Source organism: Mirounga leonina, unplaced genomic scaffold (genome assembly GCF_011800145.1).
Source record: "Mirounga leonina isolate KUSES-001 unplaced genomic scaffold, KU_Mleo_1.0 Mir_115, whole genome shotgun sequence".
NCBI lineage: Eukaryota > Metazoa > Chordata > Mammalia > Carnivora > Phocidae > Mirounga > Mirounga leonina.
Genome location: NW_023270268.1, coordinates 21,860,501 through 21,932,589, shown reverse-complemented (window position 1 = coordinate 21,932,589; position 72,089 = coordinate 21,860,501). Strand labels below are relative to the sequence as shown.

Here is a 72,089-nt window from a genome sequence, read left to right as displayed (position 1 = left end):
ATGATACCCCGGCAGGTGAGGCTTCTGCAACCGCAGTCCTTGTTAAGAACAGCAGGCTCTAGCATACCTAAAAATGGCTCTTTACCCCTCCCCCTGACAGAAGCGGAGGAAGTTCTCCGATTTAATGCTGGGGAGTCTGGTAGAGTTCCTGGAGGTAAATCTCTCAATCTTGAGAGGGTCTCTCTGTGACTGCGGCCCGCCCCCCACCCCGGAGGTTTTAACCCGGAGCATTGTCCACATCGCATGTCCAGCAACTGAACTCGTCAGTTACAGCTCAGGGTCCCCCCAGTCACTGGCTCCTGACTTGGTTCCTGCTCTGGAGTCTCTGCTTCTGTAGGTAAGTCCTGACTCTATTTGCTTGTTATCTCTCCAACTTGGAGGCAGCGGTTTGCCTTGTGTACTCTCCTCTCTTATGGACCTAAGGAGAGTTGTTGATTTTTTTTTTTTTTTCCAGTTTGCTCAGCATTTTACTTGCTGTTAGAACTGGGTGGCAACTTTTAAGCTTCTCATGTGTGGAACCAGAAGCCTTATTTCTTCTTTTAAATCTTTTCCTTTTCTATTTTAAATAACTTCAGGGTTGAGGTAAAAGTTGCTTAAACAGAACAAGGAAAACCTGTATACTTTCACTCACATTCCTAACATACTGATATTTAATCTCTTCTGTATTCTTATCACTTTTAGGAATGTTTAAAAAAAAGGAATAATGATACAGGATTTTGCTGGAATAGGATTGGTTTCCAGAGGACAGGTCAAATTTATCTCCTTCATTTGGCCTGTATTCGTATTTCCTTTTTCTCTTCAGCATAGTGACTTTTCCAGTCGGCTGGTACCCTATCCATAGCTTATTCGCAACCTTCTGACCTCCCCAAATCTCGTGCATGTTCGGTTTTACGTCCTCTATTTTGATGCAATATTTTTCCTTCCCTAACTCTAGCAGGAGTTTACTGTGACACCCATTACATAAATCTGGGATGTGGTGATGGGGAGAAGAGATGGTGAAACTAACTTTTGCATGGAAATACCCGGTGGTTGTATTTGAAACCTGAAAACTTTCTTAGGGATCTGTTTTCTTCCCGCTATTACATTGGAAAATGCCTGAGTTAGATAGTGACGTTTCTCATATGTGCTATAAAAATTTAAGTAACTTTGATATGGGGAGGACATACATGGTTTTGAGTAAATATCACTAATGCCAGAAATCTGGAGGCTCAGACCCAGGTGGTAGTCTTCCTAATCTTGATTGCCTGGAACATTCCAAGTCTATAAGGCCACCCACGGTGGGAACCATCCGAGGAAATACTTCTGACTCGGGAGAAAAATCACGTTTTCAGACTTGTTTACTCTGTCTTCTTACAGTGGCAGTTAGTGTTTATTAAAGGACAAGTGTTGCTATGGTGATGGGAGAGGCATAACAGGAGGGAATTGGGGGGAAATGTTGCAATTTGAGAAGGATTTACTTCTTATAAAATGGAAGTTGATTCTTTTGAGCTATATTTGAGGTATCTTGTTGCCTTGCCCCTTGTCTATACATCACAAAACAATTAAAAGATATTTTGATGTTCATCCCTGTTTCCATTATTTATTGCAATGACTCCTAGGAGGTCTCGGCTACCAGAAGGAGTGTGTGTGGCAGGGAGGGGTGCTGCCGCGAGGCACCCGCTGTCGCTTTCCTATTTTGTGGATTTCTGTTTTCCTCAATCACACCCGCAGGATTTTTGTCTTTTACATTAACATTTTAAAGGAATCAGCATTTTGAATTCATCAATTCTGTTACCTGCTTTCAGATGATTTTCTATTTTCCTTATGCTTTTATTAATTACACCTGTAATTCGGGTAGTTCCCATCTTTAGACTTCCTGTGATATGAGGGAAAATAAACCCTGTTCGTTTAAGCCTGCTTTGTCAAATATTTTGTTGCTCACGCCCAGATGCTATCACTAACTGATAGGCCGGGCGTTTTTTTGTTTTGATAAATCTGGAGTTTAATGAAAGTATCCTCTTTTGTTTCATTAACTTTTTTTTTTAAGATTTATTTATTTACTTGAGAGAGAGGGGGAGAGGGCATGCACGCACACATGCGGGAGCAAGCCGGGGGAGGGCCCGCAGAGAGAATCCCCAAGCTGACTACCCGCCAAGCATGGAGCCTGAGGTGGACCTCCATCCCAGGACCCTGACATCATAATCTGAGCTGAAACCAAGAGTCTGGCACTCAACTGACTGAGCTACCCAGGTGCCCCTATTTCATTAACTCTCTATCTAGTTATCACTAATTGCAGCCTCCAATGCACAGGTGTCAGCCTTTTAGTAATAAAAATAACTCCGTTTTTGGATATTGCTTGACAGTAAATCTTTTAATTTTTGCAAGACTTGTTTATTGTCCCTTAATTGCTATTTTACCATGAATTTATAAAATTCATATTAGGAAGTATTATCTGGATACCACTTAAAATCCCAGAATGTCCTAATTGATTTTTTTTGGTCTTCTACATTTATTTCTAAACTTTTGTAGATAATTGGATGTCAGCCTATTAGGCTTCCAAACTCTTATCTTTAAGATGATTTGAACTGTTTTTCAGTATTAACAACTTGAGCATGGTAAATTTCAACTAAGCAAAAAGCTTTGGGGCAAACATGATACCTCATGATACCTTGGACCTCTGTAGAATTAACATTAAACTCCTTGAATTATATACTGTAAAAATAGGTGAATTAGCAAGTAGCAAATCACTTATTTTGTGTGCCCTTGCTTGTTGAGAAATTGCTGGCCACCTTAGCATACCAGGACCCAGTCCTCTCTGCTTTTCCCTGTCTCTTGATGATCCCTTGCATTTGGAGCTTGGCAAGACCGACTCTAGTTGGTGCATATCTTCACTTACACTTGCCATTTGTAGTCCATGAGGACTTCAGACTTTCCAACCAGAAGACTAAAAATGTTTGACTCTACTCTTCTTTTCTGACGTGGCTCCTAATAGAAAATTTGGCACAGAAATTCCCTATGTGATCGACCAGTCCGGTGGTTCTCAAAGTGTAGTTCTTGGATCAGCCGCACGAGCATTATCTGTGAGTTTATTAGAAAAACATCCTCGGGCCACACCTCAGACTTGCTGGATAAGAATCTGGGTGGTGGGGTCTGCCCTGGGTTCTTTTTTTAACAAGCCCTCCAGGTGATTCTGATACACGCTCAAGGTTGGGGAAAAACTGACTTTCATCATTAGGATCAGAAGAGGAATAAGCTCTAATTAGCCCAGAAGTGTTAAGTTCAGTGGGTAATCTGAAGGGAAAGAGATAAAAAAGAGAAGGGTGTTTTTCTTCAGTCAGCAAGGACAGCTGCTGCCGGCAAAGAAAATCTGTCGATAAAATAGCATTGGCTGCACAACGTGAGGAAAGATGTCTGATGCCATCTCTTCTTAATTTTTATTTTTTACAAATCTATTAATAAGCATTGAGCTATACTTTGAGAAGGGTGCAAGGGTGTTTAAGACCCTCAAAGAATTAATATTCTTGGGTGGTGGCCGTGGGGGAGAAGGGACAAGTGAAGTGGGAAGCAGTAACAAAGCCAAACACTGAAAGCACTTTCAAGAGGCACAGATGATGGGTTTTAGAAACATACAGAAGAGAGCAATTACAAATGAATAGACAGAACCTCACTTAGTTGCAGTGAAGGGACAGAGTTTGGCACTGTAATACCTTAGGTGACACTTTCCATCTGTATGCTGTTTTGTGAGACCTGTGAAAAGAACAGAGGTCTGGAGGCACATGAATGGTGATACTGTGGATTGTTTCAGTAATAATTTATGCTCCAGGGAAGCTGAGGTGAAAAAAAAATGAACACAAAAATAATCAAAATACTCAGCGACCGTCTTTTCATCTTCTGAGGCGTGTACACTTCAGCAGGGAAAACAATCCACTTACACGAGAAATAGAGCGACGTGACCAAGAAAGTCCTGTGACCCTACAAGCCAAATTGAAGGGCACAGCAAGAACCCCATCTTGGGAAACCCGTTGAGATCCAGCCCATATGGATTTTGACCCACCATTTCAACCTGATCAAATGCAGCTCACTGCATCCTGATTGTTAAAAGGAAGAATTGACTGAGGAGAAAAATCAACTCCCACTATTGTCCCAGAGACATTTTCCAGCCAGGAAAGAATTCAATCTCTGAAGATCTGGCGGAGGCTGCTGTGAGGGAACTGCTTACAAAGCTCTCTCTCTGTGATTTAAAAGCATGAAATAACCTCATTTCAAAGTTGAGAGTCTTAAAACAACAACAACAACAACAACAACAACAAAAACCCCACGCACACTCTTATGTGCCCTCACAGCCTGAATTTCGAATCAGGCTTGGGATAAAGTAGGAGTCTGCGTGTGCTCTCCAGTATCTGTTATCAAAAGCCTGATCATTCTTTTCAAAATTCATGGCAAATACTATTTTTTCCCAGTGCTATGTTACCATCCAAAATAAATCTTGAAGGGCATTCAAGTTTTAGAGCAATTTTGGCAGGGAAACAAAACAAACTCACAGGAAATCCATTTGTACCCTATGTATGGAGTCCTGGTATAGTCAGGGCACCTGTGGAAGGAGGAGTTGTTCTTCAAGAGTAGCTATCGGGGGGCGCCTGGGTGGCTCAGTCGGTTAAGCCACTGCCTTCGGCTCAGGTCATGATCCCGGAGTCCCGGGATCGAGTCCCATATCGGGCTCCTTGCTCAGCAGGGGGTCTGCTTCTCCCTCTGACCCTCCCCCCTCTCATGTGCTCTCTCTCTCATTCTCTCTTTCAAATAAATAAATAAAATCTTTAAAAAAAAAAAAGCAGCTACCATTAATTTAGGAAAAAAAAAAAAGAGTAGCTATCGGTATTGCAAGATCGTAGGGTGGGGTCCTAGAAGATCATTTCATCTCTGTTTTGTTGTTGTTCCTCCTACTATGCAACATACTGTATGTCCATTTTATTTGAGGCAACAGGGCATTTTTGGGTCTTTGGGTGTCAGTGACTTTTGTCTGTCTGGATAACTTGTATGCCTGCTTTCTAGAAGGCATTTCATAAAACTCCAAATAAAACCTCTTTACACATCATGTAACTGTGCTGTGCTTGAGAGTTGCCTCCTGTAAAGTAAATAAAGCCATATTGATTTCTCCTGGGCCACACAGTCTATTGTGTGGAATTTTCTCTCATCCAGCTCAAATCCCTGCATGGATTTTCAGGTGAGCTGTTTTTCAGCATGGCTGAGAACTGGACTGGCTGGCTGGAAATGCAGGTAGCTACCATGCAGATAAACCCCAGCTTTGAGCTTATTTTTTATGTTTAGGTATACAGTCAAAGAAAAACTCTGTTATCCATAGCCTTGCCATTATTGCTATTAAGGCAAAAGCTTCCAGGTTCCAAGGTTAAGGAAATGTAGAAGGAGGTAGAAATAGAAGTGTCTGAATTATCCACACACATTCTAGGTGACGAATTTTCTTAGGAGGGCCTCAGGCTAGCGATAGCACTTAAAATGTTCTCCCAACCCTTTGCTTCTACCCAGGGTCACACACTATATACCCTTTAATCCCAAGAACTGTGTTAGCAAGGGAATGATTATATTACAAATAGAAGGAGTGAGATTTTTGTGCTACTTAATGTCCATGTGTGTCTTCACCTATTCCTTTATTGACAGTTTATAATGTCTCTGGCATTTCATGGAATTAAAGACTTGAGTAAGACACAGCCTCACTATCAAGAATCTCAAAATACAGTAGGAGAGCTATGGCCAGACACCAGTATTATTGCACAGGTCGCACCGTAATAGATGGATAAAGATTGGATGATAGACAATATATAGGATAGAGAGGTAGATGGATGATGGATAGATGCCTAGGTGGGATAATTAGGTAAGTAGACATCAGTGAATTAGATGTTTTAAATCTTAGAGTTAAAGCAGACCTCAAGGCCTACATGGTCTAGCTTCCTGCTACCCTCTGACACCATATTATCCTGTTATTTCCCTTTGTTTCCTTTTTTTTTTTTTGACCTAAAGAAAACTGTACATAATCTATACAATTGATGAGCTTGAAGATAAGTATTACATCTGTGAAATTATCACAATCTATGTCATATGTTTATATCTTTACCTTTGGAAAGTTTCTTCCTACCTTATCTATGTTTTTCTAGCAGTAAGAACACTTAAGATCTACCCTCTTCGGGGCGCCTGGGTGGCTCAATTGGTTAAGCATTCAACTCTTGATTTCTGCTCAGGTCAGGATCTCAGGGTTGTGAGATCAAGCCTCGCCTCAGGCCCTGTGCTGGGTGTGGAGCTTGCTTAAGATTCTCTCAAGGAGACAAACCATAAGATACTCTTTTTTTTTTTTTTTTTAAGATTTTATTTATTTATTTGACAGAGAGAGACACAGCGAGAGAGGGAACACAAGCAGGGGGAATGGGAGAGGGAGAAGCAGGCTTCCCACCGAGCAGGGAGCCTGATGCGGGGCTCGATCCCAGGACCCTGGGATCATGACCTGAGCTGAAGGCAGACGCTTAACGACTGAGCCACCCAGGCGCCCCAACCATAAGATACTCTTAATCATAGGAAACAAACTGAGGGTTGCTGGAGGGGTAACTGGTGATGGGCATTAAGGAGGGCACATGATGGAATGAGCACGGGTATCATATGCAACTGATGAATCACTGAATGCTACCTCTGAAACTAATAATACACTATATGTTAATTGAATTTAAATAAAAAAAAATTATCTTCTTCCTTTGCCCCTCCCCTATCCTCTTTTCTCTCTCCCCTCTAAAACAAAACAAACCCCCCCAAAACACAAAAAACTACCCTCTTAGCAAATTAAATCTATGATACAGTATTGACTATAGTCATCAAGCTGTACATAGATCTTTGAGACTTACACATCTTTTATAACTGAAACTTTCTACTCTTTGACTAATACCTCTGTTTCCCTTTCCCCCAAGCCCTGGCAACCACCATCCCAGTCTCTGCTTCTATGAGTTTGACTATTTTAGATTCCTCATGAGTAGTATCCTATAGTATCCTTTCTGTTTTTGGCTTATTTCACTTGGTGTAATGTCCCACATATTCATCCATGTTGTCACGAATGTTAAGATTTCCTTTTTAAGGATGGAACAATATTTCATTGTGTATATTTACCACACTTTCCTTATTCACCCATCAGGAGACCTTTAGATTGCTTCCTTGTCTTGGCTATTGTGAATAATGCTATGACAAACAGGGGAGTACAGTTATCTACTTGAGATTTTGATTGCAATTCCTTTGGGTAAATATACCCAGAAGTGAGACTGCTGGATGATATGGTATCTAGTGTTTTGAAACTCCATCCTGTTTTTACAAAATGGCTGCATCAATTTACATTCCTACCAAAAATGGACAACAGTTCTTTTCTCCATATCCTTGCCAAAATTTATTACCTTTGCTTTTTGTTTTTTTATACTAGTCATCCTTAGAAGTATGAGGGTATATAGCTCATTGTGGTTTTGATTTGCATTTCTCTGATTAGTGATACTGAGCATCTTTTCACGTATCTATTGGCCATTTGTGTAACTTCTTTTGGAGAAATGTTTCCCCAATCCCTTTACCCATTAATTATTTTTTTTTTTGCTATTGTATGAATTCTTTACATGTTTTGGATATTAACCCTTTATTAGATATATGATTTGCAGGTATTTTCTCCCATTCTGCAGATTACCTTTATATTTTGTTGATTGTGGTCATGATTTGTTTTGAGTGTGGAGGTGCTTTTTAGTTTGACATAATCCCACTTGTCTATTTTTTATTTTGGTGTCCTAGCCAGGAAATTATTGCCAAAGCCAATGTCCAAGAAGCCTTTTCCCTATATTTTCTTTGAGGGTATTTAGTTTTATGTTTAAGACTATGTTTATATTACAGTCTTATGCCTTTAGCCCATTTGGAGTTGTTGGGGTTTCTTTTTGTGTGTGTGGAGAGAGAGAAGGTTTGAATGTCACTATTTTGTATGTGGCTGTGCAGTTTTCCTAATACTGCTTATTGCAGAGACTGTCTTTCCCCCACTGTGGATCCTTATACTCTTGTCAAGTATTACTTTATTATATATGTAGGGGTTTATTTCTGGGCTCTCTGTTCCATTAATCTGTAGGTCTGTTTTTATGCTAATACCATACTGTTTTGATTACTGTGGCTCTGTAATGTATTTTAAAATCAGGAAGTGTGATGCCTTCAGCTTTGTTCAAGGTTGCTTTGGCAATTCAGGGTCAGTTGTGGTTCCATATGAATTTTAGGATTGTTTTTTTGATTTCTGTAAAACATGCCATTGGGATTTTTACAGAGATCACGTTGGGTGGTAGGGACATTTTAACAGTATTTTGCCATTCTGTATTCATGGATGTTTTTCCACTTATTTGTGTCTGCTTTAACTTCTTTCATCAATGTGTTACAGTTTTCAGTATACATGTCTTTCATGTCATTGGTTAAGTTTATCCCTAAGCAATTCTTTTTGATGCCATCGTGAATGGGATTGCTTTCTTTATTTCTTTTTTGGGTAATTCACTATTAGTGTATAGAAAAGCAGCTGATTTATGTACATTGATTTTTTTTTTTTTTTTTTTGTGCATCGCAGCTTTGCTGAATTTGTTTTATTCTAACAGTTCGTGTGTGTGTGTGTGTGTGTGTGAGAGAGAGAGAGAGAGAGAGAGAGAGAGATGCCTTTAGGGGTCTAAGATTCTGTCCTCTGTAAACAGATAAAATGCAAATCAGAAAAATTATTTCTTGCTTAAATGTAGGACTTCTAGTACTAGATTATATAGAAGGATATCCTTAACTTGTTTCAGATCTTAGAGGAAAAGCTTTCAAGTTTTTCACCATTGAGTTTGATATTGTAGAATTTCATGTCATCTTTATTGTATTGAGGTAAATTCCTCCTCTACCTAATTTGTTGAGACTTTTTTGTCATATATGGATGTTGAATTTTGTCAAACGTTTTTTCTGCATCCATTGAGATGATGTAGATTTTTATTCATTCTGTTAATGTGATATATTTATTGATTTTTGTGTATGTTGAAGCATCCCTGCATCCCAGGAATAAATGCCATTTTCATGGTGTATGATTCTTTTATGTGCTTCTGAATTTGGTTTGCTAATACTTGTTGAAGAGTACTGCATCCATATTCATTAAAGAGATTAGTCTGTGAGTCTCTTTTCTCATGTTTTCATTGGGTTTTGGTATCAAGATGATGCTGGCCTCAGTTTGAGGGTCTTTTTTTTTAATTTAAATATATTTTGGAAGAACTTAAGGAGGATTAGTATTTTTCTTTGAATTTTTGGTAAAATCCACTTGTGAATCAATATGGTTCTGGGTTTTTTTTGTTGGAAGGATTTGATTACCGATTCAATTTCATTTGTTTAGTCTTATCAGGTTTTCTATTTCTTCTTGATTCAGGTTCCTAGGTTTTTAGGAATTATCCATTTCTTGTAGGTTTTCCATTTTGTTGGTGTATAATTAGTCCTAATAGTCTCTTATGATCTTTATCCTGTGGCATCATTTTGTAATGTTTCTTCTTCCATTTCTGATTTAGTGTCTTCTTTTCTTAATCTAGCTAAAGTGTCATCAATCTTGTCTTTCAAAAAAACAGCTCACTTTTGTCAGTTTTTCTATTTTCTGATTTATTTCTGCCTTAATTGTATTTCCTTTCTGCTAACTTTGGGCTTAGCTTGTTCTTTTTCTAGTTCCTTGAGGTCTGATACTAGGTTGTTTGTGATTAGTTGTTAACTAATGCAGGTGTTTATCACTATTGACTTCCATTTTAAAGATTTATTTATTTATCTTAGAGCATACACACATGTGTGTTTGGGGGGGTGGAGGGTGGTGCAGAGGGAGAGGGAGAGAGAAACTTAAGCAGACTCCATGCAGAGTGTGGAGCCTGTGGTAGAGCTCGATTTCATGACCCTAAGATCATGATCTGAGCAGAAAGCAAGGATTGGATGCTTAACCGACTGTGTCAGCCAGGCACCCCTTAATTTCCTTTTAGTACTGCTTTTGCTTTATGCCATATATTTTGATAAGTTATGTTTTCATTTGTCTTCAGATATATTCTGATTTTTCTCAATTTTCTTTGACTCAAAGGTTAAGAGTATGTTCAATTTCTATGTTTGTGAATTTCTTTTATCTTTTTTCATTTCAGGTTTTACTCCATTGTGGTTGGAAAAGATACTTGAAATGACATCAATCTTTTAAATATGTTGAGACTTGTTTTGTGACCTAGCATGTGATCTAACCTGGAAAATGTACCATGTGTATGTGAAGAATGTGAATTCTGCTGTTGAGTGGGATGTTCATTATGTGTCTATTAGGTCTGTTTATCTATAGTATAGTTTAAGTCTGCTTTTACCTTATTGATCTTCTGTCCAGACACTCTGTCCATAATTATAATTGGGGTATTGAAGCCTACAACAATACTATTGTATTGCTCTTTCTCCCTTCAAATCTAAAGGTGCTCTGATGTTGGGTGCATCTGTATTTTTCATATCTATCTGTTGAAATGACTGTTTTGTCATGATGTAATGACCTTCTTTGCTTCTTGTAATAGTTTTAACTTAGTCTGTTTTTTTTTTTCTGATAAAAGTATAGCCATTCCTACTCTTTGCTGCTATTTACATGGAATATCTTTTCCTATCCCTTCATTTTCAGCCAATGTAGGTCATTAAATCAAAACTAGATCTCTTGTGGACATCCTATAGTTGGAATTTGGGGTTTTTTAATCCATTCAGCCATTCTGTCTCTTGATTGGCAAGATTAATCTAGTTACATTTAAAGTAACTATTGATAGTTATTGATTAGTAATTGATATCTTGTTAATTTCTGTTTTGTAGTCTTGTTTCTCCTTACTGTCTTCCTTTTGTGTTTTTTTTTTTTTTTTTGTAGTTGTAGTAGATAGACTTTGATTCTTACTGGGTTTGAAAATACCAGCCTCCGTGCTCTTGCTGAAATACATTTAGTATGTTCTCCCCAGGGTTTTTGTATATTCTGTTCCCTTTGACTGTTGGAATTCTTTTCCCTCAGATAAACACATGTCTTGCTCCTTCTTTTAATTCTGATGGCTCCTCAAATGTCCTCTTATTAAAGTAGTCATCCCTGGTCACCCTATTACCACCACCATTCTCTCTACTTTTATCTTTATTCTTTATCACTGCCTATCATGTTATGTTTATTGCTTTCTGTCTTCTAGAATGTAAGCTCCATAATACTGTGAACTTCTGTTAATCACTATATTTCCAGTGCCAGAATAGTAACTGATATGTAGTAGGTACATGAATGAATGAATGAATGAATGAATTGATGTAAAGGCAACCTGTGGGAGACCATGGAGGACTTTGGATTCTGTGTTAAGGAATTTAGGCTTTTTTTTTTTTATTAAAGATTTTATTTATTTATTTGACACAGAGAGAGACCGCGAGAGAGGGAACACAAGCAGGGGGAGTGGGAAGAGAAGCAGGCTTCCCGCCGAGCAAGGAGCCCGATGCGGGGCTCGATCCCAGGACCCTGGGATCATGACCTGAGCTGAAGGCAGTTGCTTAACCAACTGAGCCGCCCAGGCGCCCCAGGAATTTAGGCTTTATTTGGGAGCTGTATTAGGTAGCTACTGCCACAAAAATACAATGTCATAATAGAACTATAAGCTTCTATTTTGCATCTGCAGATCAATGGCTGATGTTTAACTGATGTAGGCTGTGCTCAGGGGATGATTATGCTCACTTTCACACACCGGTAGTCTGGTGGGTCTATAGCTGATCTTGGGCTGCACTCAGCATGGGTTAGCACTGCTTCACTCTTCATTTTCCTCCTGGGACCAGCAGACCAGTCTGGGAATTTTTTTTTTTTTTTTTAAAGATTTTATTTATTTATTTGTGAGAGAGAGAATGAGAGACAGAGAGCACGAGAGGGAGGAGGGTCAGAGGGAGAAGCAGACTCCCCGCCGAGCAGGGAGCCCGATGCGGGACTCGATCCCGGGACTCCAGGATCATGACCTGAGCCGAAGGCAGTCACTTAACTGACTGAGCCACCCAGGCGCCCCTAGTCTGGGAATTTTCAACTCAGGTTGATGACAGACCCAAAAGAGCAAGATCACCTGTCACAACAGTTCTCAATCTTCTGTGTGCTTCATAGCTGCTAACATTCCATTGGCCAAAGCAAATTACATGGCTAAGCTCACAAGAGAAAGGCTAAGATTTAAATCAAATCTACCATAGCAGGTAACGTTACTTTATGATTTTCAGCAGTTTAATGCTCCTTTACAGATTAACTACACAACATTTAAAATTTTCTAGTATTGAGATATTATCTGGAGCCAACATTGAATTGATGACAGGTAACCATTGTGCAGTCTACCAATAAAATAGTTTCTGACATGCTTATGATGTTATATGTATGTCCTAATCATATGCCCAGTGAATAGGTCAATAACTTGGACTGGGCAGAGATAGTTTGTCTTATACACTGTCTATTTTTCAGCTTTTATCCTAGAAACAACAAAGTGCTCCCTCTGCTCCCATTCAATTTCCCTTTTGTAGGAATTTAATTTATAAGACTGCTGGCTTTAATTACAGATGGAAGCATGAAACTGTTCTATCAAAAAGTAATTGACTGTCATAATAGTATAGCTTTGAGATTTTCTTATTTTCCTCTCCCATCTAAAAAGAATAGGCTCTAGAGATTTGAGTTAACGATGCTGATGGTGTACTGATTGCTGGCTTATTTGTTTTCTTTCTTCTTGCATTTGGGACTAACCTGTTTATTTTAAGGACACCTGCGATTCTTTAGCCAATGTTTCATTCCAACCAGGGAAATTTGCCATCACATGTGGCTACAGTAATATTACAGTGTGTTTCAAAGATGACAAGATGACAGTTTTGTGTGTTTAATAGAAGGATCAGCATGGAATAATTTCAATACTGGGCAAATATCTGGGAGTTGGAACATTTGTCACCAGCAGGATTGACTTAAACAGAATTCCTAGGTTGTATTTCCTAGAAAAACTGAAGTCACATCTTCTACATCCAAGAGGTGAAAAGGATAGGGCAAGTTATATGTTTGGAGGTCATTTGCTTATAAATATGGCCAACCAATAAATCTCTAATGAGTGCATACTATTCCATATAGTCAACCGTTGGCTAAAATCCTTAGCACCTTCTTTGAATTGGAGCCTGAGTGGAGTCAATTACTGACAGGTGAATTTTTTCATATTTCAAACAATGATGTCTATTGGCCTTGTCCCAGTTAGAATCTACCACTTTAACAGTGTCCAGGAAGGGCTCTGTGTTTCCTATGCTAAAATGGAACAGATTACTTGTCATTTTTTTAAAAACTGTTTTAGAAGTCATTCTCTCCTCCACTTCTGCCCCCAGTTCTTCACTCTGCCAACTTTCTGCAAATGATCTGGTAATTTTCTATTTGGCTTTATTCTAAACACAGGATGAAAGTAATTAAATGGCGAACAAGTCAGTACAAGCATGCACAATCCCACAAGGATACCCAAAGATGGATACAATGAAGCAAGTATATTTTCTTAACTCAGTGTTTCATTAAAACAACTTTAAAAATAGTCTTTATTGAAGAAGTTTAATAAAATAGCTAGCAAATAGATCTGAGTTATTTGCTGGAAGAAACATGGGTTTTACCTCTAGATAATCTCAGCCAGACTGTGATGGAACAATGACAGATTTCCAGAACATTCTTCACTAGGCAGTTTTGTATAAATTTTGAGATGAAACCAGGTATATTTTGGAGATTCTATCACCCCATATCTGTGACATTTCACATAATGACTCTGTAAAGATATATTTTGACACATTCTCATTAGCAAGTTATATAGGTTGCTTATTAAAGTAGTCGAAATTACTTTGAATGAACTCTGGAAAGCTGGGTAAATGACTATGTGAGAATGAGTTAATCAGCTGTCTTTGTTAAATGTTTTTCTAAGTGTGGGAGGCCTTGGCAGGTAATTTGGCTTTCTCTGATTTGCAGTTGCTGTCACCATTGCTATATGTGATTGATATGTCTGCCTGGACATATTTGCAACCTGACACTAATGCTGATGAATGATTTAAAGATACTGAATTATTGATAATTTCAGAAGTGCCCCTGGAATTGGATCTAAGGGGCTGGTTTCCAAGTTACAACTCCATATCATGGTGATATTGTCAAAGCAACATTTCTTTGTGGGGAGTTTTTTTTTTTTTTAAAGATTTTATTTATTTATTTGAGGGAGAGAGAGAGCGCGCACATGAGACGGGGGAGGGTCAGAGGGAGAAGCAGGCTCCCTGCCGAGCAGGGAGCCCGATGCGGGACTCGATCCAGGGACTCCAGGATCATGACCTGAGCTGAAGGCAGTCACTTAACCGACTGAGCCACCCAGGCGCCCTGTGGGGAGTTTTGAGTTAAGCTTCGTATCCTATCATGTGTAGTAAAAATGCAACTAATTATGCTGTGAATTTTCTCTAGTAGAACAAATTCCACTCTGCTTTGACATCATGTAGACATTCTTTTTTTTTTTTTTTTTAAAGATTTTATTTATTTGACAGAGAAAGACACAGCGAGAGAGGGAACACAAACGCGGAGTGGGAGAGGGAGAAGCAGACTCCCTGCCGAGCAGGGAGCCCAATACGGGGCTCGATCCCAGGACCCCAGGGTCATGACCTGAGCCGAAGGCAGTCGCTTCACCAACTGAGCCACCCAGGCGCCCCATCATGTAGACATTCTTACATAAAATGGATTTCTTTACAGTTATCGTGTCACAATTTTACCTGCAACTACTTTATAAAGGGAGGTACCACTTTTTCTTAATAGCTGTGGCATGTTTTGTAGAGATGCAAAATGTTAGACTTAAATGGAACATTTGATAACACCCAGCCTACTGTTTCTCAAAACTTCTCCATTGTCAGAGGAAGGTGAATGCCATGCATCCTGGAGTCTGGGGGGTAGAGCATAAAACAAATTATTTGAGGTCTTAAGATTTTGAATCTTCATCTATAATATACCCATGTCCGTTGAACCAAGATTTCAGCTCAGCTGAGTTACCTTATTTGCATGAATTAGCTAGGGAGCCTCTTCCCCTATCCTGTGGGAATTCTAATGCTTTTTCTCAAGATGTCTGGAAATTCCTAAAGGCTTATGTTCTCGGGAACAACTGTCTCTGTGATTTCCTGTTTCCCTTCAGTCTTGCTGAAGTCTTCATCTTCTGCTACTCTCACTGATCCTTGCTAGTAGAACCCCTTCCTTCCTTCCTTTCCCCACAATGCAACTCGTCCTGGAGGAATACCAGACCTCTGTAAAAGTCTTTGAGTGGCAAAGGCCTTACATCGTAGCTAAGTGCATGTTAAAAGTAAACACTGGTCATCGTTTTTCTTACAGCCACTTCTGTGGCCGGGCTGCCAGCATCTTTTCACTAGCTCACGTAAGTGGGCTCGTCTCCTGCCATCATGGGGCTCATTCTGTTACCTCATCACTCTCCCCCCGCCCCCCCCGTGCTCCATTCTTTTCTGAGTTTACCTATAAATTTTTGCTAACTTCCTATCCAGAGTGGTTTGACTATCTCTTTGTCTAGCCCTGGCAAATTAAGGCTATTCCACTGGCACCTCTTTATAATTAAACATTTCCATCAAGGTGGTTCCTTGAACAAGTTTATTTTATTCAATAGAGAAATGCTATAAAGGATCTCCTTTTTTTCTCCCAGACTATATTGATATTAAAACAGTTTGTTCCCCTTAAATCTTCAGTATATTTTCTGCTTCAACAACATATCCCCATTCTTTGATAATTTTGTGTTTACCACTAAATATCCTAACAATCTGGCTTGAGAAGAATGGGTCTGTTTCAGCCTCTCCCCTGTTACAAATGAGTAGTGAAATCCAGGGACATGAATGACCACCTCCATGTCCCCAAAATAAGAACATTTAACAGGGAATACAAAATTTCTCAGTCTCCTCATTCAGGATAGACTAAGTTCCTCATTTTTAGTGAAATTATGTTACACAAGTATATCTTTACTTTCCAATAGGGGTTTCTTAACAGTGTGTTCATTTTTTGAAGGAAAATGTATTCTAACAAAAATCCATGTAAAAGCTTCGATGACATAGTTCTCTTTCCATTTGTACCTGCATTGACTGGTTGGTGATCGCTTTTGGAATATTACCTCCAGAAAATTTCAGAGTTGTTATAAATACATACGTACCATTATGTGGGAAGGTTAATCTATTTGCTGGATTCTGTGCTGGTATATTTGTTTTCCCTCGCCCTGATGGCGAGTCACTTGATTATCAAAGAGCAGCAAGACCTTGAAGAACTGCTGTCTCAGAACTGAGGACAAAGTTTCTATTTTGGTTCTTTCCCCCGTGGATTTTTTTTTTTTTTCTCTCACATGCTTTGGGTTTTATTAATTTGCAGGACTGACTACACATATTCTTGTCAAACACGTATTTTCTGAATTCCTTATGCTCTGAATTATGCAAATTTTATTCAGGGATTAAAAAAAATATATATATATACACACATATATACACACATACATACACACATACATACACACATACATACACACATACATACACACATACATACACACATACATACACACATACATACACACATACATACTGTGGCCCTTATTCTCAAATTTTTGTAGCTTATTTGGGGAGAAGAAACCTAGGTGAGTGAAAATAAGTAATGCAAGATTTAATGGTTTGAGGAAGTAGAAGAAATATAAAGCTGAATATGATACGTTGGGGAATGGAAGGTACATAGTCAAACATGTTTGTGCTCCTTTTAGTCTGTCAAAAGCTATGAACTCTGTAAGGGAGGGAACCTAGGCATTCACTAAAATTTCCTACCATTTTCCAGGATTCAGGGACTTAGGGAAGCCTACCCATGAGGGATATGGACCTCAGGTGAAGAAATGCTCAAACTGGAAGTACCAGTGGAGAGGCATGGATGATTCCAGGTAGATTGAATGGAGACTCCTAGGAGGAATTGGAGATGGGTCTGGAAAGATGAGCAGAAGAGAGGGACAAGGCTGAGGTGGGGGGTGGCTTTCCAGGCTGGGAAAACCTGGGGCAAAATGCCAAAGTCAGGGCATTAGAGAACATGATTTGGCAACTGTTAAATCAGATTAGAGTGAAAGTAATAGGACAATAGGGGTAAAGCTGGAAAGGTTGTTTCATGTGGGACTCTGAATAAAGGTACAAAGCATTTTCATCTATTTACTGCAAAAGTAATATATTTATTGTAAGAAATTCAAATCCTATGAAAGAATAAAAATAGAAAATGAAAATTTCAATTGTATAAAATTGAGTTTGCATTAAATAGGCTTATAACGTCCTTTTCCATATAACCTGTGCATTATTGCTACCTCTCCATGTCCACACTCCACACACAAATATCCATCTTGCCATTTTAATTCTCTGTGTGATCTTTTATAGATGTACCATAATTTGTTTAGCCAAATTCCCTATTAAATATATTTTCTTGATTTTACTGGTATACAAATTATCACAGTATATATCTTATTCATATTTTTGGGTACTGCTCTGATTATAACTTAATGGATGAAGTCCTAAAATTGCTAGATCAAGGGGCATACTGTTATGGACTGAACATGTCCACGCACCCCCTTTCCCCCATTCATATGTTGAAATCCTAACCCCCAATGTGATTTTAGGAGGTAGGGCCTTTTGGGAGATGATCAGGTTATAAGGGTAGAGTCCTTGTGAATGGGACTAGTGCCTTCATAAAGAGACGCCAGAGAGCTCTCTTGCCCCTTTAGCCAGGTGAGGACATAGTTGAGTCTGTGAACCAGGAAGAGGGCTCTCACCAGACATGAATCTGCTGTTGCTTTGATCTTGGACTTCCCAGCATCCAGAACTGTGAGAAACAAGTATGTTGTGTAAACTATCCAGTCTATGGGATTTTTTTCCTCTAGCAGCCAGAGACTAAAACATACACTTATTTTAAATTTTGATCCCTGTTGCTAGATTGCCCATGAGAAATTCCATCACCATCAAGGGTTGGGGCGGGGGGAGGGGCAGGGAGAAGGAGGAGGAGCAGGAGAGAGGGAAGGCGTTTGTGCTTATATCCCTTTCTGTTCCCAGAGATGTGTATTGCCTGAAGAGGGACTACTGTAGGTTCTGTAACAGTGGCGAAGCTGATAGTAATGATGATGATTCTGTGGGGAAGAAACCTGTAAGACAGGGAAGAGCCTGCTGTGAGGGTATTACACTGGTTTAGTGGCAAGTGGGTGAGAACCACGATGAGAGCGGTTTCTGAAAAAGTAGAAGGATGAATTAGAGAAGTAGAAAAAGGATTGAGGGACTGGATGTATAGATCTGTGAGAGAATCCTGTCATTGGCCACTTTGCATGCCAGTGCTGTGCAGACTTGATTGGAGGCAGTGATCCCAGGATCATCCAGTTAGGCTGGCCGTGGTCCAGCTACAGTGTGAGGAGTGCTTGCCTCATTGCAGAGCTTATGTGTGGCCACCCAAACAGCAGCACTGAAAGACACTGCTTTCTTGGGGTGCCTGGGTGGCTCAGTTGATTAAGCATCTGACTTGATTTCGGCTCAGGTCATGATCTCGGAGTCCTGAGATTGAGCCCCACGTTGGACTCTGCATGGAGCCTGCTTGAGATTCTCTTTCTCTCTCTCCCTCTACTTCTCCCCCCTGCTTGCACTTTCTCTCTCTCCCTCTCTCTCTCCCTCTCTCAAAAAAAAAAAAAAAAATCAAAGACACTGCTTTCTTGATACAGGGCAGAGGTGACTTATAGCACTTGGCTTTAGAAGATCTACCAGTTGCCCCTCTCCCAATCCTAGATTCTGTATGGGCAGCAAAACTTTTCCTCTCTACACTTAAATTTAAAAATATAAACTGAGAAGCAAATTTAATATAGTTTTTCTTAGAGTTGTTTGGCTTTTATGCTCACTGATTTCCTTCTTGGGTCTACAAATGAGGACATGCCATGGTTGGCTTTTTGAGAGGTGTGACCTGAGGCGTTACTTGCATAATGGGGTATCTTACTTTCATTAGTTTCCTTTTCTGCTGCTTTCCTAGCCAGTTGCGATGTTTGCCAGCTAACTCCGCTTTCCATTGTTGATATCCCCTATGTGAAATCAGTGCCTTTCTGTTACTTCCCTCTTCCATCATTATAATTCAGGAAAGACCCCATCATGTGAGTACCTCATTGCAACATGCAGTCCATTTCCTATTTCCCAGGGTTGTCTGCAGCGTAAACCTCATCAAACGTTGTGGTCTCAGACTGGGGTTAGCAAACTTCTTCTGTAAAAGGCCAGATGGCAAATACTTTAGGCTTTGAGGGCCACATATAGTCTCTGTGGCATGCCTCTTGTGTTTTGTTAGAAAAAAAGTTTTTTTTTTCAATGATCCTATAGAAATGTAAAAACCATTCTTTGCTCACAGGTCATACTAAAAAGGGCTGTAGATTTGGTCCATAGCCATATATTTCTGACTCCTGGTCTAAGAGGCGACATTGTGAGAATGAAAATTTTCTGCTTACGGCAGCACTTATCTGGGAGACAGCAAAGCTGAATACTGTTTCACTAAGCTTCTTCTAAACAGCTAAAGATGTTAAAGAATCATGAAGTTTGAATGACCTCAGTACACCAGACCCTTATTGGGGCTCATTTGAAAACTCATTTTTGACCAATGAACAATGGAATTTGCTTTAACCAATTATGTACAGACTTGAGGACTCATTCTGTGCTGTCTCTAGAGTATGAGTTTTCAAACCGACTTTCCTTGATACTCGTGAATCCCCTACCCCACTCCCAAGGTGAACTACTCAGTGAATTTTGACATTGTTGTATGTTCCTCCTGCCTGTCAAGTTAATAAACTTAGGGTTCCCCCCGTTTTGGTAGTTTTTGTTGTAGTCTTAGGCAGTTCCCTATGTGAAATTCAGATATAAGTCAGCAGGTAGGAAAGTTCTTTTGGATGTTAGGTAAGGAGGATTTTTCTTATGGTTTCTGAAACTATGTTTAGAGTAAGAATGACAATTTAATCAGCTTGGGAATAATAGGGGAGTGAACAGATAAAGCCATCTTATTTGTATGCAAAGGGTGGGGAGATACTGCTTCTTTAACAAAATGGAGCAAAGATCTGGTCTTTGGAATTGGCAAAATGATTAGATTACCCCTAAATTATAGAAAATTGATAATGATGCAAATGTTGCTTGTTCATAAAAATGCAAATGAATTGTGTCCAGACAAATGCAATTGTTAGTTACTTACAGATATTTACTAATTTTGCATCTATTTGTCTGTTCATGTAAACATTCCTGATTGCCCATATAGGCTCATTCTTTGAATTCTCCTTTGGACCAGTTATAACATCTTTCTGGTTTCTTCAGTGACTTAAACAAAATATTTGCCATGTGATCATTCATATTTATATGACCTCATGATTATGAAAATTATCTTTTAACAATCTTAATATCCTACAGTCTTTTTCATTATAATACACATGTATATTTGTGTCATAAATATAGCTATATAGTTAGAGTATGTTTTATATCAGTGTTTCTCTTGTAGAATATACATATAAGCAAATTATTATTTTTTAAAGATTTTTATATTTTTATTTGACAGAGAGAGACACAGAGCAGGAACACAAGCAGGGGGAGTGGGAGAGGGAGAGGGAGAAGCAGGCTCCCCGCTGAGCAGGGAGCCCAACGTGGGGCTCCATCCCAGGACCCTGGGGTCATGACCTGAGCCGAAGGCAGATGCTTAATGACTAAGCCACCCAGGTGCCCTGCAAATAAATTATTTGATGATTGTCTATATAATTCAAGCCCAGTGAAATTGGATTCTACTTGTCTGGGCATTTTGTATGTAATAGTCCTTCTACTGAAAAGATCTGATCATGATAATTATTTCCTTTACCCATATCTCTCTCCATCTGTGATAAAACAAATATTAAATAGTCCAAGGCTAAGCTGATTTGAGGCTGTGGTTCTACCCATAATTGAATGTGTGGTGACCAGTTCAGTCAAACTTGTAACTATGAAGATAGCCCCAAAATTCCAAGTATACCCACCATTCTTTTTTAAAAAAAATTTTCTCATTTTGACAAGACTCTGATGACGTTAATAATACAGAATGATTAAGAATTTCTTCTTGCTCTGTTGTAGATAGCTAAAGTAGAAGAAAAGTTTCCTTTTAATCTAAAAATATACTCATCTAAAAGCTGAACAGAGTTTTGGGCACCTGGGTGGCTCAGTTGGTTGAGCGACTGCCTTCAGCTCAGGTCATGATCTTGGAGTCCCAGGATCAAGTCCCGTGTCGGGCTCCTTGCTTCATGGGGAGTCTGCTTCTCCCTCTGACCCTCGCCCCTCTTGTGTGCTCTCTCTTTCTCACTCTCTCTCTCAAATAAAATATTAAAAAAAACCCCAGCTTTTGAAGACTCCTAAACTTATATATTTAGATACAATGTTTTAGTCTCTAAGAAATTCTATTTGCTGGGTAGGAATCAATTCAAATCCTAAAGTACCCAAGAGATTGCCAAGTCCAGACCTTTCTTTTTCTGTAAAGGTGGTGGAGCCCTGGCATTATCTCATATATTACTTTCAAATTCTACTCAGCACCCCTGACCTTAAAGCTATATTAGGTTTTAATTCACAGCCTTTTTGTACAAAATTTTTCACTAATGTAATGGCATGCATCCCTAGATGTAAAAGATTTTTAGGGAAATCCAGATTCACATGCTCTCAGAATCTGTTTTTAAAGTATGATTTTTTCCCCCCCTTGAAACTTCAGTTTAAGATAGAAGAATGCTGGTAAAGTTAAAACCTATATGCCTTGTTTTGTATTTGGCAAGCTGACTTGTAAATGTTTTAGGTATTTAGCTCCATTTCATACTATATCCTGATTTCCTCTCATGTGGCAAGCACTGTGCTAGGTATTTGGAAAAGCAAGATAGATTTCTCTATCTACTGAGCATAGTGTCTAATAGAAGAAGAACTAAAAGTATAGGGTGCTCTGTGTAATAATGGAAGTATGTACAAGGTGTGCAGTTGGCCTATAGGAGAGAATGATTAGCACTGAGCGCAGAGTAGAGCATGGAAGTCTATAAACTATAGCAAATGTTAAAGGCTAGAAATCATGAAGATCAATTCAAAGTGAATATATGGAGTTCTTAAAATTTGAACACTAGATGAAGCACTCTGGATACATGCATATAAAAACACAAATACTATCTGGGCCATGACTCAAGAAGCTCATAGTCTGTTAGAGAAAACATAAGTACATGAGCAATGATAATACATTAAGAAAGTGGTGCAGTGAAGATATGAATCAAAACCTATAGGAATTTGAGAGGCACTGGGGAGAGAAGGATCAGAGAAGGCTTCTGATGGGGAAGATGAAGTCAAGTCTGGAAAGACATGTGAGAAGAGACCAGGAAAGCTAATAGGAACAAGGAATGAATGTTCTAGGTAGAACTGGTAGAACTTTTGCATATACTGGTATATGCAAAGGCCCCAAGTCCTGAGACACAGTGTAGCACATTAGGGAAGTGTGACCTGAGTGCAAGCAATGAGGGAGATGAGGTAAGGTTCAGTGTTGTACAAATAGGTAGAGGGTCCTATAGGAAGGGCATTGTCTGCCATATAGATGGTAGGGGGAATTTTTGAAACGTTTAAAATGAGAATAGCACCAAACTAGCCTTCGTAAGGTGTCACTCTCAAAAACAATATGGAGAAGGATTAGAGCAAAATGAAACAGGAGACAAAAGGACCAAAGAGTTTCTTGGAGGAATCTGGATGGGAAATGAATGTAGCCCAAACCCAGGCAGGGTCAGTGAGTATGAAGGAAAAAAGAGTCAAGACATAATAAAGAATAAGGCTTAGTGAGCTGGGAAAGACTCCGAAGGAGATGTGCAGGATGGCACCCATATTTCTGGCTTGTGGTTGGCGGTGGTGTTCCAAGTGGAATGTGATGGCAGGGGAGGAGAAGCAGTATGGCAGTTTGGCAGGAGAGCTGTAACATGCCCCCACCTACACATAGTTAAGATGCCTGTAGGATTCAAGTAAATATGCCAGATAGGGCAGGTGGAAAATCTGAGTTCAGCATTGAAAAGAAACAGGAGTCTAAGATACATATTCGGGACCTTTCAGTACATAGTTATAATTGAATAACTGGATGATGCCACTCTGGAAAGAGTAAATAACACTGGACCAGAAATGGATCCCAACGAGACCGAATACATAAGGGATGAAGTGAGGGGGGCATCGAGGAAGACCAGAAAGAATATCAGCAATAAGTAGCCAGTGTGGCTAGAGGAAAACCAGGAAAAGGTAGTATCACAAAAGAGGTTTCAAAATGCTGGAATGGCCAGGGCACCTGGGTGGCTCAGATGGTTAAGCGTCTGCCTTCGGCTCAGGTCATGATCCCAGGGTCCTGGGATCGAGTCCCACATCGGGCTCTCTGCTCCTTGGGAGCCTGCTTCTCCCTCTGCCTCTCTCTCTCTCTGTCTCTCATGAATAAATAAATAAATAAATCTTTAAAAAAAAAAATGCTGGAATGGCCAATATTAAAAAGTGCTATAGAGAAGTCATGGGAGGGCAAAAGGAAAAACAATACACAAAGACTGAAATACCTATTGGATTGAAACAAAAAGTGTGTGAGATTAAAGCCAGGAGACAATAGGCTATGGAATAAAAGAAAAATGAGGGTGGTACTATGCATTTTTTTTTTTTTTTTTAAGAATTTATTTACTTGACCGAGAGAGACATAGCAAGAGCAGGAAAACAAGCAGGGGGAGTGGGAGAGGGAGAAGCAGGCTTCCCGCAGAGCAGAGAGTCCGATGTGGGGCTCGATCCCAGGACCCTGGGGTCATGATCTGAGCCGAAGGCAGATGCTTAAGGACTGAGCCACTCAGGCGCCCCATGCATTTTTTTTTTTTTTTTTTTGGGTCTGAGACATTTATCTTTGAAGGAAAGATCCAGGAAGTGGAGGAGTGAAGTGTGGCTATTTCTAAAAATGCACAGTTCGTGAGAGCAGACATCTTTGGCTTGGTTGAGGCCTGTAAACTTTTTCAAGAGTGCATGGCAAGTAGCAGGCACTTGTTGAATTCATTCATTGGTTGAATGCATAAACAAGATGGGAGATACTTGAGGTGTATACATCAATGAATAATAATAATAAACAATTCAGTGTAGATGGTAGCTTCCACCAAGGGAGAGCGAACTGTAAGAGAACTGGGTAGGAGAAGCTCTAAGACTAAACATGAAACTTCACCTTGGAATGATGATTCTCCTTTACTAGACCTGTACCAACTCAATAATGCTGGAGAATTTCAAGGCAATTCCACCAGAAGTTGGGAAGTGGAGACTTTTTCAAATTTCAAGGATTCTGTGGTTACAAAACCAGCATGTCCTAATTCCAGAATGACCCTTTAAAAATGGCACAAATAATTCAGGGGCACCTGGGTGTCCCAGTTGGGTCAGCCTCTGACTCTTGATTTTTGGCTTGGGTCATGATCTCAGGGTCATGAGATCGAGCCCTGCGTGGGGCTCAACACTCAGTGGGGAGTCTGCTTAAGACCCTCTCTCCTTCTGCCCCTCCCCTGACTCTCATGTGCACGCTCTCTAAAATAAATCAATCTTAAAAAAAAAACCAAAAAACCCCAAAATAATCCAGTTAATTATGTGTAATTGAGGTGAAAGGACTGAATTATTTGAAAGAATAACCTTGATTATTCTGTACTTGGCATCTGAGTGCTAGTTTTCTTTTTTTTTTTTTAATTCTGTGTTAGTCACCATACAGTATGTCATTAGTTTTTGATGTAGTGTTCTGTGATTCATTGTTTGCATATAATACCCAGTGCTCATTGCAATACATGCCCTCCTTAATGAGTGCTTGTTTTCATTTACAAAGTGCTTTGCTAGTGTTAATCTTACTGACAGCTCTTTTTAATACCCCTCTGGGGTGAGTTAGCTCTTCTGTTAACCCTAACAGTCCACCTCAGCAGGAAGGACCCTAAATGAGAAACTGAATCCCATTCACACTTCATAGTCCCCAACCCAAGTCCCTCTCCAAAGGCCTCAGCGTTCTTCTCAGCAGATGAAGAAATACCAAAATTGGCTCAGCATAGAATTTGTGGCCAAGTTTGGGCAGCTAGAGTATAGCTATCACGGGATTATAACATATTCTCTAGAATGAACATGCATACTTCAAGCTACTTTTTTTTTTTTTTTTTTAATGAGTTGTTTTGAAACACCTAGTGAGCTCATGTTCTAAAGAAAAGATTCACGGCAGCCATACTGTCCGTTTCAAAGGGGGAAAAAACACTTTATTGATATTATAAAAATCTAATAGAAACAAAGAAGAAAAGGGAAATCTGTGCATAGATGAGGGCAATACGAAGCAGTAAAGGAGAGTAAGACAGAGTTACATCAAATCGGGTACTTACAAGATCCAATCTTACTAGCTGGGGAAGCCCTGTGGAGACAGCCAGGCTGGAGTCCTGATTGAGAGGCTTGGGCGGAGTGTCCTCCCCTCAGGTAAGACTTCCAACTGACCATCCCCATAAGGGCCGTATTTATAGGGCAAATGATGGGGTCTGAAGTTAAATGTTTGTTTGCCTAGTACAGTTTGGAGCGAGCTGTATTCCTATGTTACCATGTCTTTACATATTCAAGGAACGTGAGCTAGGTGTTCACCTCCCTTTCCGGATTCCACTGGGAGGGGGGCAGCCGAGCCTGGAGCTAGAGGGGATGCAAGGCAAAATTTATACCTCTTGGTGTCCAGACCAGAAGGGCTAGTTCTGACCCGGAGGCCAGCTAATGTCAACTAACCAGGCTCCCTAGGTCACTCCTGCAGCATAAGTCTCATAAACAATGTTCTTTAGCCTGTCTGCATACGTGGAAGTTGGGGTGGTCTGTTATGCAGACAAATCACAGAAACCTCTGTCCACACAAATCAAGAAAATTGACCCCGCCTCACCCCTGTGCAAACTCTAAGCATGTTTATGAAATGTGAGAGACAGGTGATCACTGCTTGCGAAATAGAATTTTTGTATGCGAGTGTGAGTATAGTCGAACTCCCCAGCCCTAACTTTGAATATGTGTAAGGCAGCCCCCGAGGCAGTTGGAGCTCCTAACTACACAAAAGCTACACTGGAGGGTGCTTGCAAGAGGCTGAAATTCTGTACTACCTAGTTTGGGGAACAGGCTGGTGGAATTTGAATTTTATCATTCATGTGACCACATTTGTTTTCCCAGTGGGGCTGGAGAAGTCAGGTGACACTCCCACTTTGTATAAAATCTGGAATCTTTCCGGTGACAGCTTGGGTACAACTTATGGTACCTGGCTTCCCAGGGTAAGATATAATGACAAGGGAATCAGAATTTTTCCCCTGTAAGCCTTTTCCCCCAGTTTTATTGAGATAATTAACATTGTACAAGCTTAAGGTGTACAACATAATTTGATATGTGTATATATATGAATTACAAGATGTTTAATATCTATCACCTTACATAGTTTTTCTTGTGATAAGAACTTTAAAGAGCTAATGTCAGCCATGTTCAAATATACAATACAGTATTGCTATCTATAGTCTCCATACTTTACATTACATCCCCAGAACTTATTTATCTTAAAACTGGGAGTTTATACTTTTGGTCACCTTTACCTGTTTTCCCCACCCCCTACCTACCACCTATGGCAACTACCAATATGTTTCTAGGAGTTTGGGTTTTCAAACTTCACAAGAGTGAGACTCTACAGTATTAGTATTTCTCTTACTTATTTCACTTAGCATAATGCCCTCAAGTTTCACCCATGTTGTTGTAGATGGCAAGGTTTCCTTTTTAATGGCTGTATAATCCAGTGTGTGTGTTTCACATTTTGTTTACCCCTTCATCCATTGGTGGACACTTAGGTTGCTTCTGTGGCTATTGTAAATATTGCAATGAACATGGGTGTAGAGATATCTCTTGGAAACAGTGATTTCATTTCCTTTGCATATATACCCAGAAGTGGAATTGCTAGGTCATATCATGACTCTGTTAATTTTGAGGAACCTCCATACTGTTCTCCACACAGTGGCTGGACCAATTTACATTCACAACCACAGTGTATAAGGATTTCTTTTATTCCACATCCTCACCAACACTTGTCTTTTGGATGATACCATTGTAACAGGTGTAAGGAGATCTCTCATTGTGGTTCTGATTTGCGTTTCCCTGATGATTAGTGATGATGAACACGTTTTCATATCTCTTTTGATCATTTGAATATCTTCTTTGGAAAATACCTAATCAGGTCATTTGTTCACTTTTTTGGGGGGCTATTACTTTTTTTTGGGCTATTTGGTTTTGTTTTTGCTACTGAGTTATAGGAGTTCCTTAAATATTTTAGGTGTTAACCTCTTATTAGGTATGTGCTTTGCAAATATTTTCTCACATCTGTAGATGGCCATTTCACTTGGAGTGTATCTCCTGCTGTTCTTCTGTAAGCCTTTGGAGTGTTTTTCTTTACTAGTGAATAATCAAATGAGTGAGGTGTGTCACACAAATGCAAGTTTGGATTTAATGTTATTTACTTAAAATTTGATACTTCATTATGGGTATTCTCATGTTGATTTTGGAGTTTTAAAAATATTATAATCATAACATTTATCCTGATAGCTTTTTGGGCACTCCTCCTCTTAAATTTTGTGCCTTAGTGAAGTGCTCCTTACCCTACCAACAAGAATGTATTTAATAAAACTTTTTTTCCCTTTTACCACCATTTGCTTGGTATTGTAAACTTAGAGCCACAGCCAGTCTATTTTGAGATAAGAGCAAGATGGCAAATTGTGCTCCGAGATGAATTTTATTTTTGGAAATTTACAGATGCTATTTGAAACAAAGTCTGGTGAAATAATGTTAGTGATGCAGCTGGATAACTTTGGTAAAGGTAAAACTTAAAGATCGCTTTTCTCATGTGAGTTGTGCAGAAGCCCTGGGGGTAATTCCGAGGAAATAGTTTTTGAGCACAGGAATATTCATTGAATAATCCTAAATTGGTACTCTGAAGATCCATGTTAGTGATTAATGTTGAGGTATGTCTATTCAGAAGGCCTCAGCTAGTTTTGTGCTATGTATTTTTGAAGTAAATTTGAATTTGTACAGCTCACATTATGATGAAAAACATCTCTCTTAAATGAACCTATTTCTTTTGTTAAGCCAGAAATATACTTCTTAGGAGATCATGTTTGACATATGGATTTTTCCATTTATGGTCCTTGTTACTAAAAAAAAATCCTACAAAGATTGTCTTGCATCACTGCACCATGGCCATATGCTTTCATGTTCTTGACATGTCTGTATTTGCACACACCTGTTAATTTTCATGTTGTAACAGTTTTTGATTGAATGCAGTTTAGAATTACAAGGACTATCTTAAAGCGAAGTGTTGTAGACCTTCTTGGTTCTTTTGGTGTCTGCTACAAGGTACAGTTGTCACTCAATCACAACTGCACATTATAGTATCAATCTAAAGTATGTTCTTATTTCTTGTGGGAAGAGTACCCAGGTGTGGGATTGTTGGGTGACATGATAAGTGACTGTTCATGAGAAACTACCTAAATGTCTTTGAAAATATCTATACCATTTTTTAATTTTTATTTTATTATTTTTTAATTTTATTATGTTAGTCACCATACAATACATCATTGGTTTTTGATGTGGTGATCCACGATCCATTGTTTTCGTATAACACCCAGTGCTCCATGCAGTACGTGCCCTCCTTAATACCCATCACCGGGCTAACCAATCCCCCCTCCCCCCTCCCCTCTAAAACCCTGTTTGTTTCTCAGAGTCCATAGTCTCTCATGATTCATCTCTCCCTCCGATTTCCCTCCCTTCATTTTTCCCTTCCTTCTCCTAATGTCCTCCATGCTATTCCTTATGTTCCACAAATAAGTGAAACCATATGATAATTGACTTTCTCTGCTTGACTTATTTCACTTAGCATAATCCCCTCCAGGTCCATCCATTTGATGTAAAAGTTGGGTGTTCATCCTTTCTGATGTCTGAGTAATATTCCATTGTATATATGGAAGAGCCGAGATGCCCTTCAACAGATGAATGGATATACCATTTTTTTTTATTCCCACCAGAAATAAATGAGATTTCTAGAAGTTCTAGATGCTTGCTAGCACTTTGCATTGCTGTTTTTCTTTTTTGTTCCTTGTTTTTTGTTGTTCTAGTAGTGATGTAGGGTTATCGGTTATTTCATTGTGATTTTAATTATTAGCCACAGAAATAGGAATTTTTGTTAGTCAATAAAACTAGTGAAATATTGAATGAGGTGATTAACTTGTCAATATGATTCTTCTAAGATCATCTAACACATTATACATGAAGTAATGTATATCAGTTATTTTCAAGAAAATAACTTGAGTTTGTACTTCATGGGTAGATGTACTGCATATGGAGATCAATGTTACTTTTCTTAATTTCTTTGAAGTCAGTTTTGTAATTTAAATTTTCAAACCATAATAGGTATTTACTTGGATGGTGATTTTGTTTTCTAAAAAATAATCTAAAAATCTAGTGCCCACATTTCATTATGAGTAATTTATATGCAATATTATGGACTCCAATATTACTTTTGTATTAGTGCACATAAAAAGTTATTGTAGGATTAGTTGACTATTTTTCTTATGGTAGTCAAATCTATTGCTTGGTGATTTTAAGTGTGCTTGGCTTGAAGCATGTACTGACTGCCTAGGAATTGGCCTCTTCTTACACTTCAAAACACTTTGAATAAATGGTAAGTGCTTTTGAAAATAGTCTTCTGTGCATGTTCTGATGGCTTGGGACTAGTAATAAGTTATGTGCTTGTGTCAAGTGCAGGTCTGGTGTGGCATTATTATCAACTGTTTTTGATAAATGATGCAATTTACTGCACTCCTGATTTTTTTTTTCTTATAGGCTCACACAGCCATATAGAATACTTGATCTGTTTTCTTTCTCCTGATGGGAGAAATGGACACATCAGAGTTGAAGAGGCTTTGGTACATAATTCTTGATATATTGATAATTTTTGATAATTCTGACTCCCTAATATTCTTTTTGCCTCAATTATAGAGACAGATAAGATGAATGCATTTTTTTTTGCTTGAATATGTACATATTACCAGGATTTATCCATTTCATTTTGCTTATGTGGACTGCAGACCCACTTACTCCAAGTAGATAATTTCACAGAATTCCAATAAAGAATGGCAACAATGAAGCCATTATTTTAAACTTCTCTTACGAGACAGTGAGGATATTCTATTAAAATGCTCCTCGAAGTATGGTTCATAGATAGATGTTGGTCCACAAACTTACTGGGCTGCAATGAAATATGTACAGAAATTAAGAGGACACATTTTGATACTTACAAAGCTGTCTGACCTCGTCGTGACTTCCAAGTACAGCAATACAGAAATAAGAGCCCATGATGGCTTGGGTGGGTAGATGAGGAGGGGCAATTTGATCCTTCATCACAGATGCTTTGAGAAGCACTGATATATAACATCATAGCCCTGGTCTGTATTCTTTGACTTTGAAATACAGCTTTTCAGTGATTATCATGTATCAGATACTAGGCTAAGTGTTTTACTGTTAATCTTACCTACTCTTCATAACATTCCGTTAGATTCATTTTACAGATGAGAAAACCAAAATACAAGTATCTTACTTAAGGTTACACAGCTAGTTACACATCAAGATAACTGTAAGAAGAAAATAGCTCTGGATAAAATGATAATTCCTTGACAGTAGTTAATGCTGATTTCCCTTCTTGCCTATGCAGTTGCAGGAGAGTGAGTGATGTATATGCATCATAGGACTTTTGAGTTACCTGGTGCCTCTGGCTTGTGGATGGATGAATGGACAACCAACCCAAATAATATCCTTCCAATTTCAGCAGTGAAAGAAGTCTTTCCCTGCCCCAAAGAAAACACTTCAGACGTACATGTTAACACTGGAAGAAATTGCATGTGGTTAGAGATGCAACCTTGCTTGTCAGCCCCATGCTTCTCTCCCTTGGGCTCTGCATAGAAAATCTGACGATAATCATTGTTGCAACTTCTCTGTCCTTTCCCATCTTGTGTTCCTTTGTTGGTTCTTTATGAAGCAAGAATACTCAGTGGTGTTCACAGTGACTAAAGGTTATTAGCAAATACCATAGTGAGGTGCTAATGGTGCATGGAAGAAGTTATGGGGACTGGAGGAAAGATAAAAATGGACACAGGCTTAGAAAGGGCTCCCATTTCCTTAGGAAATTTCCATATGTCCTCTCTATTGATGCTTAGTATCAATTTTTACCTCTTGCCAAAAAAGGAAGCCATTCTTTGCCCTTCTTCAGGTTCACCAAAATAATCCATTTGTTCCAGGGAACTACTAAGTCAAGGATTTCCTAGTGGAGATGAGGGAAAGGGTTCACATCGTACATTCTCACTAGGTATTTATTTGAAAAGTCTCCATAAAAACGGTAGCTTCTCTGAGGTCTTCCTTTTTAGGTCTAGGCACCATGCCTCATCAGTGTCTCACCTTCTGGCCCTATCAGTCCTTCTCCTTTGTAAGCAGGCATTTATCTTAAAACTTTCACAACCCTGAAGGACATTGTACTTTGAACGTTGATTTTATTTATGATTAGGAAACTAAAATATCTTCCTAGTTACTAAGACCCTCTATAAAGGCTTGAGAATAGCAACCGTGAAGTAAATCCTGGTGTTCTGTAGCATTAGTTCTTACATGAAAGGACCCTGGACTGTGAGGTATTACTTTTACATGCTGTGGCTCTTCATTTTAAATACACTTTTTATTAACTGAGAGGAAAAAGTTAGCTTAGAAACAAATGACTAGCTTTAGAGTGAAGCAGATCAAAAGTGTGAGTCTTGGTTTACTTCATTTTGTCACCTTAAACTTCACATTTTGGGATTCAATTTTGTTATCAGAGTCCATATCGCCTGTGTTTACTGTAAGCATGAAATGATTATGCCTGAAACACTTGATATGGTGCGTAGTATAATCAAATTTTGCAGCAAATGGCAGTGTCTGACTTTTTCCTACTGTCTCTGTAGTCTTAGATTATATACTAGGTGCAGGGAGAGACGTTCCCTGTGATTTCTTTGGCCTGACACAGTTCCACAACTCTTAACTACATGGCAGAATGAATATAATAGAATTAAATGAGATTGGAGTGTTAGATTGCCCTGAGTTTAAATCTTTGTCATAATACTTTCTTGTTATATCATCTTAGATTAATGAATTTGCCCATCAAATTTTGTTTCCTCATCTGTAAAAGTAAAAATAATAGTGACCTATTCATAAGGTTGTGGTGGCACAATGTATGAAAGCTTTGGGACCAGTGTCTGGAATATAAGGAAGAACCCTGTAAACGGTGACTATTTCTTCTTCAGGTATCCGTTTTCCTCAGTACATAAACTGAGGGTGGAAGGAGGTTGTGGATTGTTTCCTTGTCTCTGAAATTCAGTGATTCTTAGATATCAACATGGTCATCAAAATTATGGTGTAATTCTTTCAACCCTGAAGAGCTCATTGTGCACAGTGATTTTTTTTGTTTGTTTGTTTGTTTTTCAGCCTCTGCCTACATGAGCATGAATTAGTTTGTCGCTTACTTCTACAAGTTCAGATGTGGAAAGAGCCCAAACTAGTTCCTTCAGTAAAGACTTAGGTTTTTGTTGGCTTGCAAGTATTGGTAAAACTTAATTCTTGCTGAAGTACTGAGTTCAGCACAAATAGATCCAAATATGAACACATGAAGGGTAAACCACAGCATGGGTATAGTTTCATTCCAGACAATGAATGCCTTTCTGCCTCACTAACAATACAGACATGATAAATGTATAATTATTTTGGAATTAATAAATAAGGATATAATCTACAAACTTAATGTTTATCGTTTTCTAAAAGATTAGTTGTAACTTCTCGTCTCACTTTCATCCTATTTTTCTGCAATCTGTCCCCCAGATGTAAAAACAAAAACAACAACAAAAGTGGGGCTGCCTAGGTCTCTCAAAGTGTTACACGTGCTTCATGAAAAAAGGAGTTCAGTGACTACATTAGGTTAAAGTTTCCAGTCTTTCTCTGGGCCCCACTGAACACAGGAAACTGTGTTTTGTGTTTTCAATGAACTAAAGAACCTGTCTCAACTTCATTGTCTACAGGGTCTACTGAAGTTCTTAAAGCCAAAAGCTTCTTCTATTTTGCATTCTTTATGCATAGTATAAAACTACAGAGAAGTTCATTTAAATTTTAAAATTATTTGCAATAGGATTATGACCATGTTTTCTTAAAATTTATTGAACACACAATTTAACTGTTTGTGCAAACATAGTCCTAGCGTAATACTTTTTTTTTTTTTTTTTTTGGTTAGCAACCCTTTTTGCTCTCCTCCATTCACATTTCCTCATTCGTCCTTTTCCCCACATATACTGCATTTCTACCAGTCTGTCCTCTTAGCCAACTTAACTCATTTAAGCAACTTTGTATTGTTCCACTTTTTCTTCTTGTGCATGTAATCACAAACATATCCTTAGAAAATTAGGCTTTCTTTTACAAAGACAAGTTTATTATCACACTTTTTTCTCATAAAATAGTACACTGGAGGGGCGCCTGGGTGGCTCAGTCGTTAAGTGCCTGCCTTCAGCTCAGGTCATGATCCCAGGGTCCTGGGGTCGAGCCCCGCATCGGGCTCCCTGCTCAGCGGGAAGCCTGCTTCTCCCTCTCCCACTCCCCCTGCTTGTGTTCCCTCTCTCTCTGTCAAATAAATAAAAAATCTAAAAAAAAAAAAAAAAAAATAGTACACTGGAAATCTCTAATTCAGTTGTTAGACATTGGATTCATTCTCTGGTGGTTGCATAACATTCCATGATATAGACATAAAATAATTGAACTCTTTCTATATTGTAGTCTCTTTTTTTTCCTATCTTGTAAAATGCTAGAAACATCTTTGTGAACTTTTATGCCTTTATATAGGATAGATTTCAGAGGTGGGCTCTTTGGGCAAAAATGGAATATGTATTCAGAGTCTTACTGATGTTGTCAAACCATCTGACAAAAGGCTATGATGGTATATATATCCTCTTGCAAAGGATGAAAGCCCATCTCTGCCAGGAGTAGTTATTATGGACAGTTTGGAGAAAATATCTCTGGTACCTTATTTCAAATCTTCTGGGCTTTATCTTGGATTTTATACATGCCTGGAATGGATATTACCTGTAGGCTTAAAATAACTTCCAGTTGATCTCTTTTATAAGTGCTTTCTGTGTCCTCATTTTCTGCCCTGGGCTCCTCAGTGCCTTGGATGATGGTGAATTTCCTGGATTTACACTTGTGTGTATGAGCAACTTGGAAATGATGGTGTACCCTCCATTGATTAGTGCCCTTCCATCCCTTCCTTTTCCTTCCATTTACTTCAGTTCCCTTCCTTTCCCTTTCCCCTTTCCTTTCTGCAAGAACAATTTTGGGAGAAATTCTCTTGACTTCTTAGGAGGTCCTGGTGGAATTAAGCCTCTACTACCCATGGGGATGAGAGGGGCCCTTATAATAAAAATGACCCCTCTTATCAGCTCTCCCTCTTTCTTTGTCTCATTTTCCCCACCCCCTGAACTCTTCCCTAAGATTACCCCCCAAATAAACCACCTGCAAACAGATCCTTATCCAGAGTCAGCTTTAGAGAAAACCCAAGAAAAGACAGGTCCTTCAGGTATTTCTCAATCTGATGGCTGTAAAGTGATATTTTGTGGCTTCAGTTTTCATTTCCTGGTTAGTAGTGAGGGTGTTCACCTTTTCCTATGTCCAGTGTCCATGCTGGTTTTCACTATTGTGGATTTTTCAACTCTTAGCCCATTTGTTTATTAGATTTTTTTGGTGTGATTTTTGGTAGTTTTAAGATTTCTGGAATCTATTCTCTTAAAAATCCTAATTAATATTCTTATTTCTCTTTGTCTTTTGACTTTGCTGTGGTATCTTTTGCATTATAGAACTTCTAAAATTTTAATGTTGTCAATATGTCTTTCACAGAATCTGCTTTCCTCATTTGGTTTAAGAGCCCTCTTTCTCTTCCTCTCCTCTTATCATTTATACAAATCTTAAGACTGGATTTTTTGTGTGATTTTTTTTTTTTTGTTCTTTAATATTTTAAGTCTTTAATACACTTGGAATTTATTTTTGTTTGATATAAGATAGGTGTCTGATTTTATTTTCTTCCAGAGAATCTGTTGTGCCAGAACCATTTAAATAATCTGTCCTTTTCCCTACTAAAATACCTTCACTTGTATTAATTTTTTATTATGAATTTCTCCCATCTCCAGGATTCTTTATTTTGTTCTTCTGAATTATGTATTTGTCTATGTTAATACCATATTGATTTGATTATGGTGGCTTAATGTATTTTCATTCTTTTTACCTATTTACTTTTAAAAGACAATTTAATACAGTTTATAAGAACAGCTATATAGACGTTCTAATGGAGGTGTATTAAATTAATATAGTAACTTGCAAAAAAATTAGCTTTCATGATATTAAGCCTTTCCATGCTCCAAAGTGGCATAGTTTTCTATTAATTTAGGTTTCTTATACCCTACAATAACATTTTATAATCTGCTTCCTTTAGGTCCTTTCTTATTAAATATATTCTCAATTTCTTAATATCCAGTTCTTACCAAAGAATTCTTTGTTATTTTCCCTCATTTGCTAAAGCCTTAAGCCTGTGCTTAGCTTATCTTCTGGGTAACAGAAAATCTTTTTTGGATTGCAACTTCTGAGAAACAAGCTTCTCCTGCTCTGCACTTCACTCTGCGAAGCCTGTCTTCCCTGTGAGGTTAATCACAAATATGTAGTTCTTAGTCCTTAGTGCACTAAGTAAAGACAGTACTTAAAACAGTGCAGAGGGCACACAGCTGCCAGTGATAATCCACAGGTGTACACTATTTACATTGTCCGCTAAACCTAGATGTGCTCCGTGCCTTTGTTTTGGCTCCATGGTTGCTGACCTGTCCTCACACTTGGTCTGCAATCCTGTTGTACTTTACTGGCTATACTTCCCTCCGGATACTGACATATGCCTGTTTCCTTGATCACTATATCATGTTGGCTGACCTTGTCTACTTGGATCTCCCACCTTCCCATTCGCTTGCGGTTTTGTCTTCACTCTTGGTTTCATGATATCTGTTGGAATTTTAAGTGTAATAGATTGATGTTATGCAAAGCTGATTGCTACAGTTCCTCCCCTCCTGGTCCATGGATGCTGTACTTCCCATCAGGAGATGGAATCCTTCTCCTTCCCTTTGAATCTGGGCTGGCCCAAGGATTTGCTTTGATCAGTAGGACATGACAGAAATGACCTTGTGCAACTTCTGGGCCTGACCTTAAGAGACCTTATCATTTTGCTTTCACCTTCTGGGAATCTAGCCACCACACAATGAAACTCAGGCTAGACTGCTAAATACAGTGGAATAACCTGGAGGAAGAGATCCAACTAGCTCAAGCTGTTCCATCCATTCTAGCCAAGTGTCTAGCCCAGTGCAATCATATGAGCAACCTCTGCTGACCACACAAGACATAAGAACTTTCCAGTTGAGTCCAGTCGACCCATAGAATTGGGAAATATCATAAAATGTTGTTTTTAAGCCAGCTCATTTTGGTTTGTTATATATCATCAGGTAGTGAGATAGTGAGCATCAAAGGGAAGTAGGTAAATATTAATGAGATGAAGACAATTCCATGATACTCCAAGGCTATTTCAACAAGAACTTCTTACCACGGTATCTTCTGGGGAAGGGCAGGAGGGAGGGAGGGGGGAAGGAAACAAATAAGCAGTGGTGTATAAGTGATATTAGGATGTAAATAGAACATGTCCCTTTTTAAAGATCTGCATTTTTCTTAGCATTTTTCTATATCTAAGGTGTGTGTGTGTATTATGTCTGTGTATATATATAATGTGTTATATTTTTTATATACATATAATGCATATGTATATTTATATAATGCATATCAGGTTGGTAATGGCTTAATTTTTATATAATAAAAATAGAGGGACTTATTAATTTAGTAGTTCTTTATTATGTGATTCCTCAGGGCTTTCATATTTTTGCCTGTAGCAGCTCCTTTTTGATTCTGATTGAATCTGAGGTTGGAAATCTAATGACTGAATGTTAGGTGTTCATTGAAAAACTAAGGTACCCCTATTTGATAAATGTATCAAATAGACACATTGAAGGTGTGATGCAAGTTTTGCTTCCTCAAAGGCCCTTCTGTATTTGATTCCTGGATCTTGGTAGATTCTGGATAAGTAATGTTACCAGGTGAAGGTTCTGATAGCTAAGCTATTATAGTACTTAGCAAACTCATTAGTAAACACCGTGACATTGTCACATATATGTAAATTCTGTCTCCTACATAACAGATTGAATATGGACCATGGTATTTTCAGTATTACTCAAATAAGATAAATGCCAGACATGTGATGTGCCTGTCTCTGGAGTCAACAGCAAGGTGTTTGTTTCAAGATGAAAGATAATATGACTAAGCTCTGCTATCTAGGTTAGCTGGCTTCTCTATGCTCCATATAACTGCATACAACTAACATAGGGTTGAACAGGTACAGCTGTTGCTTTCCACATTATAATGACCACTATTAATTTCTTCTGGCAAATCTAGCCCTTGGGTATCAGTGGGTTAGGAAAGGAGTACCTCATCTGAAATACTGGAGGTGGTGGAGGGAGTGCTTCCCAGAGTGGGGAGAAAAAGGTGGTTATTCTAATATTCTTTTTTTCTCCACTATAGTTTTAAAACTGAACCTTGTGGATGGGCAGCAATCTTGAGATTACAGATGCTTTTGGACCATATTTACTTGGAGAGAGGTGGATAAAGAAAGATCCCATTTTGCATTTAATTTTACCAGGCATCTTTTGACATTCTGGGAAGCATCAGTTGGGCAAAGGTGATTATGTAATCAATAGGGCAGAAGAAGAGCTCAAGGTTGCAATTAACATGTTATTGTATAAATCAAAGGAGCAGTAAAAAGCAATTTGTTCAACTTGTCAGTTGGCCTGGACAATCAGTGAGCGAACAGTAAGGGAGACAGAAAATCGGAGTGGAGAAGCTAGTGAGTCAAAACACTTAGGCTTTTGTTTTCTTTCTTTTCAGTTCAGTACTAGTCAGTGTGGCCTTCTGATAGCTTTAAAGTGGGTGACAGGGATCAATAATGCATTGTTTCTTATTGTGAGTGACTTTCCAGAAAAAAATTAAATAACCTAAATTGTTTGGATGTTAGTTTATAATGTTTGATATCTTACATTAATCTTTAATATGCTAGGACTTAAGACAGTTAAAATATGGCTCTATCTGGATAGAATGGCTCTATTGGATAAAATTTTACTTTCTGCCTTCTAACAAATCTCCTGGCACAAAATAAGGATTCATCTAGGCATTCATAAAACTCAAAGCCAGTTGAAGTTCATAAGAACAAAGTTGCAGAACATTCCAAAACAAAACCAATAGTGACCATACTATATTGGTATAATTTAGTTCTGTTTGATTAAAATAAAAAGTTGAATCTTCGGTAATATACCTACTTACGTTATTGCGTCAGTATATAGAAAATCTGAGGGACTCTCCTGTTTTTTTTTTTTTTAAAGATTTTATTTATTTATTTGAGAGAGAATGAGAGACAGCACGAGAGGGAAGAGGGCAGAGGGAGAAGCAGACCCCCTGCTGAGCAGGGAGCCCGATGTGGGACTCAATCCCGGGACTCCAGGATCATGACCTGAGCCGAAGGCAGTCGCTTAACCAACTGAGCCACCCAGGCGCCCGGGGACTCTCCTGTTCTTAAACTACATAAAGGATGTTACCATTAGATATTTCTTAAGTCTTGTAAAGTAGTTTGTATGCCTGTTATCTACCCATTACCATATAATATTGAGCAGATGAGTAAATAATGCTGTGAATTCCATACCTCGGTTCTTGAAACAGAAGCAACACTTCCCAAACGGTTTAATCTCAGCTTGAATAAATGTGTATATGCAATATATTTTAAATACATATAATACATATACATATTATAAATATAAAACAATTCACTTTGTGAAAGGTTTACTTCTTATTCATCTGACACTGAATATGTATGCACATGTCCAAACAGGTATATATACATATCCTATACATATAAGCATATATACATACATCTATGGGGATGTATATATATTACATATGCATATATACATCCTCATATAAAAAATATTTGTACATTTGTATATGTAGAGAGAGATACTGATTTTAAGACATTAGATCACTGATTTATAGGAGCTGGCAAGTCTAAAATCTGCAGAGCAGGTTAACAGGCTGGAGACTGAGGGAAGAGTTGATTTTACAGTCTGGAGGCAGAACTCTCTGTATATGTCTATGTCTAAATTTTCTCTTCTTATGAGGATATCACTTATGTTGGATTAGGTGATTTCATGATCTCGTTTGACTCTAAAGATCCTGTTTCCAAATATGGCCACACTCTAGTACCAGGGGTTTAGGACTTCAACCTGTGAGTTTCTTGGGAGACACAATTCAGTCTGTAAAACCATCCCAACTGTGTAATTGACAGATGTGGCACCAGTGGTCCCCATACAATTCTGAGGAAACGGAGGTGGACAGCGCTTTTTCCTGGATAGTGATGGCATAGTGTTGGTGGCAGTTGGAGGCTTAGAGCTTTTAGTGAAGATGCCATTTAAAACAGAATTTAAGGAAAAGACTCTACCTGGAGTACAAGGAAAGAAAGCCTTGTAAGTAGAGGATATAGCATGGACACAATCACTGATGTGTGAAAGTGCCTGGTGCCCTTGGGTTCTGCAAGTACTTCAGATGAGGTTGTGCAGAAGGATGGGAGAAAGTGAGCCTCAAGCTGGGGCCAGACTGTAAAGGATTCTTAAAGATACACCTAGAGTTTAGCGTTTATCCTGTGAGCCACAGGGAGTTATTGGATATTAAGTTAAAATCATAAACAATATACTATTTATTAACTTAGAAAAATTATTCTGGCAGTGCGGGGATTAAGTTTGGCAGGGGAGATATGTGAGACCGATGCTGTTGTGGGGAAATGAGTTGAGAGCTTGAAATTTAGTAGCAGTGGGGATGAGAGGGAAATGGATTTTACAGACCAGTAGAATTGGCAGGGTTTGGTTGAGGGAGCTGAGCGAGATGGAGAAACAACAACAACAAAGTGCTGAATTCTCTGCCTTGGTTGACTGGGTAGGTGGCACAAAATTGTTACTTGTGTTTGTGAGGTTGTTAAGCATTTGTTGTGCATGGCATTGTAGAGGGCTTTGGATAAATATTTTGGAGTTGAATTGCTGTAAACTTAGCTCATCACATAAACACCAGTAAGTATTTCACAAGTATTCATACAAATTCAAGGAGACATAAAAACACTGGAAAAGTTGCTTGGGGAAGGGAGAATTTCAACAAGAAAGGGTGGTAAAAGGGGACATGTAAATAAAATAGGAAGGACCTTGCTTGGACCAATGAGGATGATGTGTATGAACTAATTAGTATAATTAACCCTCGACACCAGTGCTATGAACTAATTAATATGATTACCCAAACTTTTCCACCTGAGGTCCAAACAAGAGAATAATAAAATACAATTAGCATATTTAGTTTTGGACCAGGTGAATTCCACCACCTGATGTCAAGTAGGGGGTAGTAAACAAAATGCATGTTGATTAATTCTCAGAGTGTATGTCCAGTTCAGGCTATACAAAATTGTTGATTTTTTTTTTAATTGGCTGTTGGTGTTCAAAATCTTAAATCAAGAATATTATAAAATTAGTTGTAGTCTACTGTGTTGAATGTACTAATAGCTAACATTTGAGGGCTTAAACTTTATAGACCTGTTCTAAGAGTTTTATATGTATTAATCTCTACAGCAATGCAATAAGGTGTTTACTATATTCTCATTTTATAAGTGAGGAATTGAGGCAGAGAGAGAAAAATCAATTTGTCCACAGTCAAATAGCTAGTAAGATTAGGAACAACATTTCAGTGTTGTGCTCTTAAACACAACTCAACTGCTTCTCTGATCCTTTTTTTTTTTTTTTTTAAAGATTTTATTTATTTATCTGAGACAGAGAGAATGAGAGAGACAGAGAGCACATGAGAGGGGGGAGGGTTAGAGGGAGAAGCAGGCTCCCTGCAGAACAGGGAGCCCGATGCGGGACTCGATCCAGGGACTCCAGGATCATGACCTGAGCCGAAGGCAGACGCTTAACCATCTGAGCCACCCAGGCGCCCTCTCTGATCCTTTTCTATGGTGCCTTCTTACTATGATAATATGTACTCCAACAAGAAGGCAGAGTGGTTTAAATTGCGCAATGAGCTTTTATTATAAACTTCTTGCTGGGGATCCAATTATTTCTCCATTTCACCACAATGTTGGGATCAATACATATTGGTATTCAATACATATTACACAAACATTAATGAATTCCCCCTCAGTTTGCAGTCTGGGGTTTTGGTTTCTGATAATGGCTGGCTAGATAATTTGGACTCTCATTCTGAAAACAGCTAAAAATGGTAAATTATAAAAATCTTTAAAGGCATGGAAGAACTAACAAGATCATAGAAATTACCAAGCCAAAATTAAAGTGAATATGGAAACCTAGAAAGGTGAAGAAACTAGACAAGGAAACTGCTTTTGCTTCAAAAGTAATATGTGGATTTGGGAAAATTAAAATTTTATTTTTGATGACCTTGTTGGATGAGAAAAAGCCCAAAGCTCACATAGTGAGAGGAATCAAATAGTAAATCATAAGTTGAATCCTCAGGGTAAGGGCAAGCTATCCCTTATGAAGTCCTGCAGTCTAGGTTCGTAGAGTGTTTGTGGTTCTGGAAACATATGAATTAACCCTGAGTTAAGGTGGTTGCTTATTGTAGTCCTAGGATTTGTCATAGTTGACCTGCAAAGGAAATTTTTATATTCTACTTCCAGTAGAAGGAAAATTATTCATATTGAAGACCTAAGATAGGAGAAGAAATAAAAACCACAAAAGTGGTATGTGTATATATTCAAGTTAATATTGCCTGTTAAAGAAAATCCCTCCAATTTCATATATAATTACATGTATATATACATCACACATACAAAACACAGCATATAACTTGGGAGAGTTAGTGCTCTACAGACTATATGTTGTCTTGGAGGACGATAAATTTACCTTAGATTATAATACATTATAGATACATGCTTCCACTTCTGAGATAACCACAAAGTTTATAATTTTGAAACTATTAGGAAAAAATAGAATGAGAACAATATCAAGAGTTCAAAAAAAAAGAACAGAAAAGGTGGATCAAGTGGAAAGTGCAGAAACAATTAGATTTAAAGCAAAACATTCAGTAATTACACTAAATGAACTAATTTTGGCAGTTAAGAGAAATTAGTGTTCTGTATTTTAAAAATATTCAAATTGGTGTTAATGAACAGTCATGTCTAAAACAGCATGATACAGAAAATTTAAATTAAAAAAACTGCTAGCACCAAACAGAAACATACAATAGCTATATTAGTATCAAAAGAAATAGTCTTGAAGGCAGAATGTTTTTCTAGCAATAGTTTGCTAAAACCTCAGTTGAGAATGTTTGATCCTTATAACATCATAGGACAATTTTTATTTTATGTATGTAGAACAAATAATTATACAGATGGTTGATCTCTTGAGTCACATCCTCAAGTGTATTAAGACATGCTTATATATAGAACCACTTGTCTGCAAAATTCTTTCCCAAAGTTTGTCCCCAAAAACCTTATTCTATGTGATATTAATACAAATTCTATATAGAAGACATTCCACGATGAATTGGGAAACAATTGCATATTGTATCACTGTCTTTGAGACTTATAAGCCATTAGCATCTCTGAACTGCTCTTCAGTAGAAAACATTTTTACCTTTGTTTACACCTTTTTCCAAAGGTATTTGATTCCAAACTCTCTTTTCATGGGCTACTTTATTTATTATTTATTTATTTATTTATTTATTTAATTTTGATTAATTTATTTAGAGTGAGAAGCCAGGGGAGGGGCAAAGGGAGGGGGAGAGGGAGAATCTCAAGCAGACTCTGCACTGAGCACGGAGCCAGACTCAGGGCTCAATCTCACGACCCTGAGAGTTGGCTTCTTAACATTTATATGTGTATACCACTGTAATAAACCATGTAAGTTGTTAGTCTTAGTTATAATGCCATTGATCTTAGTAAGTCTCATCCTTTTTCTTTTTAAACTTTTTTTAGGATATAAATCTATTCCTTTAGGTAACTTCAGGAACCAAGAAGTTCCTAAAGTGCTTTTGTTCTGAATATTTCCTGAACAACACATCACAGAATCGTACAATATTATATCAGACGATCACTGAGTGGTAAAGCATATTTTCAAATACTGGAAATGCATGGACTCCTGTAGAATGACCCAGTTCAGAATATATGGCTCTATTCAGATCAAAGGCAAAGTTGAAGAGCTGAATGTTAGCAATAACTGATTGAGCAATGCATATTATTTCATCTAGCATTCTTGTATGGTAGTAAAATTGCTTCATTCCCCAAATCCCTAACTACCTTAGGCAGAAAAATGGAAAAAGGTCTAAAGAGTTACCTTTAAGTGAAATAGCAAGAATGTGAGATTTGGGAGGTTTGGACAAGAAATTAAGCTTCAGTTTTTATTTTGCATCCTACAGAGCTCTACATGAAGAGAGGTATGCTGGGGATGTTCTCTGCTTTAGTCAGATATGACCAGGCTATTGTTTCAGACGTAGGATAGGATTCTACTTTCTGCCCATAACAGGTATGACTTTCTGCTGATAACAAGTATGACCATGAGGCTTTCTTTGGCCAAAACTTTAAGGTCTGGCATGTGGGTTTCAATAGATGCATATGTCGAAATGAAGACTCCATTAGCCAGGGAACTTGACTATAAACAGGGCCCCCCTTGCTATGAGAAGCATGACCAAGAGGGACACTTGGTTATCTTAAGGCTCTGAGTTTTTCAAGTGGCTTGTTGTTGTACAATAGCAGCCTATTCTGACTGATACGATATTTTAGTTTTATTCCATTTCTGTCACTACTTGTTTGGACAATCTTCATATTCCCTAGTATAAGGCCTTTCATTTTAAAGTGATAAAGTTGGATTCGACTAGCCCTGTCTAGTCTAATTTATGAGTGTTAGGGTCCCTATTCCAAGTGGGATTGTGACTGTTTTCCCTTCTGCAAAGCCAAATAAGAGCACATAAGACAGGGAATCAGAATGCCTTTCCCAAGGGCTTCCATAGTCAGGTCATCTCTTTTTTTTTGGTGAAAAGATTTATATTTAGATTTAGCCAGCTGGACTCAGTTTAGATGATTCCAATTTTGTTGGCAACAGCCAAAGCATCATAGTCAGGAGCCAGTCGAACATATGCCTTCTTCTCTCCATCAGGTCTGATCAAGGTGTTGACCTTGGCCACGTCAATGTCATAGAGCTTCTTCACAGCCTGTTTGATCTGGTGCTTATTGGCCTTGACATCCACAATGAACACAAGTGTGTTGTTGTCTTCTCTTTTCTTCATGGCTGACTCAGTAGTCAGGGGGAACTTGATGATGGCATAGTGATCAAGCTTGTTTCTCCTGGGGGCGCTCTTTCGAGGATATTTGGGCTGCCTCCGCAGACGCAGTGTCTTGGGTCGTCGGAATGTAGGTGACGTGCGGATCTTCTTTTTTTTGTGACTGTGGACGCCTTTCAGCACCGCTTTCTTGGCCTTCAAAGCCTTTGCTTTGGCTTCGGCTTTGGGAGGGGCAGGGGCTTCTTTCTTAGTCTTCGGCGCCATCTTCGTAAAAGGGCAGTCAGGTCATCTCTTAACATATTTCCTATAACAGTGATTCATGCATATGTCTATTTTATCATGAGACTGTGAGATCACCAAGGGCAGGGAGTATACCACACTCATCTCTAACTTCTTAATACATCATCATGAATTCACTTAAACATTTTCAATGACCTGGATCTGGAGAGCTGTGTGCAGAAGTCTAACACAATTATCTCTTAACTTTAGTATTAGACAGGGAATACTAATTGAGACCAGTCTTCCAGGGTTAAGCATTGATTCATTGGCTTGGGATTCCCGGTATTCTAACTATTTAGACTAAAACATACACTGGACTAAATGGACATGCTTGAGAGTGCCTGTAAAGGCTGGTTAATTATTTTTCTGTTCCGAGAAAATGAAGAAATATAGGCACATTACAAAACTTCTATTTGAGGATCAGTAATCTAAGTGTTGTTTTGTATGTTCTGAAGTATGTGTTCCGATGCAATTCTACCCTTGAGACATCTGTAACAAGAGCTCAGTGGATCCTAAAGTGTTTCCATATTTAATCATTTACGTCTGCTCAAAACTGTAATGATCATCTGAAGTATCCTTTTACATTTTATTTTTTAAAGATCTTCAGAGTAATTCTGTAATCTTTGGTAGTATCTTGGTTTGCCTATATAGTTGAGAAGTTCCTATGTTAAACTGCACTCATGCTATAAATTAATGTAGCTGCTTCTGTCCTTTTGATCACAGGTAGTCAGCATCCTCTTTCAGATATCTTTTCAGACATTTGGAGGCAAGCAATAAGTCAAGTTTAGAGTGCCTAAGCTACCTCTGTTATAAGTAGTACAACTTAGCCTTCTCACTGTTAGGTCTTCTAATTATGTGTTTTCTGCCATATCAAGGATGCTGATACAGGTCAAAGGGAGTCCGGTGCTAGGATAAATTTTGGTTTCTCAGTAATATCTGTATTATATATCAAAACTTATGTATATATATTTTCCTTTGGGGCATAAGGGAGCCCACTTTTTTCTCCCATAAAACTTGAGTATCTATTATTGACTTTAAAAGAAAGGATAATTGTGTGAAAATCCTAGAAATCAAGAGAGATTTTGCTTGCTATGAACACATAGGCTTATGCCTCTGGCTAAAGATCCTTGTTCAGTAATTCTCTGTCTTCTGTTAAGTGGGTCATTTTACCCACTGCAATAGGTCACTCTCTTGTTAGGGGAATGGCTTTGGTCACCCACAAGGAGTGATCACATAAGCATTGTTAACAATAGAAACTTGAATGTAGGAGACTAGTTTTGGGGTTAGGTAGACCCTTCTCGCATGCTGGATGTTCTCATGATTTAAGAATTTCCCCTCAGGGTGGATGAAAATGGCAATAGACAGTTTTAGAAACTTACCTTAGACCATGCTTTGAAGGAAGTTAAATGTGTTGGGTTAGGTATTGGGGAATCCTGAGTTTTATTTTCTGCTCTTTATTGTGATTCAGGCTTTCCTTAGTCTTTTCCCTCTGTTACCCTTCGTTTTAGGGTATGTAAGTTCCTCAACAGCCCAGTTATCCTGAGAATATTATATCAAGGGTGGCGATTTGCTTTGCTTTGCCCTTTTTTTTTTTTTTTTTTAAGATTTTATTTATTTGAGAGAGAGAGAGAGCATAGAGGGAGAGTGAGAGGGAGAAGCAAACGCCCCGCTGAGCAGGGAGCCCGATGTGGGACTCAATCCAGCAATTTGCTTTTCATTGGCTTACTCTAAGAATATGGTCAGAGAAATGGAGGAACTAATTATTACTGCTTCATAAGAAAATTGAGATCTTTTAGGCAAGAATCACTGACAAACTCAGAACTGTGTCTTATGTATTCAAAATAGCATATTTTTTTTTTTAAAGATTTATTTATTTTGAGAGAGCGAGAATGAGAGAGAGAGATAGAGTACATGAGTGGGGGAGGGTCAGAGGAAGAAGTAGGCTCCTCGCTGAGCAGGGAGCCCGATGCGGGACTCGATCCTGTGACTTCGGGATCATGACCCGAGCCGAAGGCAGTCGCTTAACCGACTGAGCCACCCAGGTGCCCCAAAATAGCATATTTTTAACACAAAGTACATTTAGAGTGATTTGTTATCTTTTCCCATTGTTGAGATAATACTATTTTTTGTTATGTTAATCACCATACATTATATCATTAGTATTTGATGTAGTGTTCCATGATTCATTGTTTGCATATAACGCCCAGTGCTCCATTCAATATGTGCCCTCTTTAATACCCATCACCAGGCTAACCCATCCTCCCACCCCCCTCCCCTCTAGAACCCTCAGTTTGTTTCCCAGAGTCCACAGTCTCTCATGGTTCGTCTCCCCCTCCGATTTTCCCCCCTTCATTCTTCCCTTCCTGCTATCTTTTTTTTCTTTTTTTTTAACATATAATGTATTATTTGTTTCAGAGGTACAGGTCTGTGATTCAACAGTCTTCCACTATTCACAGCACTAACCATAGATAACATACTATTCTTTAGAATATATTCCACATCCCTCTCTACCAACTCTTCACTAAAATGAAGCTAAAGAATAATGGTAGAATATTAACTTTGCCACTAGCCTGGCATATATCAGCCAGTTATAAGGTAGCTACTTTGGGCTAAATATCAAATTATTCCTGATGCCAAACCCAGCGACATGTCCCACAAGTTGGTGCTATCAGGCAGGTTAGGTAAATTGGCTAATCAGTTACTTCAGATGACCTGTGTGTCCAAGGCCACTTGAAGAGAATCCAACCAGGTCCTGTACTCATCTGAATTTCCATGGAAACTGATCTTTTATGATTGTTACTATCTTTTTAATAATCTATTTGCTACCTCTTAACACCCATGTACATTTAACTCCACAGCTTCCACCACTATCATCTGCTCTGAATCCACCAGGGTTTAGATTATCTTGCCTTAATTCCCATTGGTCAGTCACCATCAAAGCCCCAGACTCCCAGCCCCAGACTTCCAACTCACTCCTCATTAGCAGCGTTTAATTATTAGATGACTTTGCATATCGTTTTATTCTGCCCCATCTTTCCTTCTCTCCCTAACCTCTCAAACTCTTCTATCCTGCTTCCTGAAATTCGTAGGTCCAATGTAGGCACGTTTCCCTGTATACGGTATTTCTATGTATACATTGCTTTTTACCTTCCTGCTCAAACTTAACCTGGCTCCCAGCAGAGGACACAGCTTCCCCTATAGATCTCTTAAGTGGTGGCTGTCCCTCCGCCCCTGTGTTGCTCTCACTGGGCCTGGACTTACTAGGTGTCCTCCCCATCCCTCATTTCTACCTTTTCTTTTTTTATCATTATCACTCCATCCCTAAAAATACGCAGCTTTGAACATCATATTTTTGGACTATAAATCATCCACTGCTCCTCATTGTTCAACTGCCTGGCTCATTTCTCCTTATTTTTCCATTATTTAGCTTCTGGCTTACTGTCACTATCTGTATTACTACTGTTTAATTCGGTTGATTCTAAATATATACATAGATGACCCTTCCCAAACCTTGAATTCTTAATGTATTAATTTTTTTTTCCCCCAGTCTCAACCACAACCATGATAGGCCTTGGACTTTGCATCATGAATAACTACAAATTCTCTGTAATTCTGTTTCATGCATCTTACTCGCTGATAAGCATTTATTTTTCTTTAGCACTAATACATTGTGTACTGATTGTTTTTTTAAGTTTTCCCCAGCTCTCAGAACAATGCCTGGCACATAGTAGATACTCACTTAATACTTAATATTGTATGAATTATTTGTTGATGTGCCTTATCTTCCTTACACTGTAAGCTCTTTCCTTCTGCAAACAAATATATCTTTAAGGGTTTCCCATACATATATAAGGAAATACAAAGATGAATACTATGACCCTATCTACAAGGAGCTTACAATCTTGGAAGCAGGCTATATGGATTTTATTATAATTAAATATCTTGCCAAATGTGTGATAATAGCTCTGGGAGTATGAGCCTGTCTAGGAGATTCAGGGGCATTTTTCTGTAGAAGTTAGTATATTAAATAAGATTCGAAGTATGAGAGCTTACCAAACAGATAAAAGGGTAAGGGCACTTTATGAGTAGGGAAATTATGTTCATCCAAACCTATTCACCTCAGTAGAACCTAAAAATAGGTTTTAAAAATCAGAAAGGGAGACATTCCTTCAAACTTTGAAAATACATATCACATGTGAGGGTGGATTTACCATGAAGTTAGCGAAGAATAAGCTTCAGGACTCCTCACTTGCAAGAAAGGACCCTGTCAGTGTGTTCACATAATATTTCTTTGTTAAAATTGTTAAAGTAGGGCATATTTACCTTCACTAGTTAAAACTGATATAACTTTTTACTCTCCCTGTCACATTTCATCTTATTTCTAGTGTTAAAGTGGCAGTGTGCACTTCTGGGATTTGACTAGGGGCTAATTGACTAGCAGGCACATATAGTTTGGGTTTAGTAGGATATTTTTGTGATTCATTCACTTCTGTGTATAGTTACTTCATAGATTCTCCTAATGCTCCCCCTCCCCGGGCCCACTCGACTGGCATTGCAAAAGAAAGTATATGAACAAGTGTCCTATGTTTACGTGAATTTATCTTTTTTTTTAAAGATTTTATTTATTTGATGGAGAGAGAGAACGAGCAGGGGGAGTGGCAGGCAGAGGGAGAGAGAGCCCAATGTGGGGCTCGATCCTAGGACCCTGGGATCATGACCTGAGCCAAAAGCAGATGCTTAACTGACTGAGCCACCCAGGTGCCCCATACGTGATTTTATCTTATGGTGCCCTTTATCTTGTGGGTGGTAGAGAAAAAATCAAATTAAGAAATGTACGTCAGAAGCCAGTGAATGGGTGAAAAAAAAAAACTTCAAATTGTCAGATATGCAAGATTATAACTAGATGATTAATTTTCTTGGTCAAAATGGAACTACTCTCTTTCAGAAAAGATAATATAAAACTCATTATATATCACTACATTGAGGGCATTATCACAAACTGGTTATCAAGTATGAATATAAAAATAATTTCAAGTTTTCTGCAATACTAATCTTGACTGAATTCTTACATTTTATATATATAAACTTGATTAGAGGCACATGACTGCTTTAGTTTCTTAGGGCTGTCATAAATTACCGAAAATTTGATGACTTAAAACAACAAATTGATTTTCACACACTTAGGGAGGCCATAAGTCTGAAATCAAGGAATTGGCAGGGCTGGTCCTTTCTGGAGGCTCTGAGGAAGAATCTAGTCCATGCCTATCTCCTAGCTTCTGGTGGCTCTGTTAATCCTTAGCATTCCTTGGCTTGTAGATGCATTTTTCCAACCTCTACCTCCATCTTCATATGGCTTCCCCCTGTGTCTCTCTCTTTTTTTTTTTTTTTTTTTAAAGATTTTATTTATTTATTTGAGACAGAGAGAATGAGAGAGACAGAGAGCACATGAGAGGGGGGAGGGTCAGAGGGAGAAGCAGGCTCCCCGCCGAGCAGGGAGCCTGATGCGGGACTCGATCCCAGGACTCCAGGATCATGACCTGAGCCGAAGGCAGTCGCTTAACCAACTGAGCCACCCAGGCGCCCCCCTGTGTCTCTCCATAAGGATACCAAATATTGGATTTAGAGCCCACCATAAATCCAAAATGATTTTATATCAAAATCCTTAATTACTTAATCCTTATCCAAAATCCAAATTTATTTAAATTATGAGGTTGTTAAGTTTTAGGAAGATTCCCTTTAGTTTACCTCTGAAAGGAGCAAGAAAGATTCTTTCTTGTCTTTGGAAGTAGTATCTTTTTATTGCTGCTGTATTTAATTATTAGTAGAAATCTTTAGAAACATTTTGCTACCCTTAATTTTCATGGAAAAACTTTATAGACAATCAAATATGGGAGATTTTTTTCTTTTCCGGAATTTAAACCTAAAATCGATGCTTCCATATCAAAAATAGAAGGATTCAGAATAAAGTTTCTTCTTTCTTTAGTCATACTAAATGTATATGTATGTATGTGTCCAATTAAAAAAATGGAACGGGATCAAACTATAAATGTTAAGAGGAAGTTTTGATTCATGTCCAAGATTGAGGACTCTTAGGTAATCCTTAATAATAAAACTTCATTGTCCATGAGCTGATGCATGAAGATATTTTGAAAGATAAACTAAACTCATTGCTACATTATTTCCCATTTACATAAATTCCCTACAGGGTCAGAAGCACATTGAAGCATAATCTTCAGGGTGCAGTGATGCTGATTGTATAGCAAAAATTTAGTTAAAATACTCCTTATGCTTTATGCCAGCATTTTGGACTGATTCTCACCTGGTGGTTCCTCCTCAAAAGTTTGTATTAATTCATCCTTAAGTTAATACTTTGCTTGGTTAAGAACTGTATTCTCTTCTGCTGGGGCTCTTAAAATAAAATGCCACTGAAGGTTTTTGGTGGTTTTGTCAATGGCTTCCATTTCAGATTCACAACTTAATCTCAAAATACAAACCTTTGATAAGGATATTATGCAGATGATAAAAGAAATAAGATTTAAAAAAAATAATGAAAACTTCAAAATGTTCCCCTTAAGAATGTTAAAACTGAAGAACATTTCAAAGATACTATAAGATAATTTATTAGTATTTTTTAAAGTTTAAATGAAATTACCCTTGTGATTATAATAAAGGTGCCATAGTAATTACAAAGAATTTCAAAAATGTTTCTTTTTTTTATTGATTTAACTTTATTTAATGTAAAGGAATAGTTATTTTCCTCTGTATTAGCAGTTGAGAATTTTCATGTGGATCTGTTCATATCATGCTAGATTGAAATATCTAATATCCAGTACTTACAATCTAATTCTTTTTTTATAATCTAATTCTTAATAGGCTATCTAAAATGACCAAATTATTTATAGCAGCTTTAATTTGTATCCATTTATTGCTGTTTTTTTTCTGTTAATGTAGAAAATATCCCAGTCACTAGTTCCCTAAGCAGCAGGATGAGAATACATTATAATAGCCATTCTAAATTAAAATGCCTGCTTTATTAGTTATCAAGGTGTTGGTGTTTCCTATTTTGAGTTAGACTGGGAAAGTATTTATATATATATAGAGAGAGAGGACTGCTAGGCAGGTATATCTAGCTAGCTCAAAAGGTCCCGTCATTTTCTCCTTTAAATAACACACTATCATCTTGATAATTGGCATATATCACATTTTAGTTATATGCACACAATGTGGTTGTTAATTGAATTTTGCTACATTGTAACTGCCTTAGATTCAGTGTAGAGATCTATGTTACACATCTGACAACCAATACATTTTTTTTTGTTTGTTTTTTGTTTTTAAAGATTTTATTTATTTATTTGACAGAGACACAGCGAGAGAGGGAACACAAGCAAGGGGAGTGGGAGAGGGAGAAGCAGGCTTCCCGCTGAGCAGGAAGCCCGACGTGGGGCTCGATCCCAGGACCCTGAGATCATGACCTGAGCCGAAGGCAGACACTTAGTAACTGAGCCACCCAGGCACCCCTAACCAATACATTATTAAAGTAGTTATTGTATCAGTCAGCTATGGCTACAGTAATGCTGGGTAATAAGCCACCAAATGCACTGAGTTTAAAGTATTTATGCTTGCTTACAAATACATACATGGGCTGTAGGTCAGCTGATCTAGATTGGGCTCAGCTGGACTTGGCTCCAAATCACAGGCTGAGTACAAATGAGCTTGAATAATGAACTACCCAAGAAGGTTCTTTTCATGTTGTCTTAGTTTGTTCATGATGCTGTGGCAAAATACCACAGACTGACTTGTAAAGAGCAAAAATTTATTGCTCACAGTTTGGGAGGCTGGAAGTCTGAGATTAGGATGACAGCAAGGCTAAGTGAGGGCCCTCTTTCAGGTTGTAGACTTTTCCTTGTATCTTCACGTGGCAGAAGAGGCTAGGGATCTCTCTGGAACCTTTTTGATAAGGCATTAATCCCATTCATAGGAGTTCTACCCTCATGATTAAGTACCTCCCAAAGGCCCTACTTCTTAATGCCATCAACTTTGGTGATTAGGATTTTAACATACAAATTGTGGGAGGACACAAATATTCAGACCATAGCACATGGCAATATCAAAAGCATAATTAGTCAAGTCCCGCTGTAAAAAGCTATTTCACACCTTTGTTTTTATCACATCATCTAATATCCCATTAACTGAAGCAAGTCATATGGCCAAGCCCAGCATCACTGGGGTGGGGAAGTACACTCTGCCCACAGTGTGAAGGGGAAACGACGGGGGCGCGGGGGCGGGGGGGAGGGGGTGCGTAGAATATTTGAGGAACGATCACCTAATGTACGACAATTCGGAGTTTCATTTTTAAAATTGATGGTCTAAAATTCACTAGTAGGCAGAGTCTGTCTTAAAGTCTATTCTTGGAGCATGTTTTAAGAAGAACCTCCTATCTTGATGTAAGACAACCTCAAGCCATGTGTCCATAGGGAATATTTTAGTGAGGCTCCACTGCAGATTTATTTCAATGTACAACAATAAACTTAGATGGAACTTGCAACATCCACAGAGAAAAATGCCAGCAATCTGACGTTTAAATGAACAGCATATGCACAAATTGGTGACATTTGACATTACTCCTCTGCATATTTGTGAGCTCTTTGGAACCAAGGTAATACATACTCTTGACAGAAAATTCACTTTCTGTCAAACTGCCCAATTTTACCTCAAATACTCCTCTAACTTCCTTCATATGTGTTCATGCCTCATAGTTCGAGGATTCATTTGGACAAATTGTCTTGGAAAATAATATGCTATCAATTTCATAGTTGGATGTATAGGAAAAAGAAAAATGATGGGAACTGCTTTTTTGGGTAATGGCGATCGCCATTTTTCACAAAGGTAAGTAGTGGAGGTTGTCATTGAGGCCGTTACCATAGCCCACAGAGGGAAGACATGTTGTAGATGGGGGGCGGGGATGGATGTTTATTTGGGATGTCCTACTGGAGTATTTTGAATATTGAAGAAACAGAAAATTGGAATTGCTCACAGACCTGTCTTTTCTCAGCAAATTTGATGTGTCAGATAGTCCTAAAGCCCTCCCATCTGTTGACGACTTCGCTGCAAAATCTATTGCTTGAGAAATGGGAGAATAAAAATGATGTCCTCTTTTTGGTAGTGTAATAGCCAAGTGAATTACTTAATATATTTTATACTCCCCTCCCCTTCTCATACACCTACTATATTAAAATTTCATTACCTAAGTGAAAGAATGAGCCTGCCTTTAGCACAAATGAGAATTTTAGATTGTAAATGTCAATGTTTATTGCGAGGCATAATGCATGTAAAGCTTTTGCAAGGTTGTTAAGTGTATCATGAGATAAATTTTGTAAATTGTATTTTGCTTACTTATTGTAATCCAAAGTAAATGTTACATACAAAGGAAATAGTGAATCATGTCTTACGCTGGAGTATGTTCCTTGAAAGCATTTTGATTATGTTTTCATTATGTCAGTACATATGTATACATGAAATGCATCACTTATGAGATGGTTTTTTTTTTTTTTTTAAAGATTTTATTTATTTGACAGAGAGAGATACAGCGAGAGAGGGAACACAAGCAGGGGGAGTGGGAGAGGGAGAAGCAGGCTTCTCGCGGAGCGGGGAGCCCGATGCGGGGGTCGATCCCAGGACCCTGGGACCATGACCTGAGCCGAAGGCAGACGCTTAACGACTGAGCCACCCAGGCGCCCCAGAGATGGTTTTTTTTAAAAGAAAGGTTAACTCTCTAAGTCAGGATGATGGGTGTATGAAAGGAAAGAAAATGTTTTCCCATGGATTTTCTAGGACCCAGACTGATGATAATTTTTAACTTCAGAGATTGCATTTGATGCTCTGTTTCAGGGGCTAGATACTGTTGGTGAATCATTTAAAGGAACTAAATCTGTATTTGAATGATTTGATACCAGCACTTCAGCCTTTGTGTATTATTGAAATAAGAACTCTAGCTAACCCTAGCTCTTGTCTCCCAAGAATTTAAAATACTCTTAGAATTTGTTTTATATTTGCATAGTGTTTTAATCACTTCTATACACAGTTTGCAAAATGCAGGACCTGGTACTTGGGAGAAACTTTAATTATTTGAAATTAAATCTAGTTTAAAAGTCATTTGGATTTAAAGCATAAAGTTCTGGATTTTACTCCCGCTGGTACAGGTAATAATATCATTACCCATGTGTTTAACTATCTAGATCTTTCTATGCTTTACACTCTTAATCTCTAAGTGGCAATAATTTCTTTCCTTTTTAAGGTTTGTTTATTTTAAAGAGAGAGCGTGGTGAGGGAGGAGAGGGACGGAGGGAGGTGGAGAGAGGGAATCTCATGCAGACTCCCCGCTGAGCGTGGAGCCAATGGGCATGGGGCTCAATCTCAGGACTCTAAGATCACGACCTGAGCTGAGATCAAGAGTCCTATGCCCAATGGACTCAGCCACCTAGTCACCTCAAGTGGGGATAATTTCTTAAAGGGTTGGACTGACCATGAAATCAACTATGAAATTATTTTTGAAAGAATAAAACATATATGGTGAAACAACATAGTTTCTTATTATCCTTTGAAGTTTTGGGTAAAACTTTATCATAAAGGAGATTTTGACTACAACTGCCTGGAATCATAAAAATACAACAGAATTCCAGCAGAGTCTCACTTATGTTACTGAGGTTTCATTTTGAATGTTGTTTCTTAATGGAGCGACAACTACATGAAATCTATCCTAGCCCTAATAGAATTTACAGTTTTTTCTAGGATAATTATGTTTTAATTCTTGCAAATATAATAAATGTTGTAGGAAATGAAGGAAATCCAGGTATACACAACAAAATGAAGCTAAAGGAAGAAAATTAAGATCCCTCATAATCTCACAGCACATTGTGAGGTATAGCCTCCCAGCTTTATTTTGTGTACATGTTTGTATGGATATACAAAACACCATTTTTTTACAAAAAATTGTTTTGTGATTTGCTTTTAAAAAATTTACTGTTCACCCTGCACATTTTTCAAGCTATGAAATACTTTTATGTATTTTTATGGCTGTTCATATGGTTATAGGACTGTACCATACTTTATTTTACCTATTCCCTATTGTCAAATATTTAGTTGGTTTCCATTTTTATTATGATAAATAGTGCTGCGGTGAACAGTTTTACAGCAAGTTATTTACCGGGAACTTGGTACATTTCTGCATTTATTCAATTCATCTTTTTCATTTCTCAGTGAAGCTACAGAACTTGCATAGGACTTGGACAGTCCTTACTGTTCAGTTGAATGAACTCCTATTAGTTAATAGTTCTAAAAGTGTTATTCCGGACCTTCGAGGATTTTCCAGATAATTAGGCCTGTTAAAATGAAATAATAACTGTGTCTTTTTAATTCTTTTATCCTCTATTCTGTTAGCTTACACGTATAGGACAATGTTGAATCATAGTGACAGGAGACACTGTCAGGCGGTTTGGGTCTTTAATGATCATGCTTCTCGTAAAATGTCAAATGTGAGTTTGAGGTTAATATTATTTATCGTGATAAAAAGGTTTAACGGTGAACTTTTTTAAAAGTCTAGAATAGATGTTGGAATTTATTGGATACCTTTTTTGGGTATCTACTGGAATAATCATATAGCTCTTCCATTTTGGCTTAATAACAAGATTAGTTTTAATAAGAGTTCATGTAGTAGGGTTAGCTGTGAAATTGTGGAACAAAGACTGAACTCCAACAAAAATGCTAGGAATGATACAAGGTTCTAAAGCTTATTAAAGTGCTCTGGAAAAGTCACTTATCTATGTTGAAATTTAACTTCTTTAAAATGGAAACACAAAATCTCTCCCAGAACTAATACTATGAATATGGAAGTGCTTCTTAATCCATAACGTTTAGATATGAGGATGATCTCTGTAATTTTATTTAGCTATACCCTAACCAGTTTTCAAAGTCCAAAGAGTAGGAGTGGGTCAGTGCTTCTTTTCAAGGAGTCTTTTGATTTTCTTAGTTGCTCAGCATTGTGGTTTTTAAGTTTAACTGACGTGAAACACACAGAAGTGTACACATCATAAATTAAAAACTTGATGTATTATCACAAAGTGAGCACAGTTACATATTCACCTTCCAGTGTAAGAAACAGACCATTGCCAGTATCCCAGAAATTGGCGATGCTACTTTTAACATGTTAACCATTTCACCTGGATCTTTTCTGGACATCAGACTGTGGGCTACTGCTCCTCTGCATCATTCAGAAGGCAGCATTTTGGTAGAAGAAATTTCAGCAGTAGCAGCCTTTAGCTCAAATTAGGACTTGAGGACTAATCCAACACTAAGATGCCATGGCCATTTCCACAATAAAGAACAGTTTTCTCAAAAGTCCACTTTTGTTGTTGCCTCATTCAGCAGGCTTACTGCTTTCATCTTGTTTGATCCCTGAAATTCAAAAGCAAGGGACCATAATACTGAAAAAAAATTTTGAGGTTGGTAAATAAGAGATTACCCATTGTCACTTTGAGATTTTTTTTTTTTTTTAAAGTAACTATTTCTGATTCAGATAATGGAATGTGCTTGAAAGTTTTTGGAAAGTTCTATCACTTCATTTCACCCTCTTAAGAATCCTATGACCTAGCTAAATAAATACTAGAAAAAAAAAGACCCAGAGAAAGTTTGCATGAAAGCCTACATTAGGTTCAATGGTCTAAATAAAGTTTGAAGCACTTTATATCTTAGGTGAGCATTATTTGCAGTGTAGAATTTCGGTAACTCTTTGGAAATTTCCATATTTCTAATATATGACACAATTTCCCTTTTAAACTTGATGAAAGGATGCGGATGTCTTAGCATGGAAGGGTGAATGACAAAACCTTAGTAGATTTGACTCTCAGGCTGCTGCCTCACCCTGCAGCCTCCATGCACAGAAAATCTCACAAGTGAGTCAGCATTCCGGAAAAATGGTCAGTGTGTCTCAGAGAACGAAGAGTAAATCCACTCTGGTATGCCTGAGTCCTACCAAGGCATAATATACAATCATGTGTATTATTGGGAAAAACGGACCAACAATCTCATTGTTACTGGTCTAATAGGTACAAATTTCTTATGTCCCTAAGTTTGCACGTGCAAGAAACATGTAACCTTTTTTCCTTGAACGTGTCCAATTTCTTGAAGACCTAAATACCATCTTAGTATTGCAGGGACCATCTGGCTTTTCCGGCTTTGCTTTTCTGCTGAAACAGTCTTCTCTGGGGAAATGGATTCCTCTGACTGAAGGTGCACTTGGATGGGTCATGGGTAGGGAATAGGGAGTGTAGACATGAGAACAAGAAATCATGGGTGAGAAGAAGCCTTGGTTACTACCTAAAATTATTATCCCATCACACAAACAAGGCTAAATTGCTGTCCGTAGCACTGTGGCATAGAGATTCTGCACCAAACTGTTGAAAGGGAAACCTTCTTCTCTTTATTTTCTCTTTTCTTTAATCCCCACCCACTAACAGGTGAATAATTAGGCTCATTTCCATTTAATAATGCGCTGTGTGGGAATAGATGCATTTGGAGAGTGATTAACAGAGCAACTTGACACTCTGCTTCTAGAAAAATAAGGCTGAGACACACAGAAAACCGCAGATATGCCAAATTCAGTCTGGGAGCTTAAAATCCTCCTCCAGAATAGTGCTTTGACTTCTCCAGCCAGTCTCTTCTGGCAATATTAAGTGCCCTGCCCCAAATGATCCCAAGCAGAATAGGTGGGAAATTTCAATTGCTTAAGAAACAAGGAAAATGATAGATGTGCCTGGACCCTTGTCTATCTTGGACTATTTAAAGGCATTTTCTCTGGATGGAACGTGATCAGAGGTAACAAGCAGAATTGCAGGGTTCAGCATAGTTATTATTTTGGATCCTGTGCAACTGCATATAAAAATGTCAGAATTAAGACCAGTTAAAATGAAAATTGAATTGAGTAATTTTTTGAATCCTAATCGTAATTTGAAAATATTAAGGACTTTGGTTATATAGAATTGTCCGCATGTTCTCAGTTATTGCTGTATAGAATTGCATTTTTCCCTTATAAGTTAGTAGTTATTACATGTCCTTGTAACTGTTGACTTTGAAATTTTCTTTCTAAAATCCCCTAATAACTTACTTTGTAAAAAGGCAGACAAAAAAGAAGAGGGCAAAAATTTAAGTAAGGTTGTATTGACTTTCCTTGGGATGGCATTTTTATTGGGATTTATGAATGATTGTGGAGAAATCACTTTAGAGCTAGAAAGGAATTTACAGAGATCATCAAATACAAGTCCCTTATTTTATAAAAGCATGTTCACACTATACTATATATCAATTAAACTAAAAAATCAAAGCACACTATATCTTATATGAACATTACCTATAGATGAGAGTGATAGTCCTACTGTTTGCTATTTTTAGAAACATTTGGCCTGCATTATAAAGGATATGTCAGAGAAAAAAATCAAAATCCCCTGATCAGTGATGTTGAAGGTAAATGTCTTCAAGGCCGTTGCTTTTGGGGATGGCAAAGGCTGTTCTTTGCTGGACTGCTGGTGTTTGCCTGGCTCCTTGGATCCTTGTTCCAAATGGATTTTAGGTATTTATGTTTGCAGCAGATATTGAAGATTAAGTTTTAAGTGCTAAGGTAACTTGGTTTGGTTATGAATAGCCTAGGATTTGCTTTGGAGTCCTATTAGGACTTTATCCCCAATTATATTTACAGAAAGAGTTTTGGTAAATCAGTACTCAGAACACATAAAATTCTAGCAGAAGGATTGGATTTCAGTGCAACTACTTGCAATCACTGTGTCTGAAGGAAACATAACTTTGGCCGTTGACCCATTTTGTTAGCTTGTTCTGGTGGAAGGAACTCTGTCCATAATGGAGATAATTTCCATAAATAAACAAATTTTTGTTTGAATAACTTAACCTGTTGCCTTGGAAAGGCATAACATGGATTTGTAACTATTTTGTGATTAAGAGGCTGTTACACATTATGTCCAATGGTTCCTATTTTCTAGTTATAAGTCAGTTTATTCTACAAGCACCCACTCAGGAAGAAAATCTGTATTCAACTCCCTTCTTTCCTTTCCCAGCATGATCCTCCAGTCATGTACTCATTCATTCAATTTGGTTGGTCAATCACTTATTCACAAGTATATTTTAAACTCCTTTTATGTGCCAAACACTTTATAAGTTACTATTGGGACACAAACATGAATGAGATCTAATCCTTTGTCAAGAATTTGTAGTCTTTGAGCAAAACTAAGTTGTACGCAAGTAACTACAATGCAAGCTATTATATTGGGAAGTGTTAAATAAGAAGTATGTGGGGGTTGAATGCAAGGAGTGAGATATTAACCTCAGTGTACTTGTAGATGCTGCCTATGTGTGTCTTAGACATACATATATAATGTGTATATAATATATATAATGCATATATACATATGTGAGGTGTATATATACATATACATACATATATGTGTGTATAATATATGTGTGTGTATAGTGTGTGTGTGCTTCAGAAATAATACTTTTCTGTTTTTTTTTTTTTAAAGATTTTATTTATTTGACAGAGAGAGACCCACAGCGAGAGAAGGAACACAAGCGGGGGGAGTGGGAGAGGGAGAAGCAGGCTTCCCGCAGAGCAGGGAGCCCAATGCGGGGCTCGATCCCAGGACCCTGAGATCATGACCTGAGCCAAAGGCAGACGCTTAACGACTGAGCCACCCAGGCGCCCTAATACTTTTCTGTTTTATTACTATGTTAAAAGAACCTCTCTAAGTATCGTTAAAAAGGACTTAGTTACCAGACCAATCAATATCCTTTATCCAAAATTCCATTGCTTAGCCCTACATATAAAATCGATGGCTTTCTATTTCTCTTTGTCTACAGTGAGCACAAATATGCGCCAGGATGGCAAGCACTTCTTGTTGTTCTCCAAGCTGTAAATTTTTTGTCTCTAGGAACTCAAACCTAATGCATAATCAGAAAAGATTTGTTGAATAAATAAACCTGGACAGCCCAGGTAAGTAGCTCCCATCCTAGTCAGAGGTCACTGTGAACATTGTAGTAAGTACCCCCAATAATATTGACGCAAGCAAGATAGAAGTTGATGTTTCTTTCATCCAATAATCTGATCTAAATGGTTTAGGTCTATTTCGGTCATTTCATGGTATCAGGGACTCAAGGTTCCTTTTGTTCTGTTGCCATCCATAGGCTATCGTGTTTATTTGGAGCAGTTTAATTTACTAGTTTATCTGAAATCCGGCCAGCAGGAAGAAGGAAAGGGAGAATAAGGGCTTGCTTGTTCACTTTAAGACTACATCTTGGAAGTTACACGAATCATTCCCACTCATGTCCCTTTCGTCACAATTTGTCATGTGGCTGCCGCTAATTGGAAGCATGGCTAGGAAATGTCAGCATCAGTTGGGCAGCCATATGCCTTAGATAATCGAATCCAGTTAGCAATTTCTGCCATAACCTCTTCCGCATGGTGTAAGTGTAACGTATACTTTAGTGTGATTGTACTGCAAGTTATATTTTCATTACAGAATCTAGCACCTCCAATTTTGGAGTGTGTGAGATGAAGACCTCAATTCATTCTCTGGTAGTTTTTCTAGCTGAAGGAAGTGCTTTCTGATGTTCACCGGATTATCAAAATTGTTTGTGCTTGTTACAGGAACTAACATCATTTTAGAATTTCCATGCATCTTTGCCAAGAAAACAGTTCCTTTCCATGATGGATTGACCCTCACCCCTCCTCTCAGGGCTAGTATCCAAAGAGAATAGATCACTTATTTTCTTTACTAAGTGTTCCAGACTGTTTGTTGGTTCATTGTCCAGTAGGAACTCTGCCAGTTTGCTGAGGGCTGCTGAAGGAAAAATTACATATTTTTGGTTGAAAAGAGGCATCAGGAATCTCTTTTGTATCCATTCTCCTTCATTTTAGTAATTCTTATAACACTTGACAGATTAAAAAAAAGCTAAAATGATTAGCTTCACTTTACATGGAAAGAAACATCAAAAGATATTATGGATTGCTAAACCTCATAGGGTAGATTTCTAACAGAACTAGATGCTTAGACTGCATTCCTTTTGCTATTTGCCACATTTATTTAAATGTCAAGGAGTTGAGGGAGATTTCAGACGCATCTGGATTTTGTCAGGTTCATAACATGACTAGACTGATTTGGGGCTATTTTGTGGTCATTTCATGTAATGGAACAAAATCGAATTTCCCTTCTTTGGTTGCTCTGAGCTCTAACCCTTCCTTGCAACAAGTTTTCTTAGCAGGTGGTGATAATACAGGAGATGAGCTTTGACTAGATCACATATATGATTTCTGTAGATGTCAAATTTGTTCTTGGGGGGGTAAAAAATGGATGCTGATCTTCAATGTGAGATGAGAGGGTTATTTTCCCCCACCCTTCATAATTTACCAAGTGTCATGTCCTTAATGATGCCATGTGCCATAAACCCTGATTCTCTGAAGGACAACCATGGGGTTGGAGATTCAACTTTTACAACTCAGATGTAAAGGAAATAGGGAAGGTCTATAGTCTATAACCTCATTTTTCACTTTCATTAAGTCTCCTCTTGGCAATTGGTTGGGGAAAAATTTTTAGTCCTATTCAGTTTATATTTTAGTCCAATCATGTAATTGACGATGTATAATCTTTCTTAAATAAAGTTGCTCTGGTATCCATGCAAACTTTCCTTCTTAAGGTGGCATTTAGCAGTAGGATTGAGGGTTCTAGGTCTTTGGTGGGAAGGTTGTTCCTTGACCTACTGCTGGACTTTGAGTAGGCACTATCCGGCATCTGCTCTTGGCCCTCCAAATTCACCTTGCTTTCCATTAGATTCAGATCTCGAAGTTGTCCTCCATGGCTTTCCTTGAGCCCACTGGCCTAGTGGTGTGGCCTCCGTGTGTCATGGAGGACCCCATTACAACAACCTATAGTCTGACTATGGCTCCTGGAAATGAGAAGGGCTCAAGAGAACTAAACTGTAAACCTTTCTTTGACCATTTGCATGTCTGTGGCAGCAGGAGAACCAGGGACATTGACTTCTCTTTACCATGGGCATTAAAGGTTTCAGTGGTGGACGGAAAGGTCTCATTTATATGATGTGAGAATGCCAGGACCTGAACTGTTGACATGGTGAAGTAGGAGGCAAATGTTTGGGAAATTCCTTCTCAAGATGTTTAAATTTATTTGAGCCAGTCATTCTTTCTGGCCTTATGTTGTGGATTCAAGAAATGTAGTGGCATCAGAAAAGCAAAATACATGCAGATGAAGCTTTATATATAAATAAAAATTTTTTTTTGATCTCGTAATGCATTATTTGTAATGGGGCTCCTGTGAAATCCCAGTGCCTGCTCCTTCCAGCCAACAGCAAATAGCTCCTAGTTTTCTGGTCTGCTTATTCCATATAACAAATGAGTTATTACTCTGCCAACATTACAGCTATTGTAAGTTAAAATACATATTTGGTTTACCCTTTCTCCAGCTATGTTCCTGACCTTCCTCTCATTCCCACACTCCTTCAGGAAAAGGCAAGTTGACTTTCTTTGTTTTCATGGGTCCAGTAATACAGAGAAGAAGCTAAGATTTTTTTCCTGTGTAGATTTTTAGGACAGCCGCTAGGATAGGCACATTGGAAACCAGTGACAAAGTCAGTTTCATCTCTTTGGGAAGAATGATATACCTGTACTTAATCAACTTTTACAAAGTGACTGAAGTACACTGAACCTGAGGGGCAGCTGACAGAAAACAGAACATGCAGTCTAATTTTGGAAGGTTCTGCCTCTTCTGTTCCCCTCTTGGAAACAGTACAGATGAGCATGTTAAGAGAAATCTAATTTTGCTTAACACACTGTCCCAAGGGTATTGGACCTGAGAAAGATTGTACTTAAATTTTTTGTGGGACACCTCACAGCATTATGCAAAAAATGTCAAACTATGGAACACATTTCAGGAACTACTGATTTAGGTACCAGTACCCTCAAACCCATTTTTGCAAGAATAGCAAATACCTTAATGCTTGGCACGTAACCCACTTCATATCAGGAATGTTCTTTGAAGAGGGAGTGCATGGTATCAGGTGGATGCAGATACAGATCTAACAAATGATGCTACTTTTCCTACAGAAGAAAAGTTTATTCCAATATTCTGTTGTCTATTTTGATGTTCTAGCATTCTGAGGAATTCTGCAGCCAACAGTTGTAGAGGCTGTTCATGTTTCTCTTCCAGTGGTAAGTGCAGCAACACCCCCAGCCCTCCTAGTCACCCTAGTCACACCTGTTTGGCTCCTCACACATGAAGAAGGTAACAGTATCTTCTAGCTGCTTGCTAGCCTACTGTTTTTAAAGTCTCATTTAATTATTTTTAACAGATAATTTTAAAGGTCTGTTAAAGAGGGTGCCTTATATTTTTTCCACAGCACAAACAATTTCTGTAGTCTTACCGTGTGTTACTAAAACCAATTAGAGAAGTTCCTTAGGAAATTTGAAAGGACTCCTCTCCTTTAAAAAAAAAAAAAAATCACGTTGAAACTTGGCCAAATTTTAATTTCATTTCTTTTAGTAGTCTCTATACCCAATGTGGGGCTCGGACTTGTGACTCCAAGATGAAGAGTCGCGTGTTCTTCCAACTGAGTTAGCCATGTACCCCATAGCCAAATTTTTAATGTTGTAGCTTTGCAGTCTTTCTCCCCTCAATTGAGTTTTCTCACAATTTTGATTTTCTCTCTCTGAAGTTGATGCTTATGTATTTTACCGATCCTTACCTTGATTTCATGGTAAGCTGCTGAGGGAGGCTTGGGGCCCCTTCTGAGGCTCTACCAGATGTGAGGAGTTTAGGTTTTAGCAAAACCGTATTAGACCTTCATTAGCATATGTCTCCTTGTCAAGGATAGCAGATGAGTTTGTAGAGCAGCTTGAATCCCAGTCATTTTCACTAAAAGCAACAAATAATCGGTATTAAATACTTAATTAGGGAACATTCCAGATTGGAAAGGATTCAGCGACACCTTTGACAGAGCAAGTGTTGAGTTCCCATCTCCAAGGGAAAACCATTATCAAGTGATCCTTGTGTGGATTATCCTGAAAAGCTGTTTTAATCCATGAAATATCTTCCCTGTACCAAATTATCTACAAGGGGTATGCTGGAGAAATGAATGCTCTTACCTTCAGATAAAATCATGAATGAATTTGACAGAATTTCCTCTTTCCTAAATGCAGATGAGTGAAGTTTGGGTGAAGTCACTGGTACAGCACAAGGGAAATTGCCCTGAAAGATGGAAAACCCTGGCTGTATACCGGCTCCAAGTCTCCTTAGCTGTACTCCCTAGACAAACCACAAGAGGCTGTGCCTGAGTTTTCTCATCTTTAAATTGAAAGGGATAGAAAAAAATGATCTTAAATGACTATTCTAATATTTTTGGATTTCAACATAAAAACCTCACACATTTCTGTAGATTTCCTGTTTTCTCGTGGTCCTCTGGGGGTTGGCCCAGAGCAAAATGGGTGGCCACTTGGATTTACAGCTTCATGATTTTTATAATTTACCAATTTAAAGGAAAATCTGTAGAAGAAACAAGGGATAAACACTGAACTCAGAAACACTTTTGAGCATGGTTTCAAGTTAATCCTTTCATATATAATTCAAAATATTTCTCATCACTTATGGTACAACATTATCTTAACTTCTCCAAAGACCTTTTCCCAAAGGGAAAGTGTGGTTCTATTTCTAATTACTTCTTAGTGATCACATGATGTTCTTATCTTTATGATGTCAGTACTTAAGGTCAGCACCCAGAGACAGAGCAGCTGACAAGAGTCTGTGCACAATTTCAGCCCTTCCCTGGATCTTAGCTGTGTTAAACGCCCACTGCTCTTGGCTCGCTTTTCTCCTGCATCTTCTTTTCTGGTCTTTTTTTTTTAATCTCCTTCTAAAAGACTGCACCTCTTTGTATAGCTGCTCCTGAGGTTACTGACACAGCTCATTTTATTTCTAATAACTGTGACCGTTCCCCTTTCTCTTAACAATGGAGTCTTCTGACTCTGCCCCCTTTTTATTTTTTTCCAAAAGTCCCAACTTAATATTTTCCTTTTAAATACAGTTTCAAGTTTTTAATATCAGTTGGTCCTTGGAAGTATCTAATGGACAAATGTAAGATGAAGATTTGGAAAAGATTTGGAAGAGACATTAGGATAACTATTTTTAAGAAGTATAAAATATAATAAAGCCAGGATTATCTTGGGAAAGATTCATAAAATACAGGATGTCTAGAAATTCTGGAAACACAAGTATGTCAATAAGAATACCTTCAATCTGTAATAGAAATTAGTATTATCAATGTTCCAAGATTTAATGGACACTGTGTATTTTAAAATATTGGTTAATGTGTTAATATTTTCTTGAATTGATCACCTAGGTTTAACTGCCTATGGGAGAAAAATAAAACCCAATATCTTAAACTAAGGATGTGTTTCTTTCTTATATAAGGTAAACCTGGAGAGAGGCATTATAGGGGATGGGAGGTTGTCTCTACAGAATTTTGGGGGCAGGTTTCCATCTTTTGCATCATAATCATGGCCTTCAAATCACTTCATGATAAAAAAGGCTTCTGAAAGAAGGCAGAAAGGCAGAAAAACAAAAAGCTCCTCACCAGCTGAACCAGCATACCTGGGAGTCTAGTACAGTACTTCTGTCTGCATATGAGTCCGTAGGTTTGGGCTCAGGCAAGAGAAACTGGGAAAGACAGTCTGTTAATATGCTGGTGATGTACCCAGCTAAAAATGGGTTATTCTAAGGAGGAAGAGGAGAATGGATCTTTGGTGGTGGTGGTGGTGGTGGTGGTGGGGCAACAAGAACTCTGCATACAGATGAAATCACACATTGTGTAATTGAGTCCTGGTGGTATTAAGTGATTTACTGAGGATCACTTGACAATTAGTGATACGGAAATTGAAATATACCATATGCTAGGTTCCAGGGTCTACGGAAGATTGGCCATGTAGGTCCCTCCTAAAAGGTGGCATTTATCTTGATAAATAGTTCTTAACTCCTAATAGCTGGACGAACATCACCTGAGAACTTGTTAGAAATACAAACTCTCAGGCCCCACCCCAGACCTACTGAATTAGAAACCCAGAGTATGGGGCCCAGCCATCTGTGGCAACAAGCCCTTCAGGCATTCTTATACCCATTAAAGTTTGAAAATCACAGTCCTTGGTGATTTTATTGTAGCCCATGATCTTGACTTTAACCCCACAAGCTCATAAAGTCTATCTCATGTTGGCAGAGTTAATTCAGAGATGCTGACTCATGCTAACAAATCTCAAAGTACTGACCAAAAAAGGTTATTTCATTGACTTACGATCTAAACCAGAAATGGTCAGGCAGATCAAAAACTCATGTCATTGTTACCAGCACATTCTTTCCCTGTGGCACTTTTATGGGAAACCAAATTATCAAATGAAGCTTGGAAAGCATTTCCTACTTTCATGCTTCTGGACTCTAGGTCTAAATGTTATACTGTTGAGGCTACTAAAGTTTCAGTAAATTTGCAATCCTTTAATGCCAAGGAAACTGGGGGAGGGGGTGGATAGTATCCGTATTATCCAGATGAGCATTGTCTAATAGAAATACTGGCATGGGGAGGCATGACAACATTATTTTTATTAGAATAAATTAAAATAGAATAATAGGGTTAAGCAAAATTCAACTAAGTAAACTTGAAGTTCTAAATGACATTATTAAACAGTTCATGAGTTAGGCAGCATCCCATGAAGAAAGTAGAGGGGAGCTCTGAGGAGTTGTACCACATGGAAGGTTTTTATAGGAAGGAGAGTAGGGCAAGAAGGTTATTAGCAAAAGAAAAAGGGTAATTTCAGGCAAGATCACCTTTCCTTATGGGGAAGGGGAGGGGCCTTATGCAGATTAGCTCATCTTCCTTTGGGAAATGGAGCAGGCCCACTGACAGATTACCGCATGGGTGCTTGTCAGAAAATCCCTGACTGCTTACAACGACATTTCTAGAGGAGGTCGAAACTGCAGCCAGGTTAGGTGTTAAGCTCTGGTTTGGTGTCTTGGACTGGCCCAACTGATGCCATTTTGGGCCTGTGGTTTTCTTTTTAACAATAGAATGAAAAATACAAAGATGTGTTTGTCCAGAAGTGCATGTGTGTTGTAGGTCATGTAAAATGTTTCCTACTGTAAATCATATTTAAATAATTTGAAAGCCTTCTCTCTATATTGATCTAATTGACTGCCTTGACAAGTTATTCCAAAGACATGCTATGTTCTACTTATCCGTTTCCTTACTGACAACTATTTACGTTGTTTTCCCTTTTTTTTTTTTTTTCTTTTTTACAGAATATACTGCAACAATTATGTCTCCTTGCATACGTGTCCTAAAGATTTTTTTTTTTTGGAGTAAATACTTAAAAAGTAATTTTTATATTAAATGTCAGAATAGGTGGTTTTCAGTTTTGATTTAATATCACCAAAACAGTCTCCAATGCGTCTGTATTTATACTTAAAACAGCAGTTTATGAGAATGTTTTCATATATTTCTACCAGCACTTGATAATTTCAAAGCTCTTAATTTAAAAAATCTTACTGAATCTGATTGCTGGACTAGTATCTTGTTTTAATTGACATTTATTTCATTTCTACTGAGGGAAAAACCAACTTTTTTTAATTCTTTAAGCATTTTTATTAAACTATACATGATAATAGTTATATAAGAAGTGTTACAATATCCTCATGTGTAATCTTTTTTTTTAATGATTTATTTTAGAGAGGATGAGCCTAGTGCAAGCAGGGGGAAGAGCAGAGTGGGAGGGAAAGGGAGAGGGAGAGGGAAAGAATCTCAAGCAGACTCCACACTGAACATGGAGCCTGACTTCACGACCCTGAGATCAGGACCTGAGTGGAAACCAAGAGCCTGATGCTTAACACGCTGAGCCACCCAGATGCCCCATCCTCATGTGTAATCTTAAGGAAATCTGCCACTTTCCTTCCCTCATTTTCCCTTCCCTGACAGTAACCACGCCCTGCTCTTTTGTCTGCTTTAGAATTTACCTTCATATGTCTAAATAACATGTTTGCATTAGCCTCTTAAAATAATGAAGATTTAGCTATCCTCCTCCCCACCTTCACTCCCGTGTCATATTTAACATTCTTCATATTTTTCCATTCTCCAAAATCATAATTTTGAACAGATAATTCAGTGATTATATTTTTTCTTACTATGTAAGGCTGAATAGTGTAATATTAATGAATACTTTCTTTTCCCTGGACACATTCCTTTGTTGTGCAGGTTAAATATTGGCTTGTTCACCGATTTTATATTTCCATATTCATCATTAATTCAGCTCAAACTCCAAAAGTTGTCTAGATAGCAAGACTTTTGGATGCATCAGGGTGTTTATCAAATTCATTTCCTGAGAAGTCTTTCCGAAAGTCTTTTGACCTGCTCTGTTATCAGATGTCTTTCCCCTAGGTCAAGTAAATCAGCCCTCCTACTGGGGGATTTCTTTTGCTTTGTTACTCTGTGGAAATTTCCTTTTCCTTGTTCCTTCCTCTTTCTTGCTTAATTCTTTACTTTTCATTGAGCACAATAGTTTGCTAAGAAATGGCCAGTGGAAGGAAACATTGTAGAGTACTTGAGGATAGAAAATATCTTGATATTGACATAGGATAATTTGGTTCACTATAGAATTCCTGGTGGGAAAGTATTTTCCTTCAGTAATTGGAAGACATTACCTCATAGTCTTCAAGCTTTCATTCTGTTTATTTCTGTTGAGAATTCCAAGGCTGTTTTGATCAGTGATGGTTTGTTTGTAATTTGTTTTATTTTTAATTTCTTCCCATTTGGTTTTCAATGTTCTCCATTTCTAGAGCTCTTAGTGATTAGATATTTGTCAGTTTGCTTGTTGTTTCTCTTCAGTATTCCATCTCTCTGCTTTTTGCTTTATTTTCGTGACTGTTTCTCATCTTCATTTTCAAGATTTCTACTGAGTTTTCATTTCTTTGATCACATTTCAATATCCAACAGATCTTTGTCCTCTAGATTTTTTTTTTTCCCTAACATCTCGCATCTTGTCCCTGTCTCATGGTTAAAATACCTCTCTCATGCACATGCATGCACACACGGTTAGGTTTCCATTGGGCTGAATAGTCTGACCACTCACTTGTTTGGATCTTTCATGATAAAAACATTTTCTTAGAAATCTTGTGTTCTTTGGTTTCCTGCATATATTTGAGAATGTCAGTGAAAAAGGTTACTGTAAAGCCTGAGTTCACTGAGAGGCAGGGGCTTGCCAACTCAGCCTTTTCTGGCTCTTGTGGTACATTCCCCACCAGCAGCATCCTTGGCTCTTTCTTCCTGGGCTTCTCAGACTGTGTAGAGAATAGTTCCTGTGTTTTGCAGAGTATTGTAAGGCCTGGTTTCTAGCATTCTGGTAGCTGTGTAAGGGAAGACTCTAGGAATCTTCTGTCACTTACAAACATGTTTATCTAATGCCCCTATTGTCAGTATACACCATCACCTTAACAGTACACAGTGTTTTCTAGCCCAGACACCTTCTGATTTTATCATCTTCAGAGATACACCTTCCTGTCAGGGTATGGGGCCAGCTATGGCTTGGCTGCTGGAGCAGAGAAGATGTGGGGGACAAAAGATCTCTTAAAGAGCTTGCAACCAGCCTTTATTCTAGCAACCAACCCTTCATCTCCACTTCTAGAGGTCCATGTTACCACTAATTCCTGAGCATTTGGGGGATTCTGAAAAGTAGATTGGTCTATTTTCAGTTTTCACAGTTGAGCTGATAGAGCTGGGTTACATGTATCATTCCAGCTCATCTTTTTCATTCAAGAATACATTTCTAAGAGCGCTTTATGTTCCTGTGTGTTCATCTACATGGCATCACATAAATGCTTCACTGTCCATCTACCATAATTTTCCCCAGTAGGCTGAAACATAGTGTACAAATCATCATTTACCCTGCAATTTTATTGTATTTAGGAATTTCAAATTTCATGTCGTGAAATTTGACTTTCCTTCCCTTTTTACATTTTATTAAAAAACAAATACCTTGTTTAAGAAAATGCTGGCAACATAAAGTAACAATGTATTCACCTCTAATTTTTTTTTTCTAATGCATCTCCAGGTGATCTCTGATCTATCTGGAATTTGTCCTATGAGGCAGAGATTTGAATAGTCCTCACATGCATAATATTGTTCCAGTACCATTTATGGAATAGGCTGTCTTTTCCCCAGTGATTTAGAATGCCACTTATTATACACCAGGTTCCCACAGATGCATAGGTTTTTTTATATGAATGTTTTCTCTTGGCTATTGATCTATTTGCTTATTTATCAAAGCCATGCTATTTTATGTAGAGCTTTCACAGTATCTATTAGGATGATCATGTGCTTTATCTACTTTAGCAGTTAAAAATGATCTTAATATTCTAATTTAAACACTTAAAATTTTTATTACATTATATGTATATATTTTCTTAAGTATTATGTCATTAATGCTAATCATTGCTTAATTCATTTGCTTATAATTTACTTTGGGTTTTTGCATTTATGTTCAGAAGTGACATTAGCTTATTAATTTCCTTTATTGGGTTAGAATTGTCCAGCTAGTGTGTGTGTCTCTTCTGCTTGGACATAATAGCATCTCTTCTAATTTTATGGAGGAGTTTATATACTTTAAAATGTTTTTACTGAAATTTGTTATATATTACCCATAAAGTCATCTGAGCATGATAGCTTTTATTTGGTTGTGGGTATTTGAATATCTTTACAAGATTATTTGTCTAACCAACTTTATTACCATGATTTGAGCCAATTTTGGTAATTGTTTTTGCAGTCAATTTCTCGGTTACATAAGTCATCAAAATTATATAGCATTGTGTATAGTATTTGTTAACTTAAAAAATCTTGATACCTGTTGTTCATGCTTTTTCTGTGTTTTCTTGTTTAAATCTGACAAAGATTGTTACCGTTCTTAGTTTATTAAACTTTTGATTTTATTCAATTTTTTATATTTCCAATTTTATTTCTTTCTAAAATTTTGTATCTTTTAATCTTTTTTCTTTTAAATTCTTGGTTTGAAACCTTAGTTTATTTTGATTAAAAATAGA

General features: G+C 38.0%; 1 protein-coding gene across 1 annotated transcript; it reads right to left on the bottom strand.

The window, feature by feature from the left end:
- Positions 1-44,361: 44,361 nt before the first annotated feature.
- Positions 44,362-44,890, bottom strand: LOC118003107 (60S ribosomal protein L23a-like). Its single transcript, XM_034993871.1, has one exon. The coding sequence runs from the start codon at positions 44,881-44,883 to the stop codon at positions 44,413-44,415; it is 471 nt and encodes a 156-aa protein (XP_034849762.1). The 5' UTR covers positions 44,884-44,890; the 3' UTR covers positions 44,362-44,412.
- Between the last annotated feature and the right edge of the window lie 27,199 nt (positions 44,891-72,089).

Excerpts from the sequence above, each read along its gene's own strand:
- LOC118003107 (XM_034993871.1), bottom strand. The coding sequence starts at position 44,883 with ATGGCGCCGAAGACTAAGAAAGAAGCCCCTGCCCCTCCCAAAGCCGAA.